At 38.7% G+C, this 64,435-nt stretch overlaps 1 protein-coding gene across 1 annotated transcript; it reads right to left on the bottom strand.

Annotated features, from left to right (window-relative positions):
- Nucleotides 1–16,186: 16,186 nt before the first annotated feature.
- Nucleotides 16,187–39,230, bottom strand: lrrc3b (leucine rich repeat containing 3B). The gene is made up of 2 exons (XM_067425995.1): nucleotides 39,042–39,230; nucleotides 16,187–17,612 (listed from the first exon to the last, which is right to left on the bottom strand). The coding sequence occupies exon 2, from the start codon at nucleotides 17,497–17,499 to the stop codon at nucleotides 16,714–16,716; it is 786 nt and encodes a 261-aa protein (XP_067282096.1). The 5' UTR covers nucleotides 17,500–17,612; nucleotides 39,042–39,230; the 3' UTR covers nucleotides 16,187–16,713.
- Nucleotides 39,231–64,435: the final 25,205 nt, after the last annotated feature.

Consider the following 64,435-nt stretch of genomic DNA (forward strand, 5'->3'; position numbering starts at 1 on the left):
TTGTGAGTGTTCATGTGTGAGTGTGTATGTGTGTGTGTGCAAGTATTTGTGAGTGTGTGTGTGTCTGTGAGTATGTGTGTGAGAGAGTGAGTTTGAATAAGTGTATGTTTTTTTGTGTGTGCGTGCGCATGAGTGTGTGTGAGAGAGTATGTTTGTGAGTGGGTATGTGTATGTGTGTGTGTGTGTGTGTGCGTGTTTGTGAGTATGTGTGTGTGAGTGTGCGTGTCTGTGAGTATGTGTGTGTGAGTGTCTGTGAGTATGTGTGTGAGAGTGAGTTTGCATAAGTGTGTGTTAGTGTGCGTGTCTGTGAGTATGTGTGTGTGAGTGTGCGTGTCTGTGAGGATGTGTGTGAGTGCGTGTCTGTGAGTATGTGTGTGTGTGAGAGTGAGTTTGCATAAGTGTGTGTGTGAGTGTGCGTGTCTGTGAGTATGTGTGTGAGTGTGTGTGTCTGTGAGTATGTGAGAGTGAGTTTGCATAAGTGTGTGTGTGTTAGTGTGCGTGTCTGTGAGTATGTGTGTGAGTGTGCGTGTCTGTGAGTATGTGTGTGAGTGTGCGTGTCTGTGAGTATGTGTGTGAGTGTGTGTGTCTGTGAGTATGTGAGAGTGAGTTTGCATAAGTGTGTGTGTGTTAGTGTGCGTGTCTGTGAGTATGTGTGTGTGCGTGTCTGTGAGTAGGTGTGTGTGTGAGAGTGAGTTTGCATAAGTGTGTGTCTGTGAGTATGTGTGGAGTGTGTGTGTGAGTTTATGTTTTTAAGTGTTCATCTGTGAGAGTGAGTGTGTATGTGTGTGTGCAATTGTTTGTGAGTGTAAGTGTGTGTGCGCGTGTCTGTGAGTATGTGTGTGAGAGAGTGAGTTTGCATAATTGTATGTGTTTGTGTGTGTGTGTGCGCATGAGTGTGTGTGAGAGAGTATGTTTGTGAGTGGGTATGTGTGCGTGTGTGCGTGTTTGTGAGTATGTGTGTGTTAGTGTGCGTGTCTGTGAGTATGTGTTTGTGTGTGTGTGAGAGAGTGAGTTTGCATAAGTGTGTGTTAGTGTGCGCGTCTGTGAGTATGTGTGTGTTAGTGTGCGTGTCTGAGTATGTATGTGTGCTTATCTGTGAGTATGTGTGTGTTAGTGTGCGCGTCTGAGTATGTGTGTGTTAGTGTGCGTGTCTATGAGTATGTGTGTGTATGAGAGTGAGTTTGCATAAGTGTGTGTTAGTGTGCGTGTCTGTGAGTATGTGTGTGTGAGTGTGAGAGAGTGAGTTAGCATAAGTGTGTGTTAGTGTGCGCGTCTGTGAGTATGTGTGTGTTAGTGTTCGTGTCTGTGAGTATGTATGTGTGCTTATCTGTGAGTATGTGTGTGTTAGTGTGCGTGTCTGTGAGTATGTGTGTGTATGAGAGTGAGTTTGCATAAGTGTGTGTTAGTGTGCGTGTCTGTGAGTATGTGTGTGTGAGTGTGCGTGTCTGTGAGTATGTATGTGTGTGTGTGCTTATCTGTGAGTATGTGTGTGTGAGAGAGTATATTTGTGAACGTGTGTGTTTATGAGTGTTTGTGTTTGTGTGTGTGTGTGTGTGTGTGTGTGTGCGGTCTAAACGTAGCGTTTACACACTCCATCAAACTGCTTCAATCGTTCCCTCTGATTTTCCAGCCTGTCAAGCTGCTCAAGATCACTAATTGCAGAGATCACTTAAAATTTGAGACAGCATATTTGAGCACGCAGAGTGTTTGAAGCCCTGAGAGAGTTTATGCCCATGAGAATCACAGATTCGTGCTGTTAAAACTTCAGTGTGTTGCCATGGAGGACTCACACAACCTCTGTGTGTCAGATTTAGCTGTTCCAGTGTTAAAAATACATTACAATAACACACTCACAAACACTGAAGTACAGGCGATTCTTTCTCCACAGCGTCCACATTTCACATAACAACCAATATAAAAATACAAACAGAACTGCTTGAGTTCATATCGAGATCTCTCACACATGTAATTCAGGAGACACATCTGAGAAGCAAAAGTCTGAGTGACTCTCCATCTGGTCTCTGACAGATTAGCGCTCTCACATATGACCTTTGACCTGCATGAGAGCATTAAAACAGTCTGCTGTAATGGAGAGCGGTGTGTCGAGGTGGAAAACTTCCACACGTGGGCCTGGTTTTAACTGGGCGATTCCTGATGGAGGCGGAAGGTGGATGTAGGTGTGTAAAACTATTCCGGTGTGTGAATTTAAACATCCGCCCACTGAAGGTGAGGCGTACAGATCTTGCGTAACACAGCAGGAAGGACAAAACATGCCAGCTTCACTTTATGTGACTTCATCCACGGTTGGATAATATATAATATTATAACATATAACATAATACTACATTACACACACATTATATCTGTGTGTGTGTGTGTATAATTCTATTATACTATATATATATATATATATATATATATATATATATATATTACTTATGTCAGAACAAAATAATTAATGACGAGCATCACAAAAAGAGCCAAATTAAATCTTTGAATCAGTTTTCATGATACATTTAAATGAACTGATTCACAGAAATGAAACAAATTGACCAGATAAAGACCAATTTAAAAAGAAAAGAAAAAAGTAACGCATAAAGACACTATTTAAATGTGAAGACATCTCTATAGTCTCAAAGTCATGTCTAATTTTGTAAATCTCTCTCTCTCTCTCTCTCTCTCTCTCTCTCTCTCTCTCTCTCTCTCTCTCTCTCACACTCACACACACACACACACACACACACACACACACACACACACACTGGTCTATGTGGTTTACAGGGACTCTCCATAGGCGTAATGGTTTTTATACCGTAAAAAACGTATTTTCTATCCCCCTACACTGCCCCTGCCCCTAAACCATCACACACACACACACACACACACACACACACACACACACACACACACACACACACACACACACACACACACACACACACACACACACACACACACACACACACACACACACACTGCCCCTAAACCTACCCATCACACACACACACACACACACACACACACACACACACACACACACACACACACACACACACACACACACACACACTGCCCCTAAACCTACCCATCACAGGAAACATTCTGCATTTTTACTTTCTCAAAAAAACATCATTTAGTATGTTTTTAAGGCTATTTGAATTATGAGGACATTTGATATGTCCTCATAAACCACATGTAATACCAGTGTAATACCCATGTACTTATACAAATTTGTGTCCTCATAAACCACATAAACAGGCTCACACACACACACACACACACACACACACACACACACACACACACACACACACACACACACACACACACACACACACACACACACACACACACACACACACAGACTCTCTCTCTCTCTCTCTCTCTCTCTCTCTCCCTGATTAAGAATCAGTAATTCATAAACTTTTGAACAGGTCATTTGAATAAATTCAGCTGTTTTTGTCTTGTGAACTATATGTAAACATTTTTATGTAAAATATCTTACTCAGGACAGCACTAAATAAAAAAATAACATGCATTTTGTGTGATCTCTCCCTTATTTTGTTAAAAGTATTCACATTTTTACAGCTTCTCCAAGCGGTTCACATACTTTTTCTTGCAACTGTATATTCCCTCACACATTTTTATCCTAATTTTAGCTGAGATTAAACTGCTCTGCCTGACGAGGAATGAGATCAGAGATCTGTTCATTAAAGTCAGATTTCTATCAGTTTTTCTATCACAAGTTTTCAGTCATACAAGAGAGGAAGATTCTGCTTTCGCCAATGCAAATCCCACATTTCTCAGAAAGAGCCTCCTGATCGCTGAACTTCTGAGACACAACAGTCTGTGCGACGGCTTCATTATGCGCAAATACAGTTAATGGACACGATCCTCTCCGAACAAACACTTAAAGTGCAGCTTCCCACATACAGAAATGAATATCCAGTCATTATTATTATCATCATGTCAGACAGTAAAACGCTAACGTTTGAGTTTGGAATCACATGAAGGCGAGTGAACTTCATTTTCAGGTCAAAGAATTCCAATGCGAGTGATTCTCAACAGGAAATAGAAGTATTTTTCACATGTCCTCCTGGCCTCAGAGCCTTTAATTGGGAAGAGTTTCCTCATTAGTGGAATATTCCGGATGCTGTGCATGAGAACGAGGCGTTTGGTTCATTAGCATACACAGACTCTTGACAGAATACACAGGCTTCATTTCACAAATGAAACAATCATTGCCGGAGCGAGACATTGTGCTTTCGCTGTCATTAGATTAATTGTTTAATAAGAGAGTAAATCCTCACCTCGAAGCGTGATTAGTATGAGCTTTTTTAAATTGGATGCTATTGTTAACGTGGCACGAGACAGAAAAGCTTCAGCATTAATCCTTCCGTGTTATTCAAACTATTCAACCGCGAGTCAAAGGGGTTTGTTTGGCTGCCTGTGAGTGAGGCGATTCACCTCGTTGCACCTCGAATAAAAGGAAAATCTGAATTAAGATTTTCTCAGGGAAAGCAATTAGGTTTTGCTCAGGCTCTCAGGATCCCAGAAAAAAATCACATTTGACTCAAATTAATTGGCTAGGGCAACTGAGCGCGCGTAAGAGACCTCAAACATTTCTCGTCTGATTCAAGAATTCTCTTTGAATCAGAGTTTTGAATCAATTAATCGAGTCACCACTCCGCGAAAAATACTGCCAATGAATCTTTGAATCAGTATTGAAATTGTTCTGAACTGATTCACTTAAATTAAACAAATTGACCAAAAAAAAAAAAAAAAAAAAAAAACACTATTAAAATTAAGACCGCTAAAAGATTTGCAAAAGACATCTGAGATTTTAAAGCTCCACTGAAATCAAAATTTAAGTTTTTTTTAGCTTTTAGTATGACTGTGTTAGCCTTAAAGTTATGAATAAGCTGGTATGTTCCAAAATTTGCATTTAGGAGATATGAGCTTTCAAAATTTACAGTCTCCCACTCCCGCTAAAACGAATCTCAAATTTTGGTGACATCATCGCAGACTTCACTTTCTCGTCAAATCTTCTGTCCAATCAGAATGCGCTCTAGAATCTAAAGCCCGCCCCCTACACTGCTAAAGCTGAAATCGGTCAGTTGTTAACACACATTTACTCATTTCTACATGGTGAAAGGCACAGAGCACACTATATATGTGATAGGAAACGATTCAGTGTAAATATGCTTTCAATTGAGGCGAATAAAGTCTGTTTTCACGTTAGTTTCACGCACCGCAGCAGCGCACACACACACACACACACCCCAACGCTCTACAGACACGAGAGCGCAGCGCGGATCATATGCGCGAGTCCGCAGACAACAATCACATCGCCCCATTTGAATTCTGCACAGAATGCTGCATTTCAAAGCGAGATGGAGGAGATTATGATGATAAACGGTGTTAGAGGAAACTGGCTTTACCAAACAGAGAAAGGTCCGCTCTTGCGCTCTAGTCAAACTGTTATATATTAACGAAACGCTATTGGCTGTTTCAAAAAAGGGGAGGAGCTGCTAACAGCTGGAGCCGTTTCAGGGGAAATCACGTCAACACATTGAATAATGCGGCGCGTTTCAAAGTACTTCAGTGGGCCTTTAAACATTTCTGTTTGAATCAGTTTTGAATCAATGAATCGATTCACCACACCACACATTTTGAATGATTCACAAAAATTAAACAAATGGACCAAATAAAAAAAAACTATTAAAGACGCTATTTAAAGATAGCATAAGAAATCTGAGCGTGTATCCAAAATTAGAGATCTCACTCAAATATTTCTCATCAGATTCTCCTAAGGAATTCTGTTTGAATCCGATTTTTTAATCAGTTAAAACTATAGCATTGTTAGTATTATAGGAAACTGATGAGATCTGAGCACAGAGATCTCACATTATTTTAATATTTTATTCTTGAAATATTTAAAAGGTAGATCTGAGATAACTTGATAGGCTACAGAGAAACTGTATGAAGTCTCCTGAGAGCAAACTGTACGCAATAACATTTTCATAGACATTATCCGTCAGTCTTTTGTGCACATTTTCATTTCAAACCCGCTTGCGAGATGCATTATGATATTATGATTCCACACCACAGAGAAATATGGTCTTACACACCATAAACTAGATTTCTCTGGAGGGTGTGTATCCCAAAAGTACTGTGCTTTTATTGCATGTTTATTGCATTTGGGACACAACAATCTGTGTGATCAACCTCCACAGAAGGAGGAAACAACAAAGCATCGTCTCAGCGATGGCTCGACTGTCTCTCAGCCTGTTTTAATATTTATAGAACAAGCAAAAGTACTTCCAGAATCCACAGGGACTCCGTCTTTGGAGCGTTCAATGGACACACAAAAATAATTCAATGTGAACATGTCTGGGCCTGATCGCAATACACACCACATGCAGTGACACCAAAGAAGATATTCATCTGCACCAAAAGGATATTAAATATTTCATAATAAACAATCTGAACATATAAGAACGGGTTATTGGAGGAAGCCAAAAAGCACATCGTAAAGACATACAACATGTAATTGTCCTGCTTTAAAGGGATAGTTCACTCACTACATGGGTGCCATCAACTATTACCAACCATTCATCAAAATATTTTCATCATCAAAACAGAAGAAAGAAACTCATACAGGTTTGGAACAACTTAGGGGTGAGTAAATGATGACAAAATGGGCAAAATATCCCTTTAAAACATTTTTTTCTTTTGCAAATCAATTTTTGCACCAATTTGACGGAACTGCACTGATATCTCCTGAAGAGGATAAAAAAATCAAAACACTGGGTTGTTATGTCTGACCCAGGATCTGAGTAACACAAAAACTACCCAAACACTGGGTTGCTACGTCTGACCCAGGATCTGGGTAACACAAAAACTACCCAAACACTGGGTTGTCACGTCTGACCGAGGATCTGAGTAACACAAAAACTACCCAAACACTGGGTTGTTACGTCTGACCGAGGATCTGAGTAACACAAAAACTACCCAAACACTGGGTTGTTACGTCTGACCGAGGATCTGTGTAACACAAAAACTACCCAAACACTGGGTTGTTACGTCTGACCGAGGATCTGAGTAACACAAAAACTACCCAAACACTGGGTTGTTACGTCTGACCGAGGATCTGAGTAACACAAAAACTACCCAAACACTGGGTTGTTACGTCTGACCGAGGATCTGAGTAACGCAAAAACTACCCAAACACTGGGTTGTTACGTCTGACCGAGGATCTGAGTAACACAAAAACTACCCAAACACTGGGTTGTTACGTCTGACCGAGGATCTGAGTAACGCAAAAACTACCCAAACACTGGGTTGTTACGTCTGACCGAGGATCTGAGTAACGCAAAAACTACCCAAACACTGGGTTGTTACGTCTGACCCAGGATCTGAGTAACACAAAAACTACCCAAACACTGGGTTGTTACGTCTGACCGAGGATCTGAGTAACGCAAAAACTACCCAAACACTGGGTTGTTACGTCTGACCCAGGATCTGAGTAACACAAAAACTACCCAAACACTGGGTTGTCACGTCTGACCCAGGATCTGGGTAACACAAAAACTACCCAAACACTGGGTTGTCACGTCTGACCCAGGATCTGGGTAACACAAAAACTACCCAAACACTGGGTTGTTACATCTGACCCAGGATCTGAGTAACACAAAAACTACCCAAACACTGGGTTGTTACGTCTGACCCAGGATCTGGGTAACACAAAAACTACCCAAACACTGGGTTGTTACGTCTGACCGAGGATCTGAGTAACGCAAAAACTACCCAAACACTGGGTTGCTACGTCTGACCCAGGATCTGTGTAACACAAAAACTACCCAAACACTGGGTTGTTACGTCTGACCGAGGATCTGTGTAACACAAAAACTACCCAAACACTGGGTTGTTACGTCTGACCGAGGATCTGAGTAACGCAAAAACTACCCAAACACTGGGTTGTTACGTCTGACCCAGGATCTGAGTAACACAAAAACTACCCAAACACTGGGTTGTTACGTCTGACCGAGGATCTGTGTAACACAAAAACTACCCAAACACTGGGTTGCTACGTCTGACTGAGGATCTGTGTAACACAAAAACTACCCAAACACTGGGTTGTTACGTCTGACCCAGGATCTGAGTAACGCAAAAACTACCCAAACACTGGGTTGTTACGTCTGACCGAGGATCTGAGTAACACAAAAACTACCCAAACACTGGGTTGTTACGTCTGACCGAGGATCTGTGTAACACAAAAACTACCCAAACACTGGGTTGCTACGTCTGACCGAGGATCTGAGTAACACAAAAACTACCCAAACACTGGGTTGTTACGTCTGACCGAGGATCTGAGTAACACAAAAACTACCCAAACACTGGGTTGTTACGTCTGACCGAGGATCTGAGTAACGCAAAAACTACCCAAACACTGGGTTGTTACGTCTGACCCAGGATCTGAGTAACACAAAAACTACCCAAACACTGGGTTGTCACGTCTGACCCAGGATCTGGGTAACACAAAAACTACCCAAACACTGGGTTGTTACGTCTGACCGAGGATCTGAGTAACACAAAAACTACCCAAACACTGGGTTGTTACGTCTGACCCAGGATCTGGGTAACACAAAAACTACCCAAACACTGGGTTGCTACGTCTGACCGAGGATCTGAGTAACACAAAAACTACCCAAACACTGAAAAAATAACCCAAAAAATGACCCAAAAGGTTAAACCCAGGATTTGGGTAGAAAATATAACCCAAGATTTTTTTTTTGAATATTTATGTTAATTGCTGAGGTCTATTTAAAATGTTTAATTAATCTGAAAGAATGATGTAAATATATCAGTTTGAACAAATGATTCAGTGACTGACTTCATTACTGGATGAATCAGCATTTTTTTGAACAAATCTCTTGAATGAACAATTCAATGACAAATACATTTTTAACAGTCACTTGTCTCCAAGGTGTGATGATGTAATCGATGCAAGTGTCAAAAAGAAATGCATAATTCTCAGTCCGAGGACATGAAAAGCTCCGAATCGAATGTCACAATTACGGAAAATGGTGTGAACTCAGCATTACTCACGATTTTGTTCTGAAAAGTTTAAAGCTTGTCTGATTGAACACACCAGTAACCCAAAAGGGCAGAGCTTCAATTGAGAGTTTGAAATGCCTCTCTGTTCTCTGGCTTCGTTTAGCAAACGCCCTGATGAAAACACTGAGTGTTTCTAATACCAAGGACACAGGAATTAACACTGGAATAATAACTGAGCTCAAGACACGAGGCGTACTGGACTGAACGGAGTCAAACTGGATTAGCAGATGTTCTGCCACACTGTGTAATGACACGTCGAACTGTTAATGTTTCACAAAATTGCTCTGAATTGCACATCTTTTTGAGTGCTTTTGTTTTTCTTAAATATTCGCCCTTGGGAGTAACAATTTCGAGCTCACCTTGAATTAGATGTTGTTTGATTTAGCCTTTCATTTAAGCACAGAAGCTCAGCACCGAAACCTTTTTCATCATTATTCTCATAATCCTCAAATATTTACAAGTCTGAAAGTGCAATAACATTCAAGGTGATAAATATGCATCAATGGAAGAAAAAAATAAATATAAATCTATAGAAAACTGTGAATACGTGGCCATGATATGATAATGAAGTTTTCTGTTCCAATTAAACCAAAAGAAATTTAAATTTCATTTAAAGTGTCATTTGCATACAACTTGCTTTAAAGCTTTTGTGATCTAAAACTACGGTTTCAGAAGCACACTGTAAAAATAATGTGTTGTTTCAACTTAAAAACAGTATATTTATGTGCTGCCTTAACATTTTTAAGTTTAGTCAACTCAATTATCCAAGTTTTAACTTAGTACAACTTTTACATTTCAAGTTGACTAAACCTAAAACTATAAGGCAAGTAACAAACGTGTTTTTTAAAAGTTAACTATATTTTAAAGCTTTTAAAAATGCTAAACATTGCAGACCAAATCATTAAATCCACTTAAAATATTTACAATTATTTCTTGAGCTCAGCGTCCTCGGAGAGATCCGAACGTGTTCAGAAATGTGAACCATTTCAGCAGCTCACCATACGGCTCAACTTGTCAAAGCTTAAACCGCCTTAAAAATAGACCCAATTTGTGGTCCCGTTTTAGACACAGCGCAATGATAATAGGCATCCGCACTTCAGATGAAAAAGGACAACAGATGTCAGTGTCAGAGATTTCACTGAACCCATGACAAACCGTGTTTCGTCTGCCTTCAAACGCTTTTTGTTTTCATTTCAATGCTCTCCGATTTGGCCTCTTGTCAGAATTCAGCCCTTGTTTTTTTATTCATGACTCGCTATACTTTGCATCTCAGTGCCAGAGAATAGCCACTTAGATGCAAATTTGACACCGTGCATGCTTGAAAGAGAAATAAACATTGGACACCTGATTTTGTTGATATTTTTGGCTTGTACATTGGTTATATTTGAATGAACTGTACAATATTTCAGTGTGAAAAACACATGCACCATTCAGAGACAAGCATGCTTTTCCAAAACCTTCTGAGCTGCCGTACTGTCCATCTGTTACATGTCCTGTTACCCTCTCTCGCACTTTGTAACAAATCCTTCCCTCGCGGGTCAAAATGACCCGAAGTCCTTAAGCGATTATACTTTTTTTTTTTTGTCCAGAATTTTTTTATTTGATTTTGTTTCTTCTATTTTTAATGCAATTTTAATTATTTTTTGTTTGATTTTCCTTTAAAGGTGCAGTGTGTAGAATTTATGAGGATCTATTGACAGAATTGCAATATAATATACATAACTATGTTTTCAGTGGAGTATAAAGACCTTACATAATGAACCGTTATGTTTTTATTACCTTAGAATGAGTCGTTTCTATCTACACACACACCGCGGGTCCCGTACATAGACAGTAAAAGAAATGGACGGAGCGATCCCATTGCCCTCTACGGCGTTAAGTGATGTCAGTGTAGGAGCACTCACTTCCTGATGGCTGAGCGAACTGCGCAGGCTCAGACTGAGCTTGACGACGTAGATGTGACGTGAGCCTCCTGTCTGACAGCTGTAGGTCTTCTAGTAGATGTGGAAAGCTGAATCAGACTTTATGTCTCCACGTCCCCCCGACTGCCTCATAGACAGTAAAAGATTGCCTGCGAGCGTCTCCTCAGGTCTATACGGTAATTTCTCAACTGTGCGACAGAGTCGCGTTGGTTATGACACAATCGTTAGCCTATTTTTACAAAAACAGCTTCTACGGGGCGATAGTGTAAGATACAAGATAACGGAGCCTTTTATGCATTGTCGTGTTTCTTTAGAAATAAACAATGGACAAATGGAGTCTTTAAATGTCTCAGATGTAAAGTTATTCACTGTCAAAGTGACTCAAAAATGAATGGGAGTCAATGGGATGCTAACAGCAGGTGATGGCTTGGTTAGCAATGGCCGCCCCTAGGGGTGGAACGCTTTCCGAGCGCTAGATTACCCCCTTGGTCCCGTACTGTAAAGTTGCCGCCATGTTTCTACAGTAGCCCTGAAGGGACAAACTTCTCCACAGAGCGCTAGTCACTCTCTGCTGTCTCAGATGACATGTTTGTCCTGTGTCGGCCACCGTAGCTTTATGTGCTTTGAAAGGGAGGGGTTAGCGGATGCAATTCACAACCTCACCACTAGATGACGCTAAAATGTACACAGTGCACCTTTAAATTATAGATTTTATCAATAAATAATACATAACACATTCTTCACATTTGTTCAACTTAAATAAAAAAAATAACATAAAAAATTGTTTAGCATTTTTAGTTTAATTTTTAACATTCTTTGCATTCCATTAATTCCTATGGGGGTCAAATTGATCCGTAAGGGAAGGATTTTTTACTTTTTTTAAATTTCAACCACAAAACTTTCAACTTAAACCCAGCCATTTTTTTGTGCATTCGTGGTTCAAATGCGACAAAAGTTCTTGGCTCTTTGGACCACTCCGATGAACTCTCAATTAAATAAAAACAAAGGTTTCGGGTCATAATGACTCGAGGGAAGGATGAGGGTTAATATATCTCCTAATCTAGAACAGCACCTTAAAATACCGCCTATGTAGGTTTTGGAGCAGAGGCGGGAAAAAATGTCTACCAGGAACAGTGTAAATTAATCTTTTATTTCATTTTCTCTACATCATGCATTTACAATGTGATGCACCATTGGTCCTCCTCCAGTTGTACGTCTTCAAGGTATGTCACTTTTTTCAGCATAAGTCAAAACATGGTACACAAAGATGAGGAACTTACTTAAAAAAATAAAAAATAAACATAACCAACATATGTAGAAACACATTTCTAATTTTCTTCCAATAAAAGCCCTTACACATGATTCACATTTGATTCCCCAATGCATAATACACGATACAGCAAAACTTCAATCTACAGCGTTACACCGTGTCCTGAGCAGGTGCAATACGTTTCCTACAATAAATCATTTGTATGGCGTAATAAAAGCAAAAATGCTGTGCGATGTGACGTATGTATTTGATGTTTAATGTGTGGAGCTTGATTTTGAGTGTGTCAATGCAAGATCAACTAAACAACAAAATGCCCTGAAATCCTCACATCTATATGGGTAAGATGGTTAACCTGGTGTTCCTTACACATTGTGGCCGTCAAACTTAACATGCTTAACTTATCACTGTCCTTTCGAAACGAACACAGTTGGCATGTACTGTAAAAATGAAAAACATAAAAAAATGAAAGAGAGAGAATAATGTGCATATCCGCATCTGGAACGTACGGAAAAAATGACATTCAGAGAAAGTTAGGGTGTGTTCTCACTTGTAGTTTGGTTTGCGTTCACAATGGCAGTGTAACACTGAACCTAAAGGCATAGGGATACATTCACAACCTGATTGGTGGCCTTTTATTACGGATATTTTGCGACTGTGTTCTGGTCTAAATGGGCTCGTTGTGTGCGCGTAGCTTCACATGATGGTATTTTGACAAGCTGAGAACTCGTGAAGAGCTTATAAAATGTGTAAAGGAGCGTCAGGAATCCCTCCGTCACACACACGAAGGCAGATCTGATACCTGTACCGAACTGTGATGAGCAACATCATGACTATGATGAGGAAAAACAGGTATAGCTAGAGCATTAGGGCCTTTTTAGGGTCTCATCTTTCTGTTTTTGGTTCGTTTACGTCTTTGGCGCCCGTTGCGTTCATATTTCAGTCGAACCGTATTAGAGTTCCTTTGGAAGTGGACCATCTTTACTCATCTCGGTCCATTTGTTTGGGTTAGGATGGCAGTGTACACACTTTTTCGAATAAACCGCACTAAGAGCAATCGCAGCAGGGTTCGTTTTAATACGACCAAACATGCCAAGTATGAACACACCCTTAGATAAGTCTTAGATTCCTTTCTCCAGTGTATCCAAGCAATTGCCAGGACATTTTGTAATTGTTTTGCCACCAAGCAACCGTGTAAAATCGCCCTTCAGCGATGTAATCTGCAATGCTTTTCACACGGAGGCCGAAGAATGGCACGACTCGACAGGTACATTGAAGCCGTGACATGAATCATGTGAAAGGGCCTTGAGGAAACATCACGTGTCACTCTAAAAGACTTGCTAACTTCATCAGTTTTCCCCATATCATTGTGCAGTAAAGACATATCCCGTTTGAAGGCGAGTAGACTCGAACGAAACGTTTCAAAGCAAAGTTATCGGTAGCTGGAAGAATGAGAGACTTATATAGACGAGTATTTCAGGCACTTAGAAAATCTCTCCCCCGTGTCCTTGGCTACAGCGTGCTTCACTGTGGAGTCTGCATTGAGAAACAGCTTTCTTTCCCAGCACAATACAGCGTGTAGAACAACCGCAGTTAGACAAGGCAAAAGACTAGATAAGTACATTCAAAACACGATTCTTTAAAGGGATTTCGGGTACCTTCCTACGCAAACGACAAGCTCTTTATCTACAGTGAAGTCGGGTTAGCGTTCTCCTAACGTTCCTCTATGATTCTCCTAACGTTTCCGATGAAGCCACGATCAAACGTCATTATTATAACGGCACCAACCTTGTAATTTAATTACCGTTTAAAAAGTTTAGTTAGAAAAGATCTCCACTGGATACACAACAAAGAAGTTACAATAAAGAAACAACACTCATTTCACTCACAAAACTACCGTAGTATTTCCAATTTGTGGATGTGTGGATACTCTGATTGGTAATTCTTTTTCCCCAACGAATATACATGGTTGCATCCATCATATGCATCCATTTAACTATGGTATAAACAACTTTTGGACATGGTAATCGTGAAAATACCACAGCATCCTCGGATCAGGTGAATGCAATGACATATGAAAGGCATCTGAAACGTACCACCACAATACGTATTCATAAGGGCCCTGATTTCCTCCAACGTCCTCTCTTCTCCTGCCATCTTTCTATCCTCTAGCTGTCCCCGGGGCTTTGCTTTGCTGGACTCGGCAGTCAGCCGTAAGAATGAGGGCAGTAACAGAGTGACAGCTGTAATTTTCTGCTCACGACCGGCCTGAATTACTGTACACACACGATAATGAGGGGGAAGCCGACGTCCTTGTATACTTTCTGGACATTTGGTTTCAGGGATGGAACCTAGCACTTACAAAAACACACTGGCCATCTTTTTACGCACGGTGAGTTACGACAACGACAAAGAGTCTCACAAGTAACCGACAAAAGACTCGAACGGAGGTATCGACTACGTTCCTCGACTACTTTTCCGAGAATCACGTGACAAGCACCACACCAGCACTGCTGTGCTCTACGACTCAACGATTCAATGTGGACGAGTTTTAAACGCAACGAACAAAATAAAAAGCTAAAAATGCACAGGATCACAATAATAGTACTTTGGAAGAAATGTCCCGCATCGAGCCCGAGGTTCGCTAATAAAGGGCATGCCACGCCGTTTTTAAAGGTTTTAAAATGACTCGCGATTGTCTTATAAAACTTGGTAGCATCAAAACATCGTAGGGTTTTTACAAATCACTGGAGTCTATCAACATTTGCACCTGAGATTTGAGTTCTCAAAATACCTGTACTGATCACTATCGCCTCGTAATGACTGGCGATCGGTTCCAACTGACTAGTTCAAATAGAAAATGACAATGTGCCTGAAGACAAGTTCTCGCTCTAAAAGGTGGGATTGGACCACGTTTAAAGGACAACTTTACGATTGTTTTAATGCCACCTTGACGTCGCTTTTAAAAGACTCTCTCGCTCTCTCTCGTAAGGACACAGAGTTGGAAGTTATTACAAACTGTTCTAAATACATACTCAGAAACAGGAAAGCACATTGGAAAAGAGAAGACAGGTGTAGTACGCTAGACGACATTTACGATTCGCGTCGAAATAATCAACATCCTGGTTTAAGGGCCGTTCACACGAAGAGCGATAACTTTATTAGCGTGCACACCGACGCTGTTTATTATAAGCACACACTGCACTTTTGTCGTCTGCTGCTTTACATGCTTAATCTCTGGATTCTGAATGTTTTTATCCATCATCAGCTGTGAAAGAGTTTTCTGAAAGTGATTCCAACCTCAAAATTTGAGATGCACCGATATTAAATATTTTAAAGCCGATAACCGATATAATGAATGATTTTATATAATTTTTGAGAGCCTGATTACAAACACAAAAGTCTCACCTTAACAATTCATGTCCTAAGCACACAATTCATGGTGAACAGTGTGCATCTGTGTCTCAGCTGATGAAATAATACATTTGTTATCTGCTTTAATATATCGGCCAAATGCTCAAGCTCTAGATTCTGATTGGCTGTCAACGTTTTTATCCATTATCAGCTGGGACATTTTTTTCTGAAAGTGATTCCAACTATTCCAATTATGGATTCCTCGATGTGACATTTTTGGCAGATGTCGATAATTCTTTATATTTGAAAACCGATAACCGATATATTGGCTGATAAATCTAAATCCAAGTGTTTATATAATTTTTAAGAGCCTGATTGCAAAAACTAAAATGTCCCCATTAAAATCCCCAAGCTCACAATTATGTTTACATTATAATTGAATATAGCTTATATTACACACTTGCGCTGTACATGTTTGCTCTGAACTGTATTTTCATTTTTTAAGTGATTTCAATAATATAAATTAAATATATTAAAATAATATTTAAAGCAATTTAAAACCACCAGTGCAGTGCTCATCTGAAAGAAACAATACATTATTTATCGGCTTTGATATATCAGTCAAACGCTCAAGCTCTAGATTCTGATTGGCTGTCAATATTTTTATCCATCATCAGCTGGGAAAACACTTTCTGAAAGCGATTCTAACAATTCCAATTCGGGATTCACCGATATGAAATTACCAATAACCGATAATTCCTTATATATCAGGTATCGGCTTTCAAATATATCTTGTGTCTCTACTTTTTATCGGCTTTAATATATCGGCCAATTTTTTTTATTGGCCAGATAGCGTTAAAAATGAGCATTTATCGGCTGATACCGATATGGTGGCCGCTTTATCGTGCATCCCTTACTGATATCTTTCTTCTGTGTTGCTATCTTTATAGCTGCGGTGTGGATTTCACTATTCTCATAGATTTATTAAAGCTTTATCGTCCTTGGTGTGAACGGGCCTTTAGTCTCTGGGATCGCGCAATCTTTGCGCTGTCACACGACTGTGCTGATGTCCTCCGGATCATCCGGTTTCTTGGGCTTGCTGGGAAGCGATTTTAGGTACTCGAGGTGTCGTCTCGCGTCTTCTTGGTTCTGCCGTACATAGTACACAACGTAAGAGATAACCATTGCGAACCAGCCAAACATGGTCACCAACATTGCGTAGTCAGTGGTCCGTTTGGCCAGGTTGCATAAGTCCGCGTCCACGGCCAGGAACGGCTGGCCCTCCTGGTCTCTCAGCTCTGAACTACGGCACAGCACGCGCGTGGCGGCCTCGTGGTTGTGTGCCATGCCGCCCAGCGCCTGCTGTAGGGCGCAGTCACAATGCCAAGGGTTGTTGTCCACCACCACGCGTGCCTTCAACCGCGCGAACGCGTCCTTATGCACGCTTGTTATACGGTTGTGAGACAAGTCCAGCACTTCAAGAGAGCCCTCCAAACCAACGAACGCCCCCTCGCCGAGCGTTTCCACGGCATTGTGGGATAGATTGAGCCTCCGAAGCATCCTCAAGCTGTGAAATATGCGATCGGGCACCAGAGATATGTGGTTCCTATCCAGTTGGAGCAGCTGAGTTTCCGGCGGGACGTCCGGCGGGATCTCCTTCAAGCGTGACAGACTACAGGTGACGTTAAGGCCGTGCGGAGGGCTTTCGGAGCGCTGGCAGGTGCAACCCTTGGGACAGGTGCTTGCAGACGGAAAGCACAGGACCATGAGCACCAGGCTCTGTAGCAGCAGACACATGGGGATGGAGCGCGAAAGCCACAGGTCCAACGGCGTCATGCTGACAGACAGTCAACATACTCGACGCCAGGGCCGTTCACGGAAGCCCCATAGCGGGACCGCGTCGTCACCAAGATCCGTGGGTCTCGCCAACTCTCATCGTCTGTTTGAGCCTGCGGAGGGAGAAGACACAGTGAAGTCGGTGAGATAATTTATGGGTCGGAATGACACCTTCCTCCATCACTCCAAGAGACATGCCACTGAAACACATACAGATCATCTCTATTTGAGGGGTCTGTCAGAAAAACGGACATCAGTGCAACACAAAGTGATATGTGGCTGACTAAAGACTGCTATATTTGCTGATTAATCAGTTGATTTCTGACTATTCTTAGATTATCAATTAACAGAAGTCATAATTTGATAATTTAACTGTTCCAAAATCTAACTTTCAGTCTCTTCTGCTAACCAAGGCTGTATTTATTTGGTCAAAAATACAATAAAAACAGTAATAATGTGAAAAATATTATTATAATTTAAAATAAATGTTTTTTATTTGAATATATTTAAATGAGTAATTTATTTCTGTGATTTAAGCTGCATTTTCAGCAGCAATTACTACTTTTCAGTGTCACATGATCCTTGTGTACACACACACACACGCACACACGCACACACGCACTCTTCTCTCCTCTCGGTACATACATATAATAATAATAATACCTTTTATTTATAATGCACTTTATATTTAACAAAATCTTAAAGTGCTACAGAATTAAAAACAATCAACAACAATAAATAAAGAAGTAAATAAAATAAATAAAACTGAAAAATAAAGAAGTAACAAGTCAATTAAATGCTCTGCTTAAAAGGTGTATACATACATACACCGTATCAACATTATATTTGCCACCTTGCTCTATAAATATCATACATTGAAAAACCCTGTATTGTTTGATCCCTAATGTTTACGGTCATTTTAATTCAAATTGATGTTATTTAATTTTTTGATTAAACAAATGAATATGCAGGCAGAATAAATACAGTGGGCCAGAGCATACAGTAAACAATTATTTGTGCATAAATGAGTGAATGTTTGCATACACACAGAAATCAAACTTAAAACTGAAACTACATGCATACAAAAATAAGATTCACAGAATCATTGTTTTCTAGTTGCATTTAGTGTAAACTTATCTGTTCAATTGTTGTCACTCACTATAATCGACACCCTTGTTGTTGTGCCTGATAAATACCATTCTGACTGTACAAATAAATTACCATTTTATAGTTACATATATAAATATACCATTTCCCTCTTTAAATAGCTTTAATGCAATTAGCTAAGGGATAAGTAAATCAGGCAGAATCACAATCTAACCCCCTCGGGGTGACACAAGACCTCACTGCTGATCACCCTGCCAGGGTTTATTTATTAATCTAAATAATTTACTGCTTAATAGACCAATTAGTGAACAACTCTAATTCCCAACAGCTTGGCTGAAGTTGAACTGATTTACAGCGGTGCTTGAGAACCATTTAGGATTTCTGCATAAATATGACCTAAAACATCATCAGATTTTCACACGAGTCCTAAAAGTAGACAAAGAGAACCCACTCAAACAAATGAGACAAAATATTATAATTGGTCATTAAATTATCCAATATTACATCTGTGAGTGGCAGAAGTATGGGAAGCTGGATTAGCAGTTTATTTGAAGGTGAAATTAGGCTGAAGTTTTCAATCAATGGGATGACAATCAGGCGTCAGGGATCTATCAAAGTCTAAGGCCCCATCCAGACGAAGCCAGAGCATTCCCTATTCAATCTTTTTTTCCTCACCTCAAGAAATATCTGAGTATACACGAAACCACTGAAACCAACTCAAAGCGATGTAGTATACATGCCAGACCAGTGAGTGGCGCTGTAATTCGGCTACAAAGATACACTAAAAAGTCAAGCCTTTAGATTCTAGTCTTTACCATGCGGGACGTAGTGTGATGACATCCCCGCTTCACTAAATATACAGATTGGCTGCACACAAAACCACAAGGGTGTGGGATTCAGATTTATCCACTCTGGGGTCTGGCTTCAGAAAATATCATGCTACCAAAACGCTGGATCCATCTGGATGAAACGCTGATACGGTACAAAATTTATACGTATGAATAAAACAAACAGTGCCGGTTTTTGGTGTTCTGTCCTCGACTGGAGCTGTCCTTGGAAATGTCCCCGTTTTACAACTCGTTCAAATCAACCCGCAGATACATTGCAAAAAAAGCCAAACCAACACAGCTGCTGATTATAGGAACAATCGTGTAGTTATATTCACCAGAAGATGGTGCTGTGAGATATCCTGACCCTACTTCATGAAGAACGTAACCAAGAGCAGAGCCCCATTTTTGTCAAGTAGTGTTGTCAAAAGTACCGACCGCGATACCAAATATAAAAAATGTGACGCCTTGAGCGCTGTTGAGCAGAATCGTAAACACGTCTGACTGGCTATTGTGCTCACCCGCTCATCAAATAGGTCTGTGATTGGCTACTTCGATCAGCGCTTCACAAATATGTTGTAAAAATACATCAATGGCACTTTTCACAGATACACACCGAGCGTTTGAATGCTCTGTGTATCTGTTTCTCATAAGCTGTTATTTTAATGTTGTATGTAGTTCAAGTTCAAGTTCAAGAGTTTTATTTGTCACATACACAGTTATACAGAATACAACCGGCAGTGAAATGTAAACAGGTCCGCTCCATGGACAGCAAATAACAATTAACAAAAAAAGCACAATAAATTATAAAATAGGAATAGGATAAAAGTGCTATCTATATACATATGTACGTTGTAACTAGGGCTGGGTATCGATTCAGATGTTCCAATTCGATTCGATTTCGATTCACAAGTCCTCAAATCGATTCGATTTCGATTCACAAGTCCTCAATTCGATTCGATTTCGATTCACAAGTCCTCAAATCGATTCGATTTCGATTCGATTTTGGATTCTCGATTCAACTCAAATGAATATACATTTAATACAAATACTATAGGTATTTATAAAAAAGAACAGTGAACATAAATGGGTAATTAAAAAGAAATGAAGAGCCACAATCATGTATGTTAAACTTTTTATTTTAGGTACACCTGAGTACATTAAAACAGAACTAAAACAGAACGCATCTCTATATTTCAAATCCATACAATTGTTAAATACAATTTTGATGCAACTTTATTTTAAAAAAAAGTATTTTATGGACGTTTTGATATATTTATTCTAAAACATAAAAAGCTAGGATATTGGATGAATTTTTTTATAGCAATTTTCAGTACACGACAAGCTTTTCTTGCGATTTTGTCGCTCATGTGTGCATTTACTTTTCATACATGAGAAATGCGTTCATTATTTTTTTAGTCTATGGTTGAGTAGTTGTCGTGGTAACAGACAACACTAAGTTACCTTCACGTGCTGACTTAAGTTGACTGTGGACTAACTATTATTTGAGGAAATCTGTTTATAATATAGGCTATTAGGGTTTGAATTATTGATCCTGCGCTGTATATGGACTATAATTTGAATATGTCTATAATGGCTAACGTACGTGCTTAAGTGACTGCTCAAGTTTGATCCTAATGCAAGGCAAGCATTCGCGTGTATGTGATTATTTTTAGCAGTTGTGTGCTCGGCTGTGTGTGTGTTGTCACATCAAATGGTTCTGCAGATTTTTAGTATTACTACAGCATTTCACCTCAGCAATATAAAAGGATGAACATTATTTAAACACTGAATGGATGAATGATGTGCGCCTCTTGCTCCTTTATAAGATCACGCAAGGCAAATGGGGACATCTAGTGGAGAAGACTAGTAATTAGATCTTATGTTCAATCTTAGTGGAAATAAATATTGAAAAAAAATCGATTCGTGGCCTTTGAGAATCGATTCTGAATCGACCAGATTTTAAAAACCGATTAATCAAAAAATCGATTTTTTTGCCCAGCCCTAGTTGTAACTGTTTTTTATTGTATAACTTTGCTGCCTCTTGCTGCCTCTTCCCTTGAAAAAGAGGTTCTTAATCTCAATGGGACTCTCCTGGTTAAATAAAAAAATAAAAAATGTAGGTGTCTATCAGCCTTTCAAACACTTCCGTGTGTTGCTGCTGTGCGTTGATCATTGTAGCCAATCACAGACACATCCACCGTGAGCACAATGGTCAATCAGAGGTGTTTACGATTCTGCTCAACAGCGCTCGAAGAGTCACATTTTTAATATTTCAGTACCGATTTGGTATCGCGGTCGGTACTTTTGACAACACCATCGTCAAGTATCAAAAGAAACATTGATACTTACTATTCATGTTAAATTAAAGTAATACTGTTTGCATGTGCTTTATAACAGAGCCTCAACAGGGTGCGCGATTGTTAAAGTGGATACATTTGAGAACGCCGTCTTGGCGTTGGAGTGTGGCCTGTAAAAACGGAGGTTTTTGAAAACAATGGCGCATGTTTAGTCATGTGACGCAATAAAGGTAGGCTATTCATGTTAGTTATTTATATAGTAGTTTTATACTGCTATTGTGTCAGTTATGTGCTACTACACTCTAAAAAATTCTGGGTAAAAAACAACCCAATGTTGGGTCAAATATGGACTAACCCAGCAATTGGGTTGCTTTAACCCAGCGATTGGGTTGTCTTAAGCAAATATTTAACCCAACGGCAGGATTAAAACAACCCAATCGCCGGGTTAGTCCATATTTGACCCAACATTGGGTTAAAACAACCCAGCATTTTTTAGAGTGTATGTATAAAATATGTTACGTCACACACTCTTCATATCACAGTCCAGCAAAGATGAGAAAATGTACTTGTAATTGCTGTCCTATGGCAAAACATGAGAGCAGTTCCATTTTAGACCAAACATGTAAGAGTGAGTGAGTTCGACCTGGATGCATCAGTGAAAGGGGAGATATTTTGCCTATAAAATGATCCTGCCAGAAGTATTGTGCGATAAAGTCAGATTTAGATTCTGTCAGTCATCTCGGTGAGCTTATATGAGGTTTAACTCATACACAGAGAGGTGAATTTATCATTTTCCGACGTAACAGTGTGGACAAGAAACTTTTGGAAAACGCTAGTGTGGACGGAGCGTTTTCAAATGTCTCTGTAGAAGTGATAGATAATAATAATAATAATAATAATAATAATAATAATAAATTTTATTTATAATGCACTTTATATTAAACAAAATCTCAAAGTGCTACAGAATTTAAAAAAGCAAAACAATGAACAACAATAAATAAATAAAACCGAAAAATAAAATAAAATAAATTAAACAAGTACCAAGTCAATTAAAAGCTCTGCTAAAAAGGTGGGTTTTAAGACCACGCTTAAAAGTATCTATAGTCTGTGGAGTCCGCAGGTGGTCAGGGAGAGCATTCCACAGACTGGGGGCTGAAGAGCAGAAGGCCCGATCTCCCATAGTACGGAGATTGGCTGTGGGAGTTTTGAGGCGATACAGCGAAACAGAGCGGAGGTTACGAGTGGCTGTTTGTGTGGTGAGGAGTTCCTTAAGATAGGAGGGAGCATCACCATGGATGCACTGGTGCGTAAGGAGAGAGATCTTGTACTCGATCCTGAACGACACAGGAAGCCAGTGGAGTGATTTTAGAATGGGGGTGATATGGTCGTATTTGCGCACCCTCATGAGGATCCTGGCAGCGCTGTTCTGAATACACTGCAGCCTCTGGAGATTTTTGCTAGAGATGCCAATAAGGAGCGCATTGCAGTAGTCCAGCCTGGAGGAGATAAAGGCATGGACAAGCTTCTCCGCATCAGCCAGTGATAGAATGGGACGAAGTTTGGCAATGTTTCTGAGGTGGAAGAAGGAGGTCTTACACAGGTGTTTGATGTGCGCTTCAAAAGTAAGCTGTGATTCCATTCTGACCCCCAGATTCGTGACTGAAGTGGAAAGAGGAATGACCTGATCAGAGAAAGCAATGCTGGTGATAACGGACTTCTGGACCTGAAGTGGAGTGCCGACTAGGATAGCTTCAGTTTTGGAGCTGTTTAGCTGGAGAAAGTTTTGCTTCATCCACGCCTTTATCTCATCCAGGCAAGTGATCAAAGCGGATGGTGTGAGGTCAGCAGAGGGAGATGAACTTGTCCTAAAGTAAAGTTGAGTGTCATCAGCATAGCAGTGAAAAGAAATCCCATGCCGGTTGATGAGACGGCCAAGGGGGAGCATGTAGAGTATGAACAGAGTGGGTCCAAGCACAGAGCCTTGAGGGACACCGCAGGTGACATTGTGTGACAGGGATGTAGCTTCTCCTAACGCAACATATTCAGTTCTCCCAGTGAGATAAGAAGAAAACCAGTTGTGGACCGAGTCAGAGAGACCAATGGTGGAATGTAAACGGTGAAGGAGGATGTTATGGTCAACTGTATCAAAAGCTGCAGTTAAGTCCAGGAGGATGAGAAGGGATGGGGAACCAGCATCTGCCGCCATCAAAAGATCGTTTGTGACCCTGACCAAAGCTGTTTCTGTGCTGTGTCCTGAGCGGAAACCAGACTGAAATTTCTCATAAGGATGGTTATGCTCCAAATGGACCTGAAGCTGTGCAGCAACAACTTTTTCCAGCACCTTAGAGAGGTATGGGAGGTTGGAGATGGGCCTGTAGTTGTCATTAACATCTGGGTCTAAAGTAGGTTTTTTCAGAAGTGGTCTGATGATAGCAGTTTTAAGAGATGAAGGAACATGGCCAGCCTGGAGGGAATTATTAATAATCTTGGTAATGAATGGACTTAAGACACTGAGGTTAGATTTTACCAAGGCTGTAGGAAAAGGATCCAGTGCACAGGTGGATGGTTTCATTTTTCTGATGATGTCCTCAACCTCGAGCTGTGTGATGATGGAGAAGCAGCAGAGATGTTGGAAGGTCCCTGGCTGTGGATCAACAGACGGGACAGGCAGAGCGGAGGTGCTAGATAGGAGCAAGTGGATGTTGTCTACTTTGTTCCTAAAAAAGGTCATGAACTTATTGCACCTCTCTTCTGTGGCTTCTGAAAAAGAATGAGTTTGCGGTTTGAGGATGTGATGTATAGTGGAGAAAAGCTTCTTGGAGTTTCCAGGGTTATTGTTGAAAATGAAAAAGATGTCTATGTTTATACCCCTATGTGGCTGTTAGGCTCTGTGCTATTCACTTGCACACTGTAGCTAAAGATATGTTGCTTTGCACACTCTTCATATCACTCCTGCAAAGATGACAGAAATGCCCTCGCAATTGCTGTCCTGTGGCAAAACATGAGAGAGTTGTGCATTAGACCAAACATATAATGGTGATTGAATGGACGCATCAGTGAATGGTGAGACATTTTGCTAAATAAAATGATACTGCCAGAAGAATTGAGTGATAACTTTATGATATCTTTTCCATCTGTATCATCTCACTGGTGTGGACGGACAGCATTTTGAAATGAAAACACCATTTTCAAACGTATCGGAATAATGTAGACGTAGCCTAAACTTCACAACACGTGTTTGTAGATACGTTTCATGGCACGGACAAAGGAGATTTCTGAGGACCCTTAAGGGGGTCGCACACCGGACGCGGAGCTTGGCGGCGCGCCACGCAGCGTCTCAGGTATCGCACACCGCCGAGCTCCGCGTCCGGTGTGCGACCCCCTTAGATAGAGAGATGCTCATCAGACTGGATAAAAAGTGATAAAACCATCTCTAAAGAGTTTGGACTCCACAAATTGCAGTCCATTCCCTTCTTAGATACAAAACACACTTTTACAATGCAAAAAAAAAAAATTATATATATATATATACATACATACACAGTGTCAAACTGTCTTCTTAACATTACTGCTGTTGCATCTTTTTATTTCTAAGAACAGGCTAAATAAATTGTCTAATGTATTCAAATGGCGAACATAAATACATGACAGGTGAGTTGATCAACTCCCCATAAATGTTTTTAGACGCCTCAGACGCAGCGCAGTCAATTTTATTAGTGTATTGGTATAAATTAATTAAACGTTTATTGGTGAATCCGATATTACAAAACCGATCCCCGGTTATGTGAAAATGCGTAAATATCAAGAAACAGATATATCGGTCGATCTCTAAAATAAAGCAACAGTTTTTCAATAACAGAGGAATTATGTAAAAGTATTTGGGGTAAAAGGCACTCTAATGCTAAAGACACAATAATTAACATGACTATAATTAACATATCTGGCTGACTTTTCCATTTGTTGACATCACATGTTATATTCAAAAGTCATATATTTATATGGTGTCCACCTTGGAGATAATCACCATATTATTAAACCATCATATTAATCATATAATAAAATATAATTTATTGATACACTGTAAAAAATAATAATAATCATGACGCAGTTGAAATTTTTCTAGTAACTGATCACATCTATATTTTTTGTTGGCCAAATTGAATTTCTGTTAATTAAATTGCAATTCATACACTCTAAAAATGCTGGGTTAAAAACAACCCAAGTTGGGTTGAAAATGTACAAACCCAGAAATTGGGTTGTTTGAAAGACATTCACTGGGTTCAAACAACCCAATTTTCTGGGTTTGTCCATTTTCAACCCAACTTGGGTTGTTTTTAACCCAGCATTTTTTAGAGTGCAGAAATTCACTTTGGCCAACTGAAAAATGTAGATGTGATAGTCACTAGAAAAGCTGAAGTATCTGAGGGGTAAAAGGCATCATCACCACTTTATACATTCATAAGATTTTTAACAAAATAAACCATGTTTATGATTTATTTTCACACACACTCTAAAAAATTCTGGGTTAAAAACAACCAAAGTTGGGTTGGAAATGGAAAAACTCTGAAATTGGGTTGTTTGAACCCAGTGAATGGACCCATTCAAACAACCCAATTTCTGGGTTTGTCCATTTCCAACCCAACTTGGGTCGTTTTTAACCCAGCATTTTTTAGAGTGCAAGATCTGTTGTTCAATAAATGTTCAATACAAACATATATAGATTTTCTGCAATCATACACTATGGGAGTAATGAAAAGCACATTTTTCTTAAAGTGTGCCTTTAGCCCCGTTGTATCCTAATAGTGTAAGTATAATAGGAGCCCAGGGTAAGTTTAAGCCACTCTCATGTTCATCAGGAGGACACTGACAGCATGCTGTGCATGGCAGAGCTGCGAGGAGGAAACAACAGCTCTCCAAAAAAGAGCACTGCTGCCCGTCTGCAGTTTGCTAAAGATCATGTGGACAAGCCAGAGGCAACTGGAAAAATGTTTTGTGGATGGACGAGACAAAAATAGATCTTTTTGGTTTAAATGAGAGGTGTTATGTTTGGAGAAAGAAAAACACTGCATTCCAGCATAAGAACCTGATCTCCTCTGTGAAACACGGTACTGGTTTGGGCCTGTTTTACTGCATCTGGGCCAGGACGAACTGCCATCACTGATGGTAGTGTTCTCAAAAATATCGATATGCATCAATAATGAGACATCTGAGATGATTCCAATACTCCTTTTCTGTAGTATCGATACACCGATACCTGTGCATCTGCTTCTCTCCGATGGCTCATTGAACGCGTTTACATGCACCCCAGTAAGCTGATAACTCACAAATATTGAAATAACCAGTTTACCCCATTTACATGCAAACCAGTAAACTGACAACACAAGTAGCATTTACATGACTTTATTAATAAACCAGGTTATTTCCTTGTAGTGACTTTAAACATTATAATATCCGTATCTGACTCTGAGTTATCCAAATGTTACGTCAGTTGTGTGATGTTAATAAAGCGTGTCAGCGGGAGATTCACGGCTCATATTATCCCTCATCAGTTCCAGACGCAGCGTTTAGACTGAACCTCTTCTACTTCTGCTGCATGAGATGAGAACACATCTTTATAATGTTCTGGGTCTTAAAAGAGTCTGCGTTTGTGATATATGTCCTTATTTCATGCTAAACACTAGCTCGCTCTGTCTGAATGCGTTTAAATCTGCTCTAAATTTGCGTTTTGTCACCTATCACACATGCGCTCTTCAATAAGCCGACAGAAAGCAGGTTAATGCGTTTACATGCAGCGCAAAATTGAGGTAAGAGTCCTGACCGGTTTATGCTTACGCTGTTTATGACCTTACTCTGATAAAAGAAAACGGGTTACCGCGTGCACTCATTGGGTGCGTTTACATGCACGTTCTTAAAGGGTCATGAAACCCCAAAACACTTTTTTTGAGATGTAAACAGATATGTATAGGCTGCACATCATTGAAAACACTAAGGGTACTCATTAATGGTATTCATATGTGAAAATAGTTATTTTTGCATTTTTCAGAGCGATTTCTGTCTTCCGGTTTGAAAAGCTTAGTCGGAGCAACGTCACAAATGCTGACGTCGGCACGGCCTTTTCGGCCCAAGTATGGGCTGCTGGGCACATGCTGACGTCGACCGCTCCGAGCGATTCTCGATATATATTCATGACATAAAGCTCATTCAGTCCAATCCCTGCGCTGTAGTATGCATGCAAGATAATTTAGTTAATATGCATGAGACAGTCACTTCTGTCAGGCTCGTCTTCCATCATTATTGTAGAGATATGGTGGGGAAGTTTTGGAAGCAGCGTGCGGAAAAGTCACGGAGGAAAGCTAGGCGTTGTGCTGATACGAAATAACGTAAAGGGCGCCGAGCGAGCTGTAACCGGCGCCGTCTGTGGAAGCCTTTGCTACAAAGGCTCGGTAAAGTAAAATTCACCTGAGCACTCACACGCCGAACCTGCAAGCGTTGACTATCTATGTCAGGAGTGCAAAATAACCCATTTGTAATCTGTAGGCTAATGAACAAAAGCCACGTCCTCTCCGTTTTATTTGTCGTCACAGCCATGCACTAAACCGCATGTGTTCGGGCTCTTAGTGAAACAGTGTGCTGCATATTTGGACATATAGATTTAGCTGCCGAGTGATAGACAGCGCGGATCGTCACGGCAACCCAGCGCGCGTCGCTCTGTGCTTCAGATGCGCGGTCGAGACTAAAGCCTCAAACCTCTTCGCTTTTACACCGATCTAGAATTACACATCTCTATCACATCGCATGTTGGGTGGTTCACGTTCTCTTATCACGTCGGCGCATTGTTCATCTTGCCAAACAGCGTGCATATTTGGACAAATATAGTTTTATCACGTTTGCAAAATATTTCGTCATGCAGAATAACATTTATTTTCATTTCTCACTGAATTATGCTGGTTTGAAGAGCTGAATCATTTGCGATCTCTGCTGCACGCCACTCATAGCTCTCTCATTCGCTGTACTCATCCCTCATTTAATCTCTCTGTGGTAAACAATGCCAACGTGAACCAAGAACATGTCTCAGAACCGCTGTAACTGCTGCTGTTGGTATCGCTAGTCTTAATGCACCTACTGACACTCCCCTATTTATGCAAACATTCCCTCTTTCCACACAATACCATCCCACCTTTTCACAGTCGACCACTCCCCTTTTAACAAGCTTTTTCAAATCGAAGGTGTGAAAAAACACCGCTGCAGCAGGGGGGTTTCATGACCCTTTAAGCCGATTATGCCTAATAAGCCGACAACAAACATGGTCTAAACGCTGCATCTGTAACTGCATGAGGAGCCGTGAATCTCCCGCTGACACGCTTTATTTACATCACAACTGACGTAACATTTAAAAAACTCAGAGTCAGATACGGACATTATTATTTTTGACGTCACTACAAGGAAATAAGAAGGTTTATTAATAAAGTCATGTAAACGCGGTTTACTTGCGTTGTCAGTTTACTGGTTTGCATGTAAACGGGGAAAACTGGTTATTTCAATAAGCTGATTTTTTGAGTTATCCGCTTACTGGTGTGCATGTAAACGCACCCACTGACACATACCCGCCTCCTGTCACTCACTCCTTTCATTCGCTGCAGTTTAACAGTGTTACAAGGCATGAAGTTTGGCGTGAGGTAGACTTGCTGCGATAGTCAGTGTTGCCGGTGTCCAGACTCAACACCGGTTACATGTGCATTTCCAAACTGAGGATCATGCTTCTCATATTTTCAGCCTTCTGAAATGTTCCCTTCCAAATGTGCAATCTGAATAATAAATCAATGTATTTTCCAACTACCCAGTGCTCGTCTTCCCATTATCAGTGTTTTCTCTTACTGATCATATTTCATATTAATACCTGATATAGACCCTTATGAAAATTAACCATGGTTTTAATGTAGTAAAGTAAAAATGTAGTTTTTTTGGTGTATTGATTACCATTTGTATTAGTTTTTACTACAAATACTAGTCGTTACCATGGTTTAACTATAATAAAAAAAAAAATTTATGGTTTTATTTGTAGTAAAACCATCGCGAGATCAGTATTAGAACAGATGAATGCATGCGTGGTAAAAATGAATTGATGTTAAACATTTGATTAATCTTAAACAGGAATGCGTTGACAGCACGACTGGTTAAATTATGGCATAAATGTGTGAATAACATACTGTGAAATGACTGATGGCAGAATAATGACTCAAATATTTAATACAGATGTTCATTCCGATCTTCTTCATCAGGTCTCACACACACTGCAGCGTCGCGGTCACTATTTAGACGAGCACTGACACCGTTTGGTGGAATAATCACGCATGCTTACGAGCCTCGGCTTGTGTTGGATTGAAATATTCCTTTGAGTTTGGAAAATCCTGTACACAGTAACTATCAGTTTATCTCTTCTCCTGTCTCTGAAAATGTCTGGCTTTTAAAAGCATCCTGTGATGCTCATTTTAAGAGGCGTTTAGTCAAGGTGTTAACAGCACATTAAAGGCCATAACCAGAAGAATCGATACACTGCTGCGACGAGCACTTCCGGAAAATAATTCCCCTGATAAAGGTCTATAAAGCATCCCTATGCTGTGTGAAAGCTCTTCCAACAAATATCAACAACAACAAAAATCACAAGATTAAAAAAAGACTGAAAATTGTTTTCCCTGTGGTATTGGAAATACAATTTGAATATCGATGTTTTTATCAAAGTTAGAAATTCCAGTATCATGACAACACTAATTGATAGAAGAATGAATTCTGAATTATACCAGCAAATTCTAACGGTTAAAGGTTAGTTTGCCCTAGTGTTGCACGATATACCGGTACTAGAAAAGTATTGCGATACCCTGCTAGTACAAACGGTACGATATAGAATTTTATTAGTACCGGAACTTTAAGGAGGACAGCGCTAACATAAGCTGTATTTCTTAATGTGCTAGATGTGTGACAGCAAGTGTCAGGACGTGTGTGCAGAGCATAGACTGTAAAAAAAATATGGACGTAGTGTCCGTGACGTCACACATAGGATTCTGATAAGCCGTTCTGAAGCTTAAAGTAGGGGCGAGCTGGGCGTTGCCATCTTGTGAGCGAGTCATCGCGTGTCACTCCCGGATAACAGAAAATGGGCAAAAAGGCAGGATGTGCGCGGAGCTGAGGTGACGCAATAACTATAGACGGCGGATAAATGGCTATCCACTTGTAACCACGCCCTTAATTATGCAGAACCTTAAGGCTTTATATAACGTAAACGAATGAGTTATAAAAAAATTCACCCCCCTCACAGTTGTCAATCAAAATCAAAATCAAATCAAAATTAGCCTTATAAGCCAAAACCACAATTTGTACCAGGCTGTAAACATGTTTTTTTCTGCTTTAAAGTTGAGAATTTTAACATGGGGCTCAATGAGATTCTGCTCCTTCTGGAGCCGCTCTAGTGGCCAGTTTAGGAATTACAGTTTACATTACTTCCGTATTGGCTTCAAGAGAGATCGCGGGAGGTTGCCGCTTGGTGCAGAGCTTTGCTTCCACCGGTCACTAAACATTGGAAGTAGAAGAGTTAAATACGCGCAGCGCATGACAGAGAAAGCAGAAATATGCGCGCATGAGAAGAAAAAGCGCGGTGCGGGACGAGCTCGTGCTACCGGACTCTGACCTGAAGCGCGCGCACATGCCATTCAAACAACAAACATGCGATCGCCATTCAGTTCTTTCACGGATTATTATTTGGGTTTGAATGGTCAAACATATGTAAAAATGCATGGTCTGGGGAGTATTGCGGTAAACACAGTCGGATATGTATTTAGTGAACGTGCTGAGGTAATTAGATCCGTTCAGGTCTTAATACAGACCTAATATTCTGTGTGATTAATGTTAATCAAACACCAATGAAAAATAAAAAAATACCACATGCTTGGCTAAATTACTAAAATATATTCATTAAGTTTATTGTTAAATTATAGAGTAAAAACTAAGTAGCCTAAGCAGTTTTATATTTGATTATTTGATTTCTTTCTTGACTTGCTACTGTTAAAGGCCTAATGAAGCTGAAAAATAAAGCTCTGTTTTTGTTGTTTGTAGCCTAATTTGCGTTTTTTGCTTATTTTAAAAAACTAATATACAATTAAAAAAATCTATATTATAACTTTAAAATTACACTTAAAAAAATGATTACTCATATCATGAAATAAGATTTTGGTCATCCCAACCTGTTGAGAAGTCAAGTGAAAGGTTAGATAATGATAACATGATTGATTATGTGATCCTTGTGAGGATGTTCACACTAGCATGTTATTATAGCAATAAGAGGAGGAATGGTCAAAACCAGGGCATGGACATGAATACAAGTGAATTTTTAGTAAAAACAAAACAAAACAATGAATAATAAGTTCTGTTGTCATATTATTCATATTATCTGTTTTTTTGTTTTGTTTGTTTGTTTGTTTTTTTAGCGTGGTATCGATTTAGTATCGGTATTAGACATGTGCCGATTTTCGATAATGCGATTTATCACGATAATGAATATGCACGATATTGTTATCGTGGGCACTTTAAAATAACGTAAATAATAATTTATTAACAATTTACAATTTTTTTATAATGCACTCAAGAATACTTTGCCCATCAACCGTATAAATGCTCAACACCGCTGTATTCTGCCTCAAAGGGACACGCGCTCAGATATAAACAAGCCCAATGTGTGTTGCACATGACTGAACCGGTGAAGGAGACGCGCTGCTGAAGTGCCGCTCAGTGACAGCAGAGGGCGCTGATGAACTGCAGAATGCAGCGGTTACCCCGGAAACCAGCAAACAAACAAAAAAACGCATGTATTTTTTAAAACAGCCATTCGTTTTTGTAATCTCAATGTTGTTCATCACAGCACCAAATACTTAATACTTAAAGACTTAATAGGCTATTTATTTTCAAATTTAAAAATGTTTATGTTTTAATCTGGACTACAACATACCCTAATAATTAGAACTGTTCTGATTATTTGTTATTGTTCAGTATAACTTTGAGATACGACTTCATTAGTTAACATGTTAATTCATTATTACCAAACTGACAATGAAAAATACTTATAAAGAATTAATCATTCTATGTTCATTTCTTAGTTACTTTTTAATAACATTAAAATCAAAATCAAAATAACTTTTTTTTAATGGACCCAAGATAAAACTAACAATGATCAGTATTTCTTAACTAACATTAACAAAAACATTATACTTTCTGTATCAAATGTAGCTATTGCTCAATCTTAGTTAATGCATTAACTAATGAGACCTTATTGTAATTTGTAAGCCTACCTGTTGTTCTTTATAGCCTAATTCTTTTGCACTTTAATCTGTTTGAAAATTGTACTTTTACAGCTCTGAAAAAAATCAAGAGACCACATAACATTGATTTCTCAATGAGGGGTCTCTTAATTATTTTTCCAGAGCTGTATATATTTTTGGTGCATTATTGTATTTAAACATTCAGTTATTTTTGTTCTTACAAAAATAGTTCTTAAAGCTGTTATGCTATGGCAACACTTTTTTTTGGCAACTTATTTCAATATCGTGATAATATCGTATATCGTGATAAAACTTTATCAATTAATCGCAACATGAAAAATTGATATCGGCACATGCCTAATCGGTATCGAGGTATTTTAGTCTGGTATCGTATCGAAGTCATAATTTTGGTATCGTGACAACACTAGTTTGCCCAAAAATAAAAATTAGCCCATGATTTACTCCCCCTCAAGTCATCCTAGGTGTATATGACTTTCTTCTTTCAGACGAACACAATCTGAGTTATAGTAAAGAAGTCCAGGCTCTTCCAAGCTTTATAATGGCAGTGACTTGTTGGGTCATTTTTGAAGTCCATAAAAGTGCATCTATCCATCATACAAGTTCAGGGATGAAACATGTATGGTCAAAAATGAGAGAGCGAGGAAACTAGGCTTGGGTTCGGCTTGTCGGGCTATAGATCCAGGGGTTAATAAAGACCTTTCAAAAGGTTCTCTTTGTCTACTTTTAGGACTTCTATGATGTTTTGAGTCAGAAATATAGAAAACTCGAAAGGGTTCACAAACATTTGAGCACCAGAATATTGCCGAACTACAGTTTCAAAGCAGAATGAAGAATCACACAGGGGTTTTCACTAGAGCCCGACCGATATGGGTTTTTGGGGGCCGATGCCGATATTAGGGAGTAAAAAAATTCTGATATCGATATACTGGCCAATATTACACATCTCCACAACAAGTACAGACTCTCATGATCAAAACACAAGAAAAGAAGAAGCAGAAACAAGCATTCTCCTCTTATATAAGCAGAAAGATATTTAAAATATTGCGATCATCAACATTAAACAGGATACAAATCAAAATGGCTTTATTTTTTAATAAAATGTCGACCAAGGACGAGCTCTAGGACTGTGAAGCTTTGGGATGTTGGTGGACTCGATCTGTGTTTTGATCATCATTTTGAATCCCATCTGTATGCAAGTTAGTCTTGGACAAAAACGTGGTTTTCTCGACTTTTTCCTTAAAATGTTGCTTTTTTAATGAAACTGACCACATTGAAGTGTTCATAAACAAGAATGCATGAAGCTAGAATTTACCTGAGGCTATATTCTTTCTTTTGATATATTTCATGTTCAGATATTCATACAAGATATTCTGTGGGCCATAAAACTTACCAAAATTACCCAAAAAAACACTAGCAGTGATGGCAAATTTCATGTTTATAAATAGATTTTTTTTTAAATAAATTAGATTAAAATAAATTAAGAAAAAATTCTATAAATATAAACTAATGAACATTTTATTTAAATAAACAAATAAATTATACATTTAACAGTACATTACAAAAGAAAGTAGAAAAATAAAGTAACTTGTAACTAATTTTAGATATTAATTGTCTTGTATTAATTGGGCGTTTCTAAAAGACAGATGTGTTGAATGTCAGGTTGGGGTCCCTCACACGAGGATGTTCATATTTGGGGGTCCGTGGCATCTAAACGTTTGAGTAACCCTGACCTGACATACTGTAAAGCGTCTGTGTTTGAGGCGGAGAGGGAGAGCTATAATTAACACACATTAACACAGAGCACATGTTGCTCGCGTGCATACAGTAGGTGACGCCAACTGGATTGATGTAAACAACTGAAGTGAAAAGAGAGAGATAGATAACAGCGTCTGGAAGTGTGTGTGTCTCCTGCACATTTCTGAGCGCTCTGCCTTTAGCTCCGGACTGAATCAGCTGAGCAAGAACACGCTCATTTACAGAGGCAAACACATCTGTAAAAAAGGGAGTAAAAATAAGTATCCCAGGAGTCCTGACATGCGTGGTGTGTGTGTGTGTGTGTGTGTGTGTGTGTCGCCGGAGGCTCTTGAGAGCCAGTGTGGACTGACTGACTGAATGAAGCCCAGGCCGTCGGGCTGATGTAATGTGTGTGTACGCCTGCCACACGGGATACGGGATGGAAGATCAAACTATTATAACCAACAGGCCATCACAGAAAATGAGAATAGATACAACGTGTCATTCATATACTGCAAAAATACTACTTTTGTTGAAATTCAGGTGAAATTCAACACTGAATCATAAACAACAATACATTACATTATTGGAATTATTCTGATTGGTCAATAGTGACATCCAGAAGTCAAATATTCCTGAAATTTGACTGTTGCCCATGGCAACAATGTTTAAATGACTGCTCATCCAGGAAACTGCATGTTTCAATAAAGATGTGCTTGTGAATTAAGTATAAGGTATAATATAATAGGCTATACTCTAAGAATAGGCTATAATATAATAGACTATAATATAAATGTTCTAATATAATAGACTATAATATAAATGTTCTAATATAATAGACTATAATATAAATGTTATAATATAATAGGCTATAATATAAATGTTATAATATAATAGGCTACAATATAAATGTTATAATATAATAGGCTATAATACAATAATATATCACTTCTGATAACAGATCACTCTAAATTGTAATGTAGACACATGAATTTTCTATAAAGCTGCTTTAAAACAATATGTATTGTGAAAAGCACTATACAAATACATGTGAATATAATATAATATAATATAATATAATATAATATAATATAATATAATATAATATAATATAATATAATATAATATAATATTCCATGTCTATTTATTTTTCCGCCCCACATCAGGGTCCTGAAGAGACATTCTGGGTTTATTTTTCCATATTTACGTTCTGATTGCAAATCATAAACCCTGATTTATAAAACATCTGGACTCATATCATCATTTATTGTTTAAACATAAACTGCAGTTTCTCATGGAGGCACATTTCATAACTCTTCAGCATAGATAAATCTGATAGATGATCACCACATAAGAGTTACAAGACTGTAGACCAAGCCAGACCTTATTTAATTATTATTTTTTGTTTATGAATATGACGAAAAAGATGGAGGCTGTATAAGCTCTGCGATATCATATTGTAAGCAACAATATATTTTACAGTTATGGTAAAGGAAATTCACATGAAAATACAGAGCTGACTCTCAGACCAATGTTCAATCTTAAATTGAGCTTGTTCTGATGATAGCCAGACAAAATAAACAATACACATTTGATTAAAATAGTTATATTAAAATAAATATATTGAAATATGATTATATTAAAATGACATGTACTGATAAATTACAAACAAAATTCATATGGTTATTTACACTTTTTACTATAAAGATATGATTATATTAAAAATATATTAAAATATTATACTAAAATATAATGTTAATATACAGTTATAGTAAAGGACATTCATACTTTTTTACTACTACATATGATAATATTAAAAATAAAATAGCATGTTACGTTACAATTTGTTTTTAGATAGCTTAAAATAAATGTATTATTTATGGAAGCTTGTTTCTGCAACTGAATAAAACATAAAAAATTTACATATATTTATAGTAAAATTACATGATAAATGACTAAATGTATCTATCATTTCATTATAAAATAATAAATACACAGTATAAAAAGGTTGGTGTAAATTTTACAGTAGCTTACTGCCAGCTGGATGCCAGTAAGTTACTGTAAAAGTGTTTACAGTGTCATTACTGTTATTTAATTTACAGTAATAATAATGTACACTGTATTGACATTTACAGTATGGGTACTGTTTTATTTAAAGTAGTATTAATGTTTTATTAGTACATTTCATTTACAGTACAAATAGCATATTTTTATTTACAATATTAGAATTATTTTCCTATTACAGAACAATTTGAGTTTAGCTTAATTTACTTTAAACTAAATTAATTTAATTTTAATCTAAATGTCATAGGTAAGGTTGCAATAAAGTTAATGAAACGGATCTAATCACAGCAGTCAGCTTTATTTAACACAGAACTCAAAATACTCAGAAAACAAAGGATAAAACAACCAAACCGCACACAGAGTTTAAAAAGACAAACCAATTAATGAACTGAACAACAGGTGTGACTGATGATTAAACAATGAAAAAACACTACAGCACTGTCATTTTTTTACCCCCCAAAAATTCCTCTTGAACATTTGTCATTATAATATGCTGTTTAATTGTTTAACTGTTTAAAAAGTACATTTTACAAATGTGTTTGAATAGTAAAGGAAATTCATTAGACGATTCATACTTTTTACTACTAAACATGATTATATTAAAATTAAAAAAACGATTCAAAATATAACATTACCCTTTTATTTTTTATTCAGTGGCGGAAACAACCTTCCATAATTATTAAAAATTAATATATAAAAATTAATATATAGATTTTATGCTGTTAGGTACATTACAGTAGCACACCAAATATTAGATTTTACTGTAGTATTGTTATACATTTTCCTGTTAAAATGACCAATAGGAAAGGGGCAAGGTTTAAGCAGACCAAATGATTGGAGAAATCCTGCATACATCACCAGACATTTCAATTCAAAAAGTATAAAGTCAAATAAAGAAAAATTAAACATGAATTAATAATTCATTCACTTTAACAATAACATATTTAGAAAATAAATAGGTTGACTTTTCATTTCTTACTTTCAACTTCTATTAAAGATACATTCTCTTAAAACAGGTCTTATTATTTGATGCGATTTGCTTCTGGGGTACATCTCTTATCTTTTAAGGATGTTCAGATATTCTACTTAATGGATGAGAAGAAGAATTAGGATGCGAGAATGAGTACAGACGCTGCTCATCACGAATGAGACTGCCATCAGGCTTTAATATTAAAACACATTGATCAGATTATCAGGCAGAGCCAAACAGATCGTCAAGCTTTTACCATCATCACAACACATTCAAGTTCATAATGTTAAGATTATGAGTGTTAAGAGCGGGGGAATGAAATCCTAATGGCTTTTATGCACTTGCTATCATTCATTTATTAAAAATAGCTTTGAAAAAGATGTTTTATACTAAAGTAGGCTACTCGACTTGTAAACAAGCAATGTCTGATGGAGAAATGATATGGATATTTCTCACCAGATTTGACAGAAGCATTGAAATAATAAATACAGCACAGAAAGCAAAAGGGTCAAATATGTTTTTTAAAAGCATCATATGAGAACAAACAGCAGATCTGAATCTGAGTATGAGGCGTCTCATGTCAAATGTGACCATAATCCAATCAGATATGAGCAGCAGCAGAGCTTTGATCCAATGCTTTTTCCCTGAATTAATCCTGAAATCTGACCCTTCCGGTGTGATCAAAGGGAACATCACCTTCTTCTAGCAATTTCACACGCAGACAGCATCCAAAGCACTCAAAGGCAGGTCTAAATCAGAAAGCCAGGTGCCGAAAATAACTTTTCTCCACTTGTAAAGCAGTGAAGAGTGATCTAACAGATTTTGCAGGCTCTCCACACCCTAGTGAACGTGATTGCTTTCAATAAACATGATGATGATTATTAGTTCCATTTTGAGAGACGAATCGATAACTGCAAATAAGTTGCTCATGCATGGCTGGCTTAAATAAACCAGACATGCCCGTTGCACTGCAAATCCTAAATGCAATCAATTGCTATTCATAAGGTGCATATCATATGAAGCGCCTGCAATAATTCACTCACAAACAAACACCAGCTGACGCATATACAATTCGCTTATTTTACACCTAATACAGGCACGTATTCTCACCATGCAAAATGCATATGTGACACGGATGAATGCTTGTCAGTGTCTCTCAATCATGTGTGTTTATGTGTGGCTGAGCAACAGGCGACATGCGTTTGTCTCTTACCTGCGACAGAAACACTCTCATCGATCGGCGCATCCGTGACTCTCACATCCTCGGGGAATCAATCAAACATATATGATGTGACGCTCTCGGTTGTTATTTCATGTGAGCTCGCACATATTTGGAGATTGTTGTCTGATGTTAGTGGGAAGAGGCACGGGAGTAACTGGGAGGGGTTCGATCGCTCCGTGGTAGTGGGGTCCGATTCGCGAGCGAATATGGTTCTTTTGAACCGATTCGTTTTTAGTGATTCAGTCGACCCGATTCGCAGAGCGTCTGTGTAGTGGACAGACGCTCCACAACACGATCAATCAACAAATTGATAATATTAATAATAATATCAGGAGCCATTCTTGTGAACTCTTATAATAATCGACATTATCTAAATCACAACCCGTGTTGATGGCAACAAGCAGGCGAAACACCTGTTTGCACAAGTTTTAAGAAGGATTGTTCTTTTTGTGTTGTTGTTCATGTTTAGACACTAACGAAGTACATCATTGACACAATATATACCACAGTAACCGAAAACTCCTCGCTAAATGACAAGAAAATGGACCAGGAACACTTTGAGTGATCAAAACAATCTGAGAATCGCGGTTCATTTAAACGAGTCAACTGAGTGAACCGATTCGATCAAATGGATCGTACAGCCTATGCTACTGGATTCTCTCGGTGGCGCGCGCAGTGTGTGCGTGTGTTTAATTGTTGGCTTTAATTAGCCTTTCTGCAGGATCCCACGTCGATTTGAGACAAGAAATCCACCCGAAACACGTTCTGCGACGTGTTTTTGTGCTCAGGTACTCTGATGACTCTTATAGTAGCCTGCTGAAACGTAAGATAATTTAATGTGTAAAGCGTTGAGTGTCGAAAACCCGCTATATACATTGAATACATTATCATCATCATCATTATTATTATTATTATTATTATTATTATTATTATTATTATTATTATTATTATTATTATTATTATTATTTAATGTAATTCAATTTACTCTGGTAGCCTACCTTAAAGGGGCAGTTCACCACATTTTTTTTTTTAATAATTTGCTCACCCTCAACCATAGACTGTAAAAAAACAACCTCAACCCAAACCTGTATGAGTTTCTTTCTTCTGTTGAACACAAAAGAAGATATTTTGAAGATAACCAAACAGTTGATGGTCCCCATGGACTTCCTATTATTTTTCATACTAATGGAAGTCAATGGGGCTTTGGTTACAGCATTCTTCTTTTGTGTGATTAATTTGTACAGAATCATTACCATATTGGTATTTACATGCTACTGTTTAAGTAGGGCACAACAAGGCTTATATAAGTCAATTTCTGCATAGACAAAATCCATAAAATGTTGGCTATAAAAGCTATTGAACACGTTAACCTTTATTGCCCAGGACAAAAGACTCGCCTCCACAATGACCAGCATTGGGGCTTGTTATCACACTATATTGGGTTAAGTTGTCACAATGAAATCTGACATTAAATAGCCTATATATGTTTCAGCAACACTTTATTTATGGTAAATCTGATACCATCACTGCACCATGTTATCAACACAGTACTCTTTGTGCTTGAAAGATGTATTTCTACTGCAATATTTTCATTAGACAGCAATTTATTGGTTTGACTGCAGCATAGGGGTTAAAAATATGAACAACTAAGTGGTTGAAGCGCCAAGCTCCCGCAAGGACTGACACATGAGCCGTCACACGCCTGTGCCCTTGAAGAGGTTTTTAACCACTCCAAACCACAGTGACCCTAGTGTGTGTGTCGGCATCAGCTAAATGACACATTCATAATATGAAACCACTTATGATTAATTATAATCACGTTATAGCTCCACGGTTCACTAACTGTTTTGATAGTTTTACTGTAAATACCAGCGGCATGTTTAATACACAGCGAGCTGTCTCAGTACTCATTCAATGTCAGCCCGCTGTAGAAAACCAACAATTAGCTGTGCTGTCCTTGACAAACACTGTGTGTCTGTGATAAAGAGAGCTCATCCGTTTGCAGCAGAGCCAAGAAACTTCCACTGCAGCAAATATCAATCATTCGAGCTAATTAGTCAGTGTAGAGGTGATCAAATGCCGTTATGACAGAAAAACATCCATCAGCACCAAATGAACTGAAGTTCCAATAACTTGGGGTTGACAGCACTTTAAACCAGCTAAACTTGGTCTTAAAAACACAATATATCAAAAACGTCACGATGCAGAATATAATTGAGTGTTTCATGCACCTTGACGTAGCTTGCGCTTCTTTGTGGAAGCAGAAAGAGTGTGTTTTGTAGCACAGTAAGCGGGCGTGTGCATGACACGCTCACACTGCAGCTGCCATATTATGGCCTGATATGATTTTCAAGAATCAAATTGGCAGGTTGCCTGTGTAGCATGTAATTTAGAGTTTTCCCTCCGTTTCGTGCCGCATTGATACACTGAATCTGATTGGCAAACAAACAAACCAAACCGAACCGAACCAAAACAAACGGCAGACAAACCCAAACTGCTCCTTCATTAATTTGCAAAGGGACTGATTTGGAACAAGACATTTACATTCCTGCTTTTGAAAGGTCATGCTTTGTAATACTCATTTGCATACTAAGTGGCTAATTATTTTGCAGCCAATAGGCAGGTATGTGATGGTGTGGGAAAGGGCCACCCGGTCATCAGTCTTTGACTGCATCCAAATACAATCACTGCCGAATCGAGGCCACACACATCAGCGAGAGTAAATGAGCCTAATTAAGTCTATTAGCAACATGCATCTCCTATAGACCAATCAAACTCATGCACACGCACATATTATGCACATGCAAATTCTCTCTTTGGTTGTTTGGAATGATACTGCCATATTACCCATACTTTTTTGTGCTTTTTTATGTGTATACCATGCATATGCACATCTTGTGTATGCACTACATTTGAAAAATTGTTTACAGAACAGAAACACACTGCATAGACATCCATGTCATGGAGATTGACATGAATGAATGCTTTTTGAATTTGATTTAGTTTTACTTAGGTTCCAGTGTTACACATAATTTGATTAAAGGGGTCCTTGATTATGATTTCCCTTTTTTTAACTTTAATTAGTGTGTAATGTTAAGTTATGATGCTCAAAGTTCAAAGCAAAGGGAGATATTTCTTTGAGAAATCACTTTTTAAGGACTACAACAAATGGCTGGTAAGGACTACAATGACTTCTTCACGGTTTAGTGACATCACTAACCCTGAGATTTATATAAATCCCACTCCCGGATACACAACAAAGGCCAGAAAAGGAGAAAAGGAGAAGAGGAAGAGTTGTTGTAGTCGAGCACATTTGGGAGTCGCTCAAGCTGTCGTCCGTCTTTCACATTTTTTACAATAAAGTACGAACAGAAATGCAATAGCATGTCATAAAGCAAGATGACAACATAAGTTATAACCGTAATTAAACTAAACTACACACTGTGGCAAGCAGCGGGGCGAGGGACCGCGAGAGCGGGCCGGTGACGAGTGTTAATGAGTGCCAGCTGCATGACACACCGGTCTCGTCTCGCGGCCATGTGACGGGAGCATAAAAAGGAGGAGCAAGGGCAGCGGAAGACGAGAGAGGACCAGGCCTGGATTTTATGTTATGTTTTGTTTACGTTTTATTATGTGTGTGGGCAGTCGTCCGTGAGGGGCTGCCCGCGGTTTACTTTCGTTTTGTTTATTTATTTTTACATTAAAGTTTGTTGAACGTTCGCCGGTTCCCGCCTCCTTTCTTCCCATCTACGAACCTTGTTACACACACGTTCTCTCTTCATCAGCAGATATTCTCTGGCTCATCACAACAGTTCCCACACCAGCGGTTTATTGATTATCATGACAGAATATGACTGAAGATCATGAACTCATTAATTCATCCTCTATCCATTCACAAACATCCCGTCTCGTTCTACTTGTTGTCTCTTCTTCTCGACTCTCTCCATCATTGTTCGACTGTGGTTTGATCATAAAAGGCTGAACAGTTTCTGACATCTTCAGTGTGTGTCTGTGTGAGATGATCAGAGCTGCTAGCATGAGCTCTTGAAGCTCCGCCCTCTTCTAGAAAGGGGGCCGGGAGCAGCAGCTCATTTGCATTTATAGGGACACACAAAAATCACCTTCAAAAAGCGACCATTTGAACCTGCTATAAAAAATCATCTATGGGGTATTTTGAGCTGAATTATTGGAAGACATGAAGGTCCTACCATTGGAGAAGTGGCAATTTTGGATCACTTATGCTTTGATGACCAATCACATTACAGCCTTGGCGTCACTGAATTTTCTTCAGAGTTGTGTGACAGTCAATCACTGTCTGCGGATACCACAGAAATTAATGAGAAGTGCGATAAACTGAATCTTACCTTCTCTTATAAAACAGCATTTTCCCCGGTGTAAACTTGAAATATAGATCAATCCAAAACAAATTTGTCAGAGCAAAAATGTTGAAGATTAGGACTGTCTATTCATTAAATGATAAGCTATTATCTCACAAAAGCGTTTATTCAGTGTAGTGACGCCTCTTGTCCATGGACATCCATTAAAAACAGCCTCCACTGTCTCTTTCTCTGCTGTAACACAATAAGTGTCCAAAGAGGAAGATGAGGAGATTATGAAAGTACAAATATGGTAATACTTTAATCAAAAGAAACAAAAGCAAATATAACAGTCAGTATAAACACCAGACAAATTAACTGAAGGGTATAAAAACGCACATGATGATCTGAATACAAACAGATGAACTTATTAATAAAAAAAACATGGAAACAAATGATGGTGGGAAACGACGGACAAAGGAAACAGGAGGTAAAGCTTTCTGAATCAGTCTGCAGTGGGAAACTTTTTAAACACTTGCGTGCTGGATAGTTACTTTAGGATGATGCAAGTTTAATTCGACAAGTGGCATTGAGTTATTATATTTTAAAAGTATGTTTATTTGACATTTTAATGTAATTAAATGTATGAATATGTTCCATTTTGGCAGTACACTGAAAAAAAATGTTGTAGGTTTTACCTTAAAACAGTTTTCACTTAGACATTGCAATTAAATTTCACAAATTATTACAAAGAAATGACATGTAAAAAATACATCTTGTAAAACATACACCAATAAACTTCAAAGAATCCTTTTTTGGCTGTGTAATGAGCCACGTTCTGTGCATTGGATGCAGTTTTAGGTGAGGTCAGTTTTAGGTGAGGTCAGTTTTAGGTGGGCCAGTTTTAGGTGAAGTCCTGTGAGGTCTTTCTGAAACACTTATTGCATTCAGCACACTGACTCAAGAAATATTCTTAAAAACTGTCTACATTGTGAATATGATAGCTCTCAGACCTCTGCTGAGTGTTTAATGGCTTCCTTTCTGATTATTATATCGCTGTAGAGATATGATATGTGCTTCTCCTCCATCTGATGGTATGCACTCACCTCTGATGGATGCAATAAAACGATCCATTGTACAGCTCTGGATATTGCATTTCCATTTCCGCATGATGTTTTCAGCCTCCCCAGACGTGATCGTAATGTTTCAGATCTCATCAGAACCACTTTTGATCCCTGAATTATTCCGATCATTTACAATAATCCTCTGTGGCTCTGATCTGACCTTTAGACTCTAGCTGATCAATGCGGAACATGAGCGGTGTCACGGATCTGACCTCTCGGAAAATATCTACCGCTCCATCCGTCAATGAGCCAGATCGGCTGATAAAAGTGCTGTTTATTCTGCCGGCATCCATTCATCAAACATGGCAGCTGAGACTGCGCTTGGACTGGAATAATGCCGTCCATTCATCCGTCCGTCCATCCATCCAGCTGCCAATTTATCTGTCCATCCATCCATCCATCCATCCAACCATCCATCTGTGTATCTATCTATCTATTCGCCTGTCCATCCATCCATCCATCCATCCATCCATCCATCCATCCATCCATCCATCCATCCATCTGCCTGTCCATCCATCATCCATCCATCCATCCATCCATCCATCCATCCATCCATCCATCTACGTATCTATCTATCTATTCGCCTGTCCATCCATCCATCTGCCTCTCCGTCCGTCTGTCAGTCCCTCCGTCGAGCTTTCCGTCCGTCCATCCATCCAGCTGCCTATTTATCTGTCCATCCATCCATCCATCCATCCATCCATCCATCCATCCATCCATCCATCCATCCATCCATCCATCTGCCTGTCCATCCATTTACCATCCGTCCATCCATCCATCCAGCCAGCCAGCCAGCCAGCCAAAACAAAAATAAACAGTGCTATATAAGATTTCTGCCACGTGATCTCACTAAATTGCATGTTTAATTCAGCAAATGTCATCTAGTTAGAGATAAATACAGTTATTTAGCAAATTTGTGCAAAAAATGTATTAATGTGTTTTTGTTTGGCAGTCTGGTCAAACCATCAGCCAAGAAGGAGATATTAACAATATCTTGACTTCCTGTTTCCGTTGTTTCTCTTTCTAGGAGTGGAAGGTCGTGTTAAGCACACAGCATCGTGGAAAACCGTGCCCATCAATAAACCTGGACTACAGCGTTCAAGTTCAGAACATTTTCATTAATAATTCTTCCTCTGACTTTGAGCTCTCATAATTGTGTTCGATCTGCTTCAGTGGACCCAATAATAATGTATTATTTATGATGACAGTCTTTATGCAGGCTCTTCTTAATGGAGCAGGAAGGTAAGTGTCCAGCATGGGTCTTACTACTCTACAAGACTTCAGACGTGGTTTTCTTAATCCTCTACTGCATAGCGTTGCCCTCAGGCAACATAAAGTTTTCTTAAGCCCCATTTCCAGTACATGTTTCTTTAAATGTTTGCGACCAATCAAAATGGTCAAACAATTATTATAGAACAGTCCAATAAGGTATAGGAGTCTTTATCAAGCATCATTTGAAGGCGGGACTTCCTTTTCTGACACGTGGTCACAGGAGCACATGGTGTGAGAAGAAGGTGAGATTATTTGCTTTAGTAATCTTATTTAACATGACATGAACTGTAAATAAAAAATATATATGTGTGCATGAAGTTATAGAGAAGCATATTGTCAGGTTTTATTCACTTTTTATTTAGCATGTTCAAAAATTCAGTTTTTCTTTTTGTTGCCTCAGGGCAACGTTGTGCGTTAAGGGGTACTTTTCAAGGAGGTCTTTGCTGACAATGTGTTTGAATGTTATCCCATATCATTGCATGTCTTTGCGCACACTATAATAAAAAATAATAATTGTAATTGTACAGGGCTAGTTTTAAGTGCAATATCATGTTAATGACAGACATGACTTTCTTGAAGGCCGCACTTTGACCCCTCGTAGCTCCGAGCGAGGATTTCGTACACACACATATATCACACGAAATTTGAAGGGGCTGATAGGATCTCTCAGGACAGACATCTTAAAGGGGTGTAAGTTGTACCCCTGGGGTGCTAGAGCTCCCCAAAAACCGAAAAAAAGCCCCATAATGGGGCGGTTGTCCCATCAAACGCATGCGTTTCTCCTACACTGGTAAATCCCATTTGAATTATACATATCTCTGCTTCACAGACTCACAGAGACAAGGGGGTGGGCTCAATCTACTCAGACAACCAATCACTATCTCAGGATCATTGTGATGCTATTAAGCCACGCCCTAGCAACCGTTTAGAGCTCCCTAGCAACCGATCCCATAGACTTCCATTGAAAGAGATCAAAGTTATATCTCTGGATAGGAGTGCCATAGAAACATGGGGGTGGGTTTGTTTGACTCAGGGCATCAACAGCCAATCACAAATCACCTTCAACACCTCCTAGCCACGCCCTAGCAACCACTATCGAGCACCCTAACAACCCAAACCCACAGTGTATATCTTCACATCTGAATGTCATAGAGACATGGGGGTTGGTTTATATCATTCATACTGGCAAGGAGCTTTTGGTGTATCATTATGGGATGCTACCAAGCCACTCCATAGCAACCAAACAGAGTACCCTAGCAACTGTTTAGCAAAACCTATATCTCTACATTAGTACATCATAGACACATGGGGGTTGGTTTATATCATTCATACTGACAAGGAGCTTTTGGGGTCATTATAGGATGGTGCCAAGCCACTCCATAGCAACCATTTACAGTACCTTAGCAACCGTACAAACACATAAAGAAGCCATATCTCAGCCCACAACATCGTACAGACATGTTGCTTGGCTTTTTTGCATCACAAATGCCACAGGGCCCCGAGTTTTGCCACGGCAAGCACCACTCACAATTTCTTCAGGAATTGTACTTTCTAGTACCATTGAAGTGGCCAAATGCCATAATAAAATATTTGAAACACATTTTGCATTTAAAAGAGTCCCAGTTCCCTCTTGATTTTCTTAATAAATGTTGATACAATATTATATTTTTCTCTGTGATTTACTACCTATACTGCATAACGTTGCCCTGGGGCAACAAAATAAAATCTGCCAAGGGGGGGTTGGTTTTTTAAAAATATATTTATTTTGTTAATCTATTATCTTAAATCTTCCAGAAAATAAGATTTTAAATTTTTTTTATTGCATAAACATAATTCATGCATTAGAGGGTTAAACTGGGTCAAAGTGCACTCAACAAGTCCCGAAAAAGCGTGAAGGTTGCCTTAGAAAGTTGCCAAATATTGAAGAACATTTTAATACATCCACTCTCACGACTGTTCCCTCTCGCGGTTAATAAGAGATGTTGAAAAACTATAAGATACTTCAGGGACGTGCACAGGGGGGTTGCTCAGGTTGCCCGGGCAACTGCCCATATGCCCTTCTCGACTCACGTTGCCCTTCCGAGGTGGAATTTTTTTTTTTAAAAATCGTACAATGGATGCAGAATTTCACGTAGGCCTAGATACAAAACAAACGGGAAAAACAAAAAATCGCAAAGCCTCATTCACTTCCATGTTCGGGTAGCCGTCCGAAAGTGAAAGTCAAGCAATTGCTTGGGGCACCGAGCTGGCCTGGGGCCTCAAGACAACGACAGGTTAAGAATAAAATGCAACGACAAACTGCTTGAGCGCCCCTTTGAAAGTCAATGCAGTAAAGTGCAATGACACTGATATCGGAATCCCCCTGAAGGGGGCCCTCTCAGTTGTCGCTGACAGCAGCCACCCAACCACGCGATTGCTGCCGGCAAAATATAAATCCTCCTCGGCGATCATGAAGCAGAATTATGCTTTAGGAAGCCAGAAAAGAAAAAAGAGAAAAAACAAGATAGTGGTAAGTGATAAATTACACAATATAAAATAGCTCTATTTGTACAAAAATTGTGTAATTTAGCAGCAGGTAGGCTAGCAAAAATATGTTTATGTTAGCTAACGTTACCTGCCTGACGGCAATGCTGCTTGCAACGAACAGTTAGTGCAACTTTTTTTTTGAACGGATGGAATATGGTTACTTACTGTAATATGTTTTTTAACGGGATAAGGAAGACACAGATCTGTTCCAGAATAACTGTTTATTGTATTTAATGACATAAAATTGCTATAGCTTTGTAATAGGTTTTGATGAAAGTGGCATAGCATGCTATACTAACTATTTTTATGCTATGCATAAATAACCTGGAATAGTTAACATAGCATGCTATATTAACTATTATTATAAACATTATTTAACCAGAAAGTGGCAGAGGAACATGATTTTTTTTCATATCTTATCTTAATGGGCTAGTGTCGGGATATATGGTAGTAACAGTTTATGCAAACATTATATTATATTTATATTAGAGTTACCAATGGATTACTTTATTCTGTGTGGCAATTTTTACACTGTTGCATTTTGAAGTACAGTATCAGGACAACCCACATGTTTTACTGGTACTGTTTATTAACTATTTAACAACGTATTATAGTCATCTGTTGCAACTTTATAATAACCATCCAGATAATGTTTATAGACAGTTTACAAACCAACTAGTAACCCTTAACAAAGTGTTAGGAATATTTGGTCTGTCTATCTATGTAATGTTTATAGATGTTTTAAAAATGGTTTCTTAAAGTTTTACAAACATTTTTTAATCATTACCCGCATATCTGTAGAAGGTTAGCCATGTCTATTTTGCTTGGGGCCCCCAAATTCCTTCTAACCGCCCTGGCTGAGCCTGCATGAGCGGCACTAGAAGGAGATTGTCGCGGTTGTCGGGTGAGACTTAACGTTGTCGGAAAGGTATAACAAACGGACAATCATAAACTGCTGATGGCAGTTAAATTAATATTGTCTTTTTTTATTAGACTATTGATATTGACTGGTTTGAGTTCTTTTATTGGTATAGGCAAGGGAAATGGCCTCAAACGCACCAAAATGCAGGAAATCACATCTACGAAATAAAAAATTCTTGGGGGAGAATCCCCCAGACCCCCATGCAAAAAAATAGCCCCACCTATAATATTTTCCTGAGCAGAACATAAATACCACTAGGGGGCATTGAAATAATAATGATAATGGAAATAACAATAATATGTAATTGGACAGATGATGAGGGTTTTTTTTTTCTTCGGTTGGTGGGGGGGGGGGGGGGGGGCTTTTTTAGGTCAGAGCAACTGCCCCTCAAAAATCCTGTGCACGTCCCTGAGATACTTCATTATAAAGTGCAAAAAATAGTCATGCTTATGTGCCAATTAGAGCCTCTGATAGCACAATTACCCATCTTTTTCACATTACGATTTAATCTCTCTCTCTCCTGTGAGCTCGGTGCCGGAGAACCACAGAACATTTAACACTGCTGTCAGATGCAGGAAGTAACGGGAAGCTCCCGTCTCATTGGCTGATTGGCCCCCCGCTGACGCTGATCTCAAAATGGATCTCGGAGCACAAATAATTAATGCCTTTGTTTCACCTGCAGAACACGTGTCGAGACGTTTGTGACTCTGTCAAAGATGAAACTGCAGAGGCCATGTTAGTGTAGTGTACTGTACATACCGCCTCATCAAATAAAGAGTAAATTCTTCATCACCCTGGAAAGAACATTTTAAAGGTGTCATAAACTGGCTTTAAAAAAATGATACTGTTGTCTGAGGTCAACGAATGATGTTTGTGTGGTTTTTACATTCAAAAACATCATAACTAATAATATGTAAGTAATAAGTAATAAGCTATTTTCTACACTGGTTTTGAGGCTCTCTCCTGAATGCTGGGTTTTGATGGGCGTGTCCCTGGAGACTTGGAAGTAAACAGCCACGGCTAGGATTGGAGAAGATTTGCATATTTAATGAGCTTCAGCTCCACTGTCAGTTCAGTTCACATGAGGGAGAGATGGATTTGAAAGAGGCAACCGGAATGATTCTCTCGACCACAGGGCTCGTAACATCTTCATTAAGCAAACACAATGATTTATTTGCCGCGATTGGTTGTAATATTATTTCTGTATGACTTGGCCCGCCCGATCGGTGGATATAAGCACGAATCGCGCATACACACACACACGCGCACCCAGATCAAGAAAGGAATATTATTTCACTATTTGAGATTCACCAGCCTGCCGACGGGCATATGTTTTGGTAGCCCGTCTGGAAAACACACAGCCCCGGGACTATTATTACATATAAAAACGTTTTACTCACATAAGTGTGTGGCACCATTCCAGATCCAATATAGGAGCACAGCGTTGTGTTTTAATCTCAATATGTCTACAAATCCAGCTCAACCTGAGACTTGTTTACAAACGATCCCGCAGTGAAATGAAGCGAACACACGTACATGTCTTCCCCACGTGAGCTGGAACTTTATTAAAAATAAATGAATTATCACACATTCCTAATATTAGGATCCGAAAGAAGCTTATGCAGCGACTGTGTTCTTCCACAATATCTCGCTATCTTCTTCAGCATGTTTATTGCTGCTGGCTAGAGTGATCCGATGAGTCGGTGGGCGGGGCTACTGGATTAGACGAGCCGGTGGGCGGGGCAACTGAATTAGATGAGCCGGTGGGCGGGGCTACTGAATTAGACGAGCTGGTGGGTGAGGCTACTGAATTAGATGAGCCGGTGGGCGGGGCTACTGAATTAGATGAGCCGGTGGGCGGGGCTACTGAATTAGACGATCCGGTGGGCGGGGCAACTGAATTAGATGAGCCGGTGGGCGGGGCTACTGAATTAGACGATCCGGTGGGCGGGGCTACTGAATTAGATGAGTCGGTGGGCGGGGCTACTGAATTAGACGAGCCGATTAGATTACAAGTGCTTATTATTCTGTAGAGGCGTGTTTCGTCGATGATGTCAGGATGAAGCTCACAATCGTTTTCTGAGCCTGGTGTCTATAAAAGCTTTTCTTCAAATAACAAGGATGTTTTCAGCTCTGAAATTTAAAGGATAATCTTATATTACCATGACCTATTATATATCCAAAAGCTCAAGGGAAATTTGATTTCTAAATTCATCACCCCTTTAAAAATCTAAAGAACCTTTTTCCAATATAAAGAATTTTTGTGTAAAATGTGCATGTCAATTTTCATTTGTCTGAGCACAGAGTACTGCAAAACTACTGCGAGCTGCAATGCGTTCTGAGCACTCCCAACAGCTGAAGACTTTTGTTCAGGGTTTATCTTTGAATTGTGCCACTGAAGCTTGCTTTCATCCGTCATTCTGGGCGTCCTGTCATCCGTGTGTCGGTGGAACACACAGCGTCAGTGTTTAGGGAAAGTGAACGGAGAGATAAACGGAGTTGACAGCGCAGGAGCTGGAAATGCCCTGGGGAATAAATGAGCCTGCTGCATTATTTTCCAGGCCTGTTTGAATTCAATCAGAGCTGCTGGACGGCGGAGGCACATGATGAAGCAGTTGGTCTGGATGATGTTATGGGTATTGATCATGAAGCTTCACAGGATAACAGATCAATCCAGTCCTGGCCCCAGACTAAATAAGCTTTAGCACCTGAAATGGGCTTTATGCTCAACATCACATGAACAAAGAGGAAACAGGTCATCACATCCAAGTGTCAGATAGATGGACGGACAAGATGAACGGACGGACGGACGGACGGACGGACGGATGGATGGATGGATGGATGGATGGATGGTTGAACGGACGGACGGACGGACAGACAGAGACAGACAGAAAGACATACAGATAGATAGATAGATAGATAGATAGATAGATAGATAGATAGATAGATAGATAGATAGATAGATAGATAGATAGATAGATAGATAGATAGATAGATAGATAGATAGATAGATAGATAGAATGTTACTGTCGTCTTCTTTCCGATGAACGGTCTCTCCTCAGGTGTGTTTCCTTCACTAATGTGAGTTACAGTGAGTGTGTGTCGCTCCAGACGTGTGTATGATGAGGTTACAGCCAGACGAGCCTCTGGACTCAAGGCAGGAGTGTGTTCCTCTCTGCTCGGCTGATGCATGATGGGAAGTTTCTCACTGACACACTATTATGATGCAACAATAGTCTGAATTCACTGAAGGTGACTTCCTTGAGTTTGTCGTCTGCAGCTGCGTCTCTTCTCTTCACACACACTCTGGATTCGGCTGAAGGCCCTCAGGAGCCGCGGACCTTTAACCTGCGCTGGAGAGACACACAGAGCAAAACTACACAGTCAAAAAATATTGTTGGTTTAACTTAAAAAAGTAAGTAACCTGGTCGCCTTAAAATTTTGAGTTTATTGAAATAAAAAATTTGAGTTGATACAATGAAGGAAATTGATTTAATAAATAGAAACTTAAAATATTATTGTATCTGAACCACATCAAAAAATGTGATAAATCATGACAATAACTAAATTTGGCATGTTTCACTGCGTCATCAGAAATAAAACACACACAATCATCCAATATGCTTACAACATCTTTTAATCATATTTTAATAAAGGTTGTCGATTCTCAAAAAATGTTCATTGTATTAACTCAAAGTTTAAAGGCAACCAGGTATCTTATTTTTTAAAATAATTTTTACAGTGAAAATATCCAATCGGAATAAAGAGAAGACCAAAGGGAATGGGAAAAAGAGAATCTACATGCACTAATTTTGATTTGTATGCCGTTTCTGAGTGTGTTATTTAAGCATAACAGATCTTCAAACCCAAAGATTGAGAGTTTGCGTGTGTGTGTTTGGGTCCAGCGGGGTTTGACAGATGGTCCTGATAAAACACGGATAAACCTCGTCATCTGTCAGCGTTCCTCTGAGGAGACGGAGAGGTCAATCATTACTGCTCTGAGCCCAGGAGACTCGTCTCACTCCTGTTAGCCAATAAAACAAACCTAATCATCTTTAGTTTATGTCAGAACCACTAATGCCAGTCAGGGGCAAGCGGAGCGACAAGCGTAATGTGTCCGAGGACAGGACTGTACAAAATATCAATTCTGATGAGTCATCGGTAGTATATTTTCCTAGAAAGACAGAAATGTTGACAAATTTACATATTTTCCACAAATTCATTCAATTACCGGAACTAAGCATTTCAATGGCTTTAAAACTAATTGAAGCATTAATAAATAAATAAAATAATGATAAAATAAAATAAAAATAATTTAAAAAATAAACAATAATAATACATCAAAATAAAATAAACAATATAAATATAATAAAAATTAAATGACATGAAAAAATACATAAATAAAATAAAATAAATAAAACATTTAAAAATGAAATAAACTATATATAATAAAATAATAATAATAAAAAATAATAATAAATAAAATAAACAGAATAAAATATAATAAAATTGTAATTAAATAATTTAATGAAAAAATAAAATAAAATAAAATAAAATAAAATAAAATAAAATAAAATAAAATAAAATAAAATAAAATAAAATAAAATAAAATAAAATAAATCAGAATGCCGGTGATGGGGAACGAGTGGGCGTGGCAGTGTCTGATGGCTGTGAGGGCGTGACAGTTCCTCCATTTGCTTTTGTTTGTTTATTTATTATGTTTGTTTCTCCTAAAGAAAGAAATAAAGAAAATGGACACAAACTAGCATAGTTAGCATGAGCTCAGTCATCAAACGATCCGATCAATGATCTGAAATGCTGAAGAGATTTCAGTCCATATTAAAGTGGGAAGCGAGAGTGTTTTAACCTCCGGAATATTCCAGCTCTAAATGAAGCTCATTGGTGATTCTTCATTCCTGTGGGAAGAAGAGCAGAGGATGAGACAGAGCCACATATGGAAACGCTCATGTGTGCTTCATTACAGGCCCTGACATCCGGCCCCGGTTTCCACATTCATAAAACAGATCAAAAATTCACACTTCATGCAAGCCGCGGGGATGGATGTGGCTTCTGACGGGTTTCAAATGAAATGATTATTTTCATTCTGTTCTGCCAGAAAGGTGATCCCCTCCTCAAAATATGAGCGTGCAGATACTCAAACCTCAAATGCATTCAAATATAATAAGCAAATCAGAAATAATAATGGCGTTTTAAATGAGACGTCAGTAAAAGGCCCGAGAGCAAGCGAGGGATGTTTGTGATCTAATTCCAGCGAGGGACGTCTCTTTCTTTCCATCTCTTTATCATGTCGTGTAATAGATTTGAGCTGGTGTTTAATTGTGTCCTGCGGTATCGCGATTATGATCATATTTGTTTGAGTTGTGTGCAGAGGGACGTGAGGGTTATTACATTTCATAAAATGACTAAGCATACAGTCATGTGATAAAGTAACACATTTACATTTAATAATCCAACAGATATTTATTTTTATTTTTTTAAGAGCATCAATATTAGTGTTCCTGGTCAACTAGAAAAAGAGAGTGGTGTTTGATGTGAATGATAATTAAAACAAAAAAATAAAATAATAATTGATGGATAGATACAAATATATATATATATATAATTGAGACAAAAATCAAGAAAGCATTTTATTGGACAACAAATGTGAATAAAATCTAATGAGTTGTCAAAAATGTTAATCTGTTTTCCCAGAATTTTTTTAATAAATAAAAATACATTAATACAATAAAATAAAACAATTCAGACTTGTCAAGGGCAAGTGCAGGGACAAAAAAATAGAAAGCATTTTATTGGACAAAAAAATAAAATAAAACAAATTTCAGGACAAAATAACAAAAATTTGACAATAAAAAAAAAAAAATGAAAAAACAAACAAACATTTATTTAGCCTAGATATAAAGTATAATGTATTGTCAACAATATTCATCTGATTTCCCGTACAAATATTATCAATAACAAAATAAAATAAAATAAAATGTCAGGGGCAAGTGCAGTGACAAACGTAATATAGGCTAGAAAGCATTTTTGGACATAAAATGTAATCAATTATCTAAATGTTTTATCTCTTTTACCAACTAATAGTTCCAATGGTTGAAAACCGATCATTGTATGCCATTGACGGATCTCACGAAAATGCGTATAAATAGTACGAGTTTGCAATCTCGTGGAATGTATACGCCAAAATGAGTTTTCGCGTGCATATGATACGCACTTTATGGCGTATTATACATACGAACCCCCCACCCCACCACCCCAAACCTACCCAAGAGCGTGTCATATGCACGCGAAAAAACGCGTACCATACGCACGCCAAAACTCATTTTGGCGTATACATTCCACGAGATTGCAAACTGGTACTATTTATACGCATGACCATGAGTGTTGAGAGCGATGCGGTTGCATAATCTATGTCAGCGTTCAGTGCATTATTCGAGTTTTTACAGTCAGAGATCAGCAGTAGGCCTATAAGTCATAAAGCTACTTTTGTGCAGAAACAGCCAATATCATCTGTCAGCAGAACATTTTCTGACCGCACATTTAGCGTCTGGGCTATAGTAACCACAGTAAGTCATTTAAATGTAGACGGCTTTAAAACTAAAGGCTGCAGTCGAGTGATTAATGTGGCCGCTCGGTGAGATCTCTCCAGAATCAAACCCACGGCCTCAGTGTGATTCTGACAAAGCACAGCCTTGAACCTTAAGAAAACGTGAGCAGGGCTGTCTGAAGTGCCATAAACCACGAGCTTTAGCGTCCACAGGAAATGGATTCCAGCGCTCAGCAGTTTGAACTTGACCCTCGCTCTGAGGAGGAGAATAAACCTGCGCGCCGTCATGCCTGCCTATTCGCTCTATCGGTACTTAAGCCCGAGAAACGGCCCATTAACATTATAGAGTGGGAAGAGGTCATGTCAGCTTGGTGTGGACTTCACAAAGGTCAAGATGGACGAGGCGATTCATTTCCATGATGGGCAGCTCCCTCCCAATGAGCTTCTTTCTGTGTTAACATATAGAAACCGCGGAGTCAGCAGACATGTAGATGAGTGTTTGAGAAAGCTCTCGTCCTGCAGTACTGTCAGCCATCTAGAACGGTTTTAAACAGTTTTGCTAATTCATTCATAATTATGCAGCAGTTTTCATATTAATTGAGAAATATTTGTACCATTTACAGGGTTACTTCAGCGATTAGCATATGACTTTGTATCAGTGGAAACCCTGGAGTATATTCGAATGATCGTGCTCCCCCTGATCCAGTGATTCAGTAGCGGTGGCTTTGGGAGTGGCCTCACAGGGCAGCGAAGCATTCTGGGAATTGTTGTCTTTCATCCACAAGAGACAAAAATAAATTTTCTGTCTTGTCTCCGTCTAAAAGGCACAACATTAATGACCCAGTTTAAATACAAAGCTTCATACTAAAATCACTGAAATAACCCTTTAAAGTAATGGATGGATGGATGGATGGATGGATGGATGGATGGATGGATGGATGGATGGATGGATGGATGGATGGATGGATGGATGGATGGATGGATGGGTAAATTAATGGAAGGATAAATAGATAGATGGATAAATGGATAGACAGATTGGTGGATGGATGGACCATAATAAAGTATTGGACGATGGGTGAATGGATAGACAGATGGATTGGTGGATGGAAGGACAGACAGTAGGACAGACAGAAGGATAGATAGATAGATAGATAGATAGATAGATAGATAGATAGATAGATAGATAGATAGATAGATAGATAGATAGATAGATAGATAGATAGATAGATAGATAGATAGATAGATAGATAGATGATGGATGGATGGATGGATGGATGGATGGATGGATGGATGGATGGATGGATGGATGGATAGATAGATAGATAGATGTCTCTCTCTCTCTCTCTCTCTCTCTCTCTCTCTCTCTCTCCGTCTCTCTCTCTCTCTCTCTCTCTCTCTCTCTCTCTCTCTCTCTCTCTCTCTCTCTCTCTCTCTCTCTCTCTCTCTCTGAGATCGGTGTTGACTTCATTAGCGTCAGACTTTATCTTCTGTCTGATCCAGATGAATATGTCTCTTTAATTGGTTCATGTTAACAAAGCTCACAGTTTATAGAGGAGCTTTACTCATCCCAGTGGTCAATAGCACTCCATCCACAGCTCTAACAAGACCAAGCATTAGCCACTTAGCAAAGGTCAAGGATGGGAAGAGCTAGTCAAGCGATCGATCCATTAGCCGCTGCCGTCCTCTATATGTGAGAGGCTAATGAAGGCCATCTTTACCAAGAGAAACAAACTTCACATGAAGGGCCTGTGTGTGTGTCTGTGTGTGTGTGTGAGAGCTCTGTCCCCGCTCCGCTGCAGAAATACACCAGCTCCTGTTATGAGGAAAACAGTGGAAAACTAAACCTAAACACAACTCACATGCGTTCTAGTTATGTAATGTTTACTTTGATCACATCCAATCAGAAATCAATATTTAGGCATCAAACCCGTCACATGTGTAACAAAAACAATACCACAAATAAAAAGCTCAAATAATAATAGAGTAGATATTTAATAAGGGATGGTGAAGCCGTATTTTCAGAAAGCATTCACACTGACTCGCCTGTCGTCTTCAGGTCGCTGGTGTTGAACTAGATGGGTCACGGAATGGGAATTGAAGAAGGAAGGTGTGTGTGTGTGTGTGTGTGTGTGTGTGTGTGTGTGTGTGTGTGTGTGTGTGTGTGTGTGTGTGTGTGTGTGTGTGTGTGTGTGTGTGTGTGTGTGTGTGTGTGTGTGTGTGTGTGTGAGAGAGACAGAGAGTGTGAAACAGACAGAAAGTGCTAATTTTAGCACACAGTGATAAACCTTGCTACCCTGTGGGACAGGCTGATATCAAAGGGAACACATGCTGACTCGGTTGCCATGGTGAGTATAATTCAGCTTCAATGTCTCCTAATTGGAAAGCTGGGATATATAGGGGGACACATAAAATGCTGCATATTTGTAATAACTATCAAGAGTCACATGTGCAACTATTCCCAGGCCGTGTTCATGACGAGCGCTGGTTTAGACAGATACAGTAGATCAATGGTCAGGCGGTCAGGAGTCCATTACAGAGAGACGAGCGCTCGTATGTCCAGTGAATGTCAGAGGAATCTCTCGCAATGCAGCAACGCTACTGTTATTACTGATGTTATTACTGATGTTATTACTGATGTTATTACTGATGTTATTACTGATGTTATTACTGCTGCTGTTATTACTGATGTTATTACCGATGTTATTACTGATGTTATTACTGATGTTATTACTGCTGTTATTACTGATGTTATTACTGCTGTTATTACTGATGTTATTACTGCTGTTATTACTGATGTATTACTGCTGTTGTTATTACTGCTGTTGTTATTACTGATGTTATTACTGCTGTTATTACTGATGTTATTACTGCTGTTATTACTGCTGTTATTACTGCTGTTATTACTGATGTTATTACTGCTGTTATTACTGCTGTTATTACTGCTGTTATTACTGATGTTATTACTGCTGTTATTACTGATGTTATTACTGCTGTTATTACTGATGTATTACTGCTGTTGTTATTACTGATGTTATTACTGATGTATTACTGCTGCTGTTATTACTGATGTTATTACTGATGTTATTACTGCTGTTATTACTGATGTTATTACTGATGTATTACTGCTGCTGTTATTACTGATGTTATTACTGATGTTATTACTGCTGTTATTACCGATGTTATTACTGCTGTTATTACTGCTGTTATTACAAAATTATTACTGATGTTATTACTGCTGCTGTTATTACTGCTGTTATTACCGATGTTATTACTGATGTTATTACTGCTGTTATTACTGATGTTATTACTGATGTTATTACTGCTGTTATTACTGATGTTATTACTGATGTTATTACTGCTGTTATTACCGATGTTATTACTGATGTTATTACTGCTGTTATTACTGCTGTTATTACTGATGTTATTACTGATGTTATTACTGATGTTATTACTGCTGTTATTACTGATGTTATTACTGCTGCTGTTATTACTGCTGTTATTACCGATGTTATTACTGATGTTATTACTGCTGTTATTACTGATGTTATTACTGCTGTTATTACTGATGTTATTACTGCTGTTATTACTGATATTATTTCTGCTGCTGTTATTACTGATGTATTACTGCTGTTGTTATTACTGCTGTTATTATTACTGATGTATTACAGCTGCCGTCATTACTGATGTAATACTGATTTTATTTCTGCTGCTGTTATTACTGATTTTATTGCAGCTACTATTATTACTGCTGTTATTTCTGCTGCTGTTATTACTGATGCTATTACTGATGTTGTTGCTGCTGATGTTATTACTGCTGTTATTGCTGCTGCTGTTATTACCGCTGCTGTTATTGCTGCTGCTGTTATTACCGCTGCTGTTATTACTGATGCTATTACTGATGTTGTTGCTGCTGCTGTTATTGCTGCTGATGTTATTACTGCTGTTATTGCTTCTGCTGCTATTACTTTTATTGCTGCTGCTCTTATTACCGCTGATGTTATTGCCACTGCTGCTGTTATTACCGCTGATTTTATTACTGATGCTGGTATTGCTGCTGCTGTTATTGCTGCTGCTGTTATTGCCGATGTGGTTATTACCTCTGCTGTTATTACTGCTGCTGGTATTGCTGCTGCTGTTATTGCCGATGTGGTTATTACCGCTGCTGTTATTACTGCTGCTGTTATTGCTGCTGCTATTATTGCTGATGTGGTTATTACCACTGCTGTTGTTGCTGCTGCTCTTATTGCTGCTGCTTTTATTACTGCTGCTGTTATTGGTGCTGCTGTTATTGCTGTTGCTGTTATTACTGATGTATTACTGCTGCTGTTATTACTGTTGTTATTGCTGCTCCTGTTATTACTGCTGCTGTTATTACTGATGTTACTGCTGCTGCTGTTATTACCGCTGCTGTTATTACTGCTGCTGATGTTATTACTGCTGCTGCTGTTATTACTACTGCTATTATTGCTGCTGCTGTTACTTCTAATGCTATTATTGCTGCTGTTATTACTTTTATTGCGGCTGCTGTTATTACTGCTGATGTTATTGCCACTGCTGCTGTTATTACTGCTGCTGTTATTACCGCTGATGTTATTACCGCTGCTGTTATTAACGCTGCTGTTATTACTGCTGCTGGTATTGCTGCTGCTGTTATTGCCGCTGCTGTTATTACCACTGATGTTATTACTGCTGCTGTTATTGCTGCTGCTGTCATTACCGCTGCTGTTTTTACCACTGCTGTTATTGGCGCTGCTGTTATAACGCTGATGTTATTGCCGCTGCTGTTATTACTGCTGCTGTTTTTACCACTACTGTTATTGCTGCTGCTGTTATAATGCTGATTTTATTGCCGCTGATTTTATTACTGCTGCTGTTATTGCTGCTGCTTTTATTACTGATGTTATTACTGATGTTATCGCTGCTGCTGTTAGTGCTGATGCTGTTATTACTGATGCTATTACTGCTGCTGTTATTACTACTGCTGTTATTACTACTGCTTTCATTACTACTGCCGTTATTACTGCTGCTGTTATTGCTGATGTTATTACTGCTGCTGTTTTTACTACTGCTGTTATTACTGTTGCCGTTATTACTGCTGATGTTATTGCTGCTGATGTTATGTCTGCTGCTGTTATTGCTGCTGCTGTTATTACTACTGCTTTCATTAATACTGCTGTTATTACTGCTGCTGTTATTACTGTTGCTGTTATTGCTGCTGCTGTTAATGCTGCTGCTGTTATTGCTGCTGCTGTTAATGTGGCTGCTGTTATTGTTGCTGCTGTTATTACTGCTGCTGTTAATGCTGCTGTTGTTATTACTGCTGCTTTTATTGCTGCTGCTGTTAATGCTGCTGTTGTTATTGCTGCTGCTGTTATTGCAGCTGCTGTTAATGCTGCTGCTGATAATGTGGCTGCTGTTATTGTTGCTGCTGTTATTACTGCTGCTGTTAATGCTGCTGTTGTTATTACTGCTGCTTTTATTGCTGCTGCTGTTAATGCTGCTGTTGTTATCGCTGCTGCTGTTATTGCTGCTGCTGTTATTGCAGCTGCTGTTAATGCTGCTGCTGATATCACTGCTGCTGTTATTGCTGCTGTTATTACTACTGTTAATGCTGCTGCTGTTATTACTGCTGCTGTTATTGTTGCTGCTGTTATTGCTGCTGCTGTTAATGCTGCTGTTGTTATTACTGCTGCTTTTATTGCTGCTGCTGTTATTACTGCTGCGGTTAATGCTGCTGCTGTTATTGCTGCTGCTGTTATTGCTGTTGCTGTTATTGCTGCTGCTGTTAATGCTGCTTCTGTTATTGTTGCTGCTGTTATTGCTGCTGCTGTTAATGCTGCTGCTGTTAATGCTGCTTCTGTTATTGCTGCTGCTGTTATTGCTGCTGCTGCTGTTATTGCTGCTGCTGTTATTACTGCTGTTATTACTGCTGCTGTTATTGCTGCTGCTGTTAATGCTGCTGCTGTTAATGCTGCTGCTGTTATTGCTGCTGCTGTTATTACTGCTGTTATTACTGCTGTTATTGCTGCTGCTGTTAATGTTTCTGCTGTTAATGCTGCTGCTGTTAATGCTGCTGCTGTTTTTGCTGCTGTTATTACTGCTGTTATTACTGCTGTTATTGCTGCTGCTGTTATTGCTGGTGCTGTTAATGCTGCTGCTGTTAATGCTGCTGCTGTTAATGCTGCTGCTGTTATTGCTGCTGTTATTACTGCTGTTATTACTGCTGTTATTGCTGCTGCTGTTATTGCTGCTGCTGTTAATGCTGCTGCTGTTAATGCTGCTGCTGTTATTGCTGCTGCTGTTATTACTGCTGTTATTACTGCTGTTATTGCTGCTGCTGTTATTGCTGCTGCTGTTAATGCTGCTGCTGTTAATGCTGCTGCTGTTATTGCTGCTGTTATTACTGCTGTTATTACTGCTGTTATTGCTGCTGCTGTTATTGCTGCTGCTGTTAATGCTGCTGCTGTTAATGCTGCTGCTGTTATTGCTGCTGTTATTACTGCTGTTATTACTGCTGTTATTGCTGCTGCTGTTATTGCTGCTGCTGTTAATGCTGCTGCTGTTAATGCTGCTGCTGTTATTGCTGCTGCTGTTATTACTGCTGCTGTTATTACTACTGTTATTGCTGCTTCTGTTATATAATCATGCATCTCAAAATGGCCAAATAATGGCCAGATATTCATTCTGGTCAAGCATAAAACCAAGAGGTTTCTATGTTTCAAAATACTGATTCCACATATTGGGTGTTCCACCAGTACGGTTTTCAGAAAAGGGATGAAAAAATAAAATGTTCATTTCTCAGATCAGTATGACGAATTAAAATCATGAAAAAAAGATGAATAATTGATTTGCTCATTACCAGGCAAAGACATCCGCAAAAGTTAATAAAGATTCCCCGTCTCTTAAAATGGCCCTGAGAAGCAGACTATTCCCGGTGATTCATCAAACCACTCCGGCTCCCTCCGAGAACCCCACGACGGCTTTCTTCCTTGCCATCCGTCTCTCATCAGGTGAGACTCCAGCACCATCAGGGGAAGATTCTGGGTTCTTTTACAAGTTAAGCTTGATTGACAGCAGCTTTACTGTTGTAAAAAAAAAAAGAAAAAGCGTCGCATTAATTTACAATGGAAACCTAGTGGCCAAACAGGCAGCACTGCAACTAAAGATAGAATTTTTAACTACAGCACTAACCTGAACATATGAGCATGTTAGCATGAGATAGTGTGATAGAAGAAGAAGAAGAAAAAAAGAATAAAGCAATTCTTCAGCTTAGGTCTGCACATTTGCTTCTAAACATCGTGTCAGCTAGACTTTCACTGTAAGCTAATAATCCACAGCAGCAAAGGGACTCATTTTCATTTCCGAGAGAGAGAGAGAGAGAGAGAGAGAGAGAGAGAGAGAGAGAGAGAGAGAGAGAGATACCACATGACAGCTTACATCGGATATATATATATATATATATATATATATATATATATATATATATATATATATATATATATATAGACAAATGTTGATTATTACTGTTGAAATGTAATGTAATGCTTTTGACCACAACTTTATACTTAAAAAAATGAAAAAAATGGGTTTATGATTTGATTTTGAAACAGAAATAATATATATATAATAATTTGCATTTACATTATTTTGTACAAAATAATCACATTTACATCACATTTAAACTTTACATCATATAAATTTAATGTATATATAATAATATTATATATATTAATATAACATTATTATATAACAATGTAACAAAAAAGTACTTTGAACAATTACAAAAATTATAAATACAGTTTCACGTATGATTATCAATAATATGCTACCATATACCATGGTGCGGTCATTAGTTTGAAGGCTTCAAGTGTTTATTAATGGATATTAACTGTCAGTAAATATAGCCTCCTCCTAGCAGCTGTTCATAAAGCATAATTTCCTCTCTTCCAGGAAGCACCTTAAGCTCAGAGTTAAGCGTGTTTGATGTTCATCATGATTATCAGGCTGTGATTAAGATCATAAAGAGATGTCACGTGGGATCCAGTAACGTCAGATCTCCTCGTTTAAACCAAACACGTGGTCACGTGATGCTGAAAACATCAAATCAGAAATCATGATCAGAAGGCATTAATACACACCGTTAATGGACAGTGCGGTTCACATTAGCTGGTGAATTGGCAGGAAACATGACGTTAGAGGGCGCAATTTGTTAACAAATCATCTCATTCTCTGTGTTCATTCAGTTTAGTAATATCATAGTTTTTATGAATAGTGTGCATTCGAATTTGTATATATTTTAACTTCTGATAAAGCTAATTTCGTTGTGCGTTTTTTCTTTTATTTAAATAAAATATGTATACATAGCTTTTAATCATTTTTATTTCAGTTTGAGTTTTGTTGTTTTAGTACATCAAGTTAAACTCAGTTAAAGTTTCCTTGGTAACTAGCTGAAATAAAACACGTTTTTTCCCCCCATCATTATAAATCTTTAAATGCTTTATACATTTCAGTTAACGTTTTATTTAAGGTAAAACACGCAGGTTTTTGTTGTCGTTATAATATTTGTTATAATAACCCTGAATCAAATATAATTTCCAGATATATGACTTACAACACTTAAAATATGTTAATGTCAGGAACCTCTCGAGCAATTATGGGCA

This window comes from Pseudorasbora parva, chromosome 19 (assembly GCF_024679245.1).
Source record: "Pseudorasbora parva isolate DD20220531a chromosome 19, ASM2467924v1, whole genome shotgun sequence".
Taxonomy (NCBI): Eukaryota; Metazoa; Chordata; class Actinopteri; order Cypriniformes; family Gobionidae; genus Pseudorasbora; species Pseudorasbora parva.

What these genes read in the sequence shown, in the direction of transcription:
- lrrc3b (XM_067425995.1), bottom strand. Translation starts at nt 17,499, where the DNA reads ATGACGCCGTTGGACCTGTGGCTTTCGCGCTCCATCCCCATGTGTCTG.